Source organism: Sceloporus undulatus, chromosome 4 (genome assembly GCF_019175285.1).
Source record: "Sceloporus undulatus isolate JIND9_A2432 ecotype Alabama chromosome 4, SceUnd_v1.1, whole genome shotgun sequence".
NCBI lineage: Eukaryota > Metazoa > Chordata > Lepidosauria > Squamata > Phrynosomatidae > Sceloporus > Sceloporus undulatus.
Genome location: NC_056525.1, coordinates 168227769 through 168299857, shown reverse-complemented (window position 1 = coordinate 168299857; position 72089 = coordinate 168227769). Strand labels below are relative to the sequence as shown.

General features: G+C 41.9%; 1 protein-coding gene across 1 annotated transcript; it reads right to left on the bottom strand.

Moving 5' to 3' along the window:
* Positions 1-35740: 35740 nt before the first annotated feature.
* On the bottom strand, positions 35741-62299 carry LY86 (lymphocyte antigen 86). The gene is made up of 5 exons (XM_042466374.1): positions 62083-62299; positions 48359-48445; positions 44837-44965; positions 40357-40409; positions 35741-36027 (listed from the first exon to the last, which is right to left on the bottom strand). The coding sequence occupies exons 1-5, from the start codon at positions 62201-62203 to the stop codon at positions 35926-35928; spliced, it is 492 nt and encodes a 163-aa protein (XP_042322308.1). The 5' UTR covers positions 62204-62299; the 3' UTR covers positions 35741-35925.
* Positions 62300-72089: the final 9790 nt, after the last annotated feature.

Below are 72089 nucleotides of genomic sequence, written 5' to 3'. Positions count from 1 at the left end.
AGGTCTACTGTAGTTGGGAATAACAATAGGATTTTAGGTCACGGCCACCCTACTTTTAATCTCTGATTCTTGTACTTAACCTCCTCTCACAAATTATTTGCTACTGGAGTCAAAATTATTCATAGGTTTTACTTTTGATGCTCTGTAGCTTTTGCATAATGATAAAATGCTTCTTGTTCATTTTGAGTCTCTTCCTCAGAACAACTTTTTCTCACACTCTGTGAGAACATTGATGGATACTGCTTTCTAATACTATTATGACAATTTCACTTATAATTTTAAGACACCAAACTCTGGGACCAAACCTATCTGATTCTTTATTCAATTCCCACTAGATAGACCAGAAGTCTTCTTCGCATGTATAGAGAAGAGGAGATACCATGGAGGGCTTTCTTTGTGTCTGCACCAAAAGCTCTAGGAATGCATACCTAGGAAGAATAGGCTGCTCCTTCACTATTCTCTTTGCCAGCACAAAAGCATGTTTTATTCACACAGATTTTACTGATCATGTTATTAGATATGTGCTGTACATTTTGTAGAAGACATAAGTGATGTTTTAAATGGTTTGATCATGTTTTGATCGTTGGTCTTGTTATCAGATTTAAATTGTACTCTTATTTTATATTACTGCAAGCCTCCTTGAGTCTCATCTCCTGGAGACAGGTGGGATATAAATCCAATAAATAAATTAAGGATCACTTCAACAAATTACATACTTTTTTAAAAAAATATTTTGGAAGAAACCTGGTGCAGAACCAAGAAGTGGCTACAAACAGCCACTAAAAAGAATGGAATGAGTGAACATGGAGGTGACAGCAACTGCCAAAACATAAGGAGCTATATCCTGAGATGTCATACCTCTTCAGAGAAATCTGGAAGACTCCAGAATTATATCAACTTGTACAGAAGAGGGGGGTTATGGCAGCTGGAATTCAGTGTGAAATATTGTACATGTTAGTGTTCCTTGTGCATGCAGATGTGCTTTTTTAGGCAGTGTGTGCCTTGGTACTGTATCCCCTTTCTCTCTGTGAATTACTTAAAGCCTTCATTCTGACTTCTTGTAAACTCCTAGCACAGCCTTACATGGCCATTCCATGCTTCCTGGCAAGCAGGTAGGAGCGAGCAAAGGTCTGCCAAACCCCCCCCCCCCCGGTCAAATCATTTTGGGAACACTGAGACACCCAAGGGACCCCCATAAGGAAAGGAAGGAAAGAAAGAAAAGAAAGGATGCAGTCAAGAAAGGAAGTCAGGGTTTGTTTTTTTTGTAGCATACAAACAACAAAAGGGAAAGGATTACATTTCCCTTCTTACAGCGATTCTGCACCCTGCCATCCTTCCAGTGTTCATTTTTCTCTGTAGGAAAATGTGACATACTATTTACTTATTGAATTTATTTATATGCTGCTTTTCTCCTGATGTGGGAGTCAATGTATCTTGCAACAAGGCTAAAACAAGTTCAAGCAAGCAAACAAAAATCCAAAAACAACTCCCCAAGACAAAACAAACCCTTGATGATAAAAAAAAGTTAAAACACAATTAAACATGACATCCTATTAAAATGCCATTAATTTTAAAATGTGTCAAATCATTTAATACAACATTGCAGAATTTATTTTTTTAGCATTTAAGCATCAGTGTGCACAGAAATATTCGATTCCAAAGAGGTTCACACAGACATATTTTTAATCACTACTCTTATTACTATTATTATTATCCTGCTTTTGCCCCAGATTGGGACTCACAGTGGCTTACAATTTAAAAAGACATCATTAAAAATCCACAAGATACAAAAGTGAATACAAGATTAAACAATTAAAAAATAAAACCAAATTAAAACATGCATCATTAAAAAAAAAAACCTCACACACCAGCACAACACTTAACAATATGCAGCACACTATGTATAGACAAGCCTTATATAGTCACTTATTAAACATCAGTCAAAATAGAAAAGTCTTTACTTGTTTGCAAAAAGAACTTCTCTGGGAAGAGAGGTCCACAGGCTGGACAACCTATGTTCCCACCAGATGTACCTGTGAGGGTGGTGGGACAGAGAGAAGAGCCTTTCCAGCAGATCTCAAAACACAAGTTGGTTCATAAGAAAGAATCCAGTCTTTCAAATAACCTGGGCCTGAGCGACATAGGCTTTTTTATGTTATAACCAGCATTTTGAATTGTGCCTGGAAACAGACCAGCAGCCAGCGAAGCTATTGCAACAAGGGAGTTGTGTGATCCCTGTAGCCAGTCCTAAGATAGCAATCTGGCTGCAGCTCTTTGGACCAGTTGAAACTTCCAAACACTTCAAAGACAGCCCCATGTAGAGCACAGTAGAGTAATCCAACCAAGATGTAACTAAGGAATGGTCACCATGGACAGATCTGATGTTTTAAGGAATGGGTGCAACTGGTGCACAAATTTTGACCATGCAAATGGACTTCTAGCCACCACTGAAACCTGACCTTCCAGGTGGGGAATTGAATCCATGATCACATGCAAGCTGCATCTTTGAGGGAGTGTAACCCCATCTAGCACAAGCTGAATCCCTATTGCCTTTCAACTAATCAGAAACACCTCTGTCTTGTCTGGATTAAGTTTCAGTTTGTTCACCCTCATTGAGTCCATTATTGACGACAGCACCGGTTTATAGGGAATTTCTAGATCTTAAACACTCTTAAGAGAAATCCAAGTCTCCAGTAGCATTTTCTGGCTCTCCTTCAGTTCTCACCAAACTTCAAACTCCAGAATGCCATAGGATGCAGCCATGGTACTTAAATTGGAATCATAGTGCTATAACTCTATAATGGGTTAAATTCTATAGTGATGGCAATAGGAATATGGTGACAATTTAAAAATCTGTAAAAGCATTTCAAAGAGGCAAAGTAAATCAATGAGAAAAGGAAGCAAACCAAGAGTGCCTGTACACGATAGAAATAATGCAGTTTGGCACCACTTTAACTTCCATGGTTCCATCCTAAAGAATCCTGGGACGTGTAGTTTTGTGAAGCACCAGCACTCTTTGGCAGAGAAGGCTAAAGACCTTGCAAAACTACAAATCCCAGGATTCTGTAGAATGAAACTACAGCACTTAAAGTGGTTTCAAACTGCATTGTTTCTACAATGTAGATGCACCCCAAATGAGACTGAACTGCAGAAAGAGAGATGTGGACTAGAATAATATCCCCAATGAGTAGTAACAGCTCCAGTTTGGAAGGTGATATGTAAGATGGCTTATCCTATTTGTGGCAGTCCTTTATGTGTTCCATTCTGATTAAGTTCAAAATGGACTTCATCCATGAAATTCAAATAGGATAATGATTTGCTGGTACCAGAAGGCAGGGGCTATCTCTGATAAACAGAGCATACAGAGTCTTCAATCCTTTTCGTGATCAAGAAAGGCTGGAAAAGCATTTGGGAAGCTATAAAAGTTCTGGCAGCCAGTCTTGCAAATATACTGGAGAGGCAAGTAGCTGGACTGATTCTGTGGTGGTTCTGTTTACAAAATTATTGTCCATGGCATTTTTGTATGAACCATTTTAGGACCATATTTAATTTAGGTGCATTTCGCATTCACTGCTTTCTTTGATCTCTTCTCTCTGTTGTTTGTAGAGCGGATCAAAGAGAAGCAGATGCCTTTCTATCTCTTTCCTATTCTGCCCTTTACTCCTTTTTGCCATTTTTGTTTTTTAAAGAGAGAAAACTAAGGAAGAGATGAGAAAATATTTGCTTCTGTCTCCCTTCCTATTCTGATCCTGAAGCAATAGAAAGTTTCTATAGACTGGAGTGGAGCAACAATTAGCAAGTAGCTTTGTGTATTCAGTTAAAACAAACAACAAAAAGAACTTATTGTTACATATTCCAAAGAGCAGAGGGAACAACTCTGGTGATGCTTTAAATGAACACCTTTATTATGGTACACAAAGAGAATTTACAGCTCATTTGAGAGTAACTGAGAAGAAGGAGTTTGTGGCATAAGCTTTCATAGACTCGGTCTAAAATCCATTGCAGAAATAATCCAGTTTGAAACTGTTTTAACTGCCCTGGCTTTATACTGGGGAATTCTGAGAACTGTAGTTTTGTGTGATATTTAGCCTTCTCAAAGAGTTCTGGTGCCACAATAAACTACTATTCCCAGGATTCCCTAGCACTGACCCAGGGCAGTTAAAGCAGTCTCAAACTGGATTATTTCTGCAGTGTGTTTTGGAACTCAGTCTACTAAAAAGCTCATGATACAAACTTCTTCCTTTCCGTTTCAAAGCTGCTAACACATCCCTTTGAAGACCAATGCAAACTAACACACCTCTCTTTTTGAATACTACTACTTTATTATGATTTAAGGATGAATGGGCCCAATACACATCAGATACATGAAAGTTTTCTTAGGTTGGCAAATCTGTCTATATATATATTAAATGAATCACAAGTAAGACAACTAAGAACACTTTAGTTGAAAATGTTATGTGAAGGGGTTTCTGGGTTCACTCAAGATCAGATAAATGCAACTGTTATGGACCATGTGTTTAACAAACCTGTCACTTAGGCAATATGCTACAGTTAGTTGCAGGCAGCATTGCCATTATGTTGGAGCTGAATGGCAGTATCATGGATTGAATCTGTTCCATATTTGTCTATGGAATCTATGCGACCAAAATTAATTTATGGCAGCTTTTTTTAAAATTTATTGGTCTGTCAAGTAATAAAAGAATCTGTTTGTCAGAACATATGATTTTCTTCATCTGTGTAAGACAAATTTAGCACACTTTTTATGATTGGCCATTGGAAGGAAACATGGATTTGATTTGTAAGTCTGATTTCTGAGGCATGCATTTCTGAAGAAATCCTGTTGTCAGGGGAGGATGGAACAAAATCTGTTGTTAGAAGTTAATTGCAAAGAATACAAGTTCCCCTTAACGTCTAGCTTGACATTAACCAACCATGCCTTGCCGAGGTTTCAGACACAAAGCTTTGCTTGCTCTAACTAAAGACACCAGCGATTGAACCTGCAGTTTTCTACATGGAAAGTACATCCTCTACCATTGAGGGATGAGCCTGCAGTGATGGGCCTGCTTAGAGTCCCCACAATGCACTGGAGGGTTACACTGCTGTCACTGAAATTACTGGCCTGTACAAGGTCCCAGAGAGCCAGTGTGGTGTAGTGGTTTGAGCATTAGACTATGAAACTGGAGAACAGGGTTCAAATTCATGCTCGGCCATGAAATCCACTAGGTGACCCTAGAAAAGTCACTCTCTCTCAGCGTCAGAGGATGGCAATGGTAAACCCCCTCTGAAGAAATGTGCCAAGAAAACCTTGTGATAGGTTCGCTTTATGGTTGCCATAAGTTGGAAACGATTTGAAGGAACACAACAAGAACACCAACAACTAAGGCTCCGACTCTTTACAGTGCAGCCAGCGGTGTAACTTTAAAAAAGTAATTAGTTATAGTCCCAGTCTCCAGTAGTTAGTTGTAGTTACAACCTTAAGGCTCTCTTAACTTCTCTCTTTGCAACACTACCAAAATTTACTACATTACGTAAGACACAGATACACCATCCAAAAAGCCAACACCCATATGAATAGTATAAGTCCACTGGCCAGTGATGAAAAACAATTCTCCCATCTACCTTGTAACTGCCTTTTATGTCTGTGACAGAGCATGTGATGTTCCTCCTTCACCATTTGTTTAAATCATTTTTTTTGTTTAAGTCATTTATTTCTTTAAGTCAAGACCTTTTAATTATATAAGTACTGGAGTTATCCCACATTATGTTACAATTGTAGTATGATGTAATTATATCTAAATTATTGGGTAGATAGAACATGGGTGCAGAGAGTGCCAGAGTGCCTCCTGCACCAGACAACCCAGTAGGTCAAAGAAAGGGTATCCTTTCCTTCTGGAATGGAACCTTTGCTTTGATAGTGAATGGAAGAAAAAGAGGGAAAGGTTTTTTTTTCTTGCACTACTTATAATATTAGTCTGTAAGGATAGCCAGAAGAGGCCATATGGTGTAGAAAGGGTGATTTTTGCCTCATTTGCCCTATATTTAAACTAAGATCAGCATCAAGTAAAATATGTAAATAGCCTAGAGGTGAGGCATAATATATAAACATGGCAATAAGAAATAGACAGGAAGGCATTGAGTTCATGCCTCAGATTCCCACCTTCAGCCTGCTATGGTTCATAAATGGTCTGGTACAGGAAACTGCAAGTTAAGTACAGTACTATTAGTAGCTTAGGTATTTGAACCACAGGGGAAAAGGACAAGGGCTGACTCACAAATGTGAAATGCCACTTCAAGTTATATTCGTTAATATTAATTTTGTAAGTAAACCTAGTTTCCCCCAAAATTGTACTGCAAGGTTTGACTGAGATGTTTTCCTTCACTTATGAAATGTGTAGAGATGGGCCCCCATGAGGTCTCATAATAGCAAATGTCACAAGTCAGAAACAAGGCATGCAGCATTGATCTTATGGCTGGGTGCTTCATTGTAACCACAGAAGGAGCACCAATGGGATGGCACCAGGTGCAGGGTGACCAGAATAACCTCCTTTTCCAGGACATGTCCTGCATTTCAACTTTCTGTCCAGGAGGAATGCCAAAATGTCCTCCATTTTCAGCATGACTAAGAAGCAAGATTTTATATTTATATTAGTGGTTTTATTTTTTATTTTGTAATGTTCTACATTCTTCTTGGATGTCCTACATTTTAATGGTGCCTTGTTCTCCTTTGCTGTTATGACATCTGGTCACACTGACCAGAGAGCAAAGTGGAACACATGTGTAAACAACAGCCCTGCACATGCTATGGAATAATCTGGAGCAAAAGTTGAAGGAAAGGGTAGATTTGGTGCAGAACCGACCTTCCATTGTGAAGACAGTCTGCACTTGAATTGAGGATTTGGCCCTGCTTCATTAAAGGGGTTGCTATGAAGACAGGAGGAAACTACTTCGTTTAGACTGTGCAAGCATGCCTTGGGTGACCTGTCAAAAATAATCCTAAAGTAAGGACAGCAGTCAAAGCTTATTTTCCTAATGCTGTAAACAAGCAGTATGGATTTTGGCGGTGCCAGATATGACTTTCCTGTTGTATTACAATTTTGAACACAAAAGGCAACTTTAGGACACATAGATCAGAGGAGAAGAGTTGCGTGTTGGGAAGACCTTGGCTGATTTCACCTCAGTGCCAGGGCCCAGAGAGAAAACTCCCATGGCAAATCTCCCATTCTGGGTGGTGGATTGTAGGAGTTTTAGTCCCATAATGTTTTCAAGCTCTGGAGATGCCTGTGCTGCAATTCAGCTTAATGGATTTTGGGCAGGCTGCCAATGCAGTTTTTCAAGTGGTCAAAATATGGGTGCATGCCTTAACCAGAGGGCTCTGTAACAATGATGAGAGCTCTTTTACCTCATAGTGATTATGATAATACAGTGAAAGTTTGGGACGTCAGAGAGAGCTGGCACAAACATCTAATTTTGCTAAAGAAAACTGGCAAGTTCTAAAGTTTTGTCAGATGGGAACAGTGGTGGAGGAAAGAAAAGTGAAACCAGATGTTTTCTCTTACAGTTGCTTCATATTTAGGTTGGGGAATGGGAGGAATGGGGACAGATGGACTATAAAAATGTCACAGTCCTTGATCTTCTACCTTCACTATGCCACTGTAAAAACCTAGTGTCGTAAATTCTCTTTTCATTTTGTTAAGCAACAGATTCTAGCCCGCGGTGTGTGTGACTCCCTGAGAGTTTGTGCGGTCATGTATACGTACAATACATTTGGAAACTGGAGCAGAAGGAGACCTGGAAGGTCAAAGCTGATTCATACATGTATATTTATTTATAATGGGATCAAATTCACTTGAAACTTCTATGGGGATTAAAACAATGTACAGGATTTATGGTGATAAGTCCATCTGGAAATTAGATCCAAAAAGGACTCTGTTAGACATATGGCCAGATATAGCATTAAAAACACCAGGAAGATTTTCATCTTGAAAAGAATTAAGAAAGCTGCCCTAAAGATGTTTTGCTCAGGATACAGACTCATACAATCCAGTCTAACAGCCCTGCTGAGGCCTGTTGGGTATAACATCCAGTGGGGACAAAGAAATTGCATCATTTCCATCAATTTTGTGCAATTTAAACTGTATTACTCTATATACTGTACAGTCCCTCCACATTCGTGGGGGTTAGGGAATAAAGACACCTGTGAACGTGGAAAACCCACAAATAACCCTCCCCCCCCGGCCACCATTTCCATGGTGGGAGGGGTGAAGGAACAGGAGTGCTCCTTTCCTCCACCCTTCACACCTTGGAAATGCTGGGAGAAGGGCTTTCCAGGGTGAGAGGGTTGGAGGAACGGAGCACTCTTTTCCTCCAACCCTCCCACCCTGGAAAGCATCCCTCAAGTCTTTCCAGATCAGCAGGGACTCGGGGGTGGGGGTGTGGGTGGGAGGAGTGCTCCCTTCCTCTGGCCCCTGCCACCCTGGAAGACTTGGAAGAAGCATCTCTCAAGCCTTTTCAGGGTATCAGGGACTCGAGGAAAAGGAGTGCTCCCTTCCTCTGGCTCCTGCTAGCCCCCTGACACCCTTTCTCTGCCAGATTGCTAGCTGGGCTGCCCAGGGAGCGATTGGGCAGGGGAAGGATCTTAGAGGCATGTGACAAAGTATGTAAAGGTTTAACTGCTACTTTCACTTGTGAATAATTGTCAATCTTTATTAAGTCTTTCAAAAGTACAGTCATAACAGATTACAAGAGTTTTTGTAGCATTTTCTCCGCAGGGACACCTTGTTTGAGACAGGTGATCTTTGATGTATTATTTTTCTGATATCAATGATCAATATTGTGTTGTAGTATTTTCTATTCACTGTATAGATGGATGCTGAAAATAAGATAAAACACTGACAAATTTGAACAGCTTCACTGCATAAAAGGTTATCATCAATGCAATTTTACTTAACTAGGTTCAAGGAATGACTTGTACAAAGCACAAACACAACACAGGTGTTCATGCTCTTTATATGAGCTTACAGTTTCTGGTATTGATCATTCATATTTTTCTGTATTTTACCTCAATACCATACAAGAAAATGCCAAAGAAGGATGAATGACAGTTTCGTAATCCTGTAAGTGTTCTCCAGTCTGGCTGTCAATTGGCATAAAGAACAAAAATCACTTCTCTTTCACTTTTCCATTCAAACAGTACTGAAAAAAAAAAGCATAGCTGATCTATATGAGAAATATCTGTTGTAGAGGCAACAATAAAAGTGCTCTTTAATCTTGTGGATGATTTTCATGTGAACATAATTCCCTGTTAGCTCAACTCATTCTTTATACATCTATGAAGAAATATGATAACCATGTTCCTTGCCTTTACATGATTTCTCAAGTGTGGCTCAAGAAAAGGATAAATGGTGGAAATAGCTTCTTATATCCCAAGGTAATTTCTATTCTGGAGTTACCATAAAATCTGGTTGCCATTACAGAATGATAGTGTCTTTCTGAAAAAAAAAGTTAACAGCAACCACAATGCATTTTAGTATTTCCTTCCAGTGTTTGATTTCTTTACACATCTTTCTTTCCAAATGTTTCTCCACTGTGTTTGTTTTGTTTTTCCTTAAAATACAGCCTATAATACAATTTTGGAGTAGAATGCTATTTTCATGTTCCTTAGCATTTTCTTCATACTTTTTCCCCATTTTAGAAACCTCCTTCCAGAAAAACCTTTTCATCTCTTTGGATGAATGCAAATGTTTTCAGGCAAACCAGAAAATGTTTCCAGTTGACATAGAATGTAACAGTCATTTCCAACCACATTTCTCTCAATTTTCTAATACTTGTACAAATATAGACTATGGCCCCATACAGACAGGCCAAAATAAAGCTGCTTTGAGTCACTTTGGAGGTATGTTGTTTAAATGATATGGAGCGTGGCTTTGGTGCGGCTTCTGGACTCTTAGGACGCATGCATCATTTAAACAACATACCTCCAAAGTGACCCGAAGCAGCTTTATTTTGGCCTATCTGTATGGGCCCTATGGTTCCCATACCCTTCCAGACTTGTTCTTTCTAATAGAGTTTTCTCCCTAAGCTATCATTCCTATACTTCCTTAGAGAAATAACGGCAGTTTAAATTGATTTTAAAATTGATGCAGATATATTGTTATGGAGCAGGAAGGTGACTTTGACCTGTTATTCCAGCACCAACACCAACATTTTTAAACCCCACCACCACCATTTTTTCCTTTTCCCTTTTATTTCCAACCATAAACATGGTATGTTCAGAAATATGAAAGCTGTGTTGCAGACACTGGGATATGACAGTTTTCTGTGGCAACCAGATTACCATCTAAGCCTTTGTGATAAAAGGGAGTGCACCCTCACTGAGACAAAATGAGAAGCGGATTTCTGGCTTCTATCTGTTTTGATTTTTCACTACTTTTGACATGGGGGCTGGTGTGGCCCACCATAGGTTTTGGGGTAAAAACTGCACCCCAGGCATTCCAATGTTGCCCACCCATACTTGAAAACATGTTAAACACCCCGTTGTGTCCACAAATGGGAAGAGAAAAATAATGTGACTGTCCCCAAGTTTTCAATGCTTGAGTGTAGGCAGAGTAGGCAATGTCATCTACATTACTGCAAAGTCTGAAAGAAAAATTATGCTAATGCATTTGTTAGGCCACTAAAAGGGATAAAGTACATTATGCAAGCTTTCAAAGCTCACAAGCTTTTTTTTCATGTATGGATGTTGAAAGTCATATTTGGAGAAGAAATTTGATGATGGAGAGTCACAGAGCTGCATCTTTTTTGAGATGTTAAAGCTGAATTTAAGACAGTGATGAAGGGAGGTTTGATTCAGGTAAAGGCATCTAGGTTAGTAATTTGAATCATGGGACTTTGGTTATTGCATGCTTACTGAAGTACATATTCTGGGTTAATTATTACCAGTAAAAGATTGGGATATTGATAATGCAGTGCAAGATAATCCTCCTAGTGCTGGCCCAAGTTCTTTTGCTACTTGTGGCAGAGTAGCAAATGCTGCTTTCCACTGTACCAAGTCAAGATGCAAAGTACCCAAAGCTAGCCAATTTATTTGGGTAAATGAGTCATGAGCAAGCGTGGTATAGTGATTCAAGTGGTTTACAGATTGTAAACTGCTTAGAGAGTGCTGAGTTCACTATTAAGTGGTATAGAAAAATGTAAATGCTATTGCCATTGCTATTTGAGCAATGGCAATAGCATTTACATTTTTCTATACTACTTAATACAGTAGTGAACTCAGCACTCTCTAAGCAATTTACAATCTGTAAGCCAATTGCCTCCAACAAGTTGGGTACTCATTTTACTAATCTATGAAAGGATGGATGGCTGAATCAACCTTGGAGCCCTGGGATCAAATGCACAACGTTGTGGCTGCAGTACCAGCATTTAACCACTGTGTTATCAGGGGTCCTTGCTCAGCCATGGAAATTAAGCCATGGAAATCCCTTCTCAGCCATGGAAACTCACAAGTGACCTTAAGCAAGCCACACACTCTCAGCCTTGGAGGGAGGCAAAGATAAAATAAATGTTGACTGAGGAAATTTTGCCAAGAAAAACGCATGACAAGTTCACCTTAGCGTTGCCATAAAGACAGAATCAACATTAGTTCTAACTAAAATTTGACAGCAAACATGGAAAACAAAACAGTGGCACACAGATTGGAACAGTGGTGTCCCTGCACTGGGTGACAACTGGTGTGGGGGGTGGGACTTCCAGCCTCAGACCTCTGGTGGGGTTTCCGGAAGTTGGGGCAGGAAGGACGTCCATGAAGGCCTCAGCTGCATTCCTGCAGCCATGATCAGTGCCTGTGTGGGCCCAGGGAGGGCCGGCACAGTCCAGAGAGAGCCGGTGCAGACCCAGGGGAGCTGGCGTGGCATGGAAAGAGCTGGCGCGACCCAGAGGAGGACCAGCATGGGCCCAAGGAGCTCCCGTGGGAGGTGGAGGAGCCCCTGTGGGGTGGAGGAGCCCTGGTGCAGGTCAAAATAATGCCTGAGGGGAGATGACCAGGTGTCATCCCCCTTCTGGGGTGTCACCCGGTGTGGTCCGTACCCCAGCAGTGATGCTATTGAATTGGAAACAATCAATATTCATCCCTATCCCAAAAAAAGAGGATATTAAAGATTGCAGCAACTACAGGACCATTGCACTGATTACACAGGCATGCAAGGTCATGCTCAAGATTGTACAGCAAAGACTTTTGGTATATATGGAGCAAGAAATTTCAAAGGTGCAGGCTGGGTTCAGAAGTGGCACCAGGGATCAAATTGAAAACATATGATGGATAATGGAGCACACCAGAAGAAAATCAACATGTGCTTTACAGACCATAGCAAAGCTTTTGACTGCATGAAAAGGTATGGATTGCATTTAAAGATCTGGGTGTGCCAATACATTTGATTGTCTTGATGCACATCTATACTCAGGACAAGAGGCTACAGTTAGAACCAAATACAGAAAAACAGAGTGGTTCCCAATTGGAAAGGGAATTAGAGAAGGATGCATCTTATCACCCTATTTGTTCCATTTATACACAGAAAATACCATTCAAAAAGCAAGCTTAGATTCAGAGGAAGGAGGAGTAAAGACTGGAGAAAGGAATATCAACAAACTAAGATACACAGAAGACACCATGATACTAACAGATATTAAAAAGACTTGGGACAACTAATAAGGAATGTCAAAGAAAAAGGTGCAAATGCAGGTTCAATGTTGAACATTAAGAAAAATAAAATAATGACCACAGAGGATATTCACAAATTCTGGATGGATTATGAGGTCTTTGAAATAGTCAAAAACTTCATTTATCTTGGATCAATAATTGACCAGAACGGAAACTGCAGTCAAGATATCAGGAGAAAACTAAGAGTAGGAGGGACTGCTATGAAAGAACTAGACAAGATCCTACAGTGCAAAGATATGCTACTGAATGCTAAAGCAAGCATTGTTTATTCTATCGTACTTCCCATCACTATGCATGGGTGCGAGAGTTGCATGGTGAGGAAAGCTAATAGAATGAAATTCAACTGATTTGAGAGGTGGTGCTGGAGAAGAGTTATGTGGCTTCTTTGGGTGGCTAAAAAGACAAACAAATGGGTACAGAAGCAAATCAGATCTGAACTTTCCTTAGAAGCCAAGGCCCGATACAGAGCGTCCTAAAAGAACACTTTGTTGGAGCCTCTTTTTCCGCCAGCGGGATGCCACAACAGATAAACTGCGCAGTTTCCCGCCAGCAGAAAAAGAACCTGCAAAAAGCAGGTTCTTTTCCCAGCACACTCGTGACGTCACAAGTGCACTGTGACGTGTGGACGTTAAATGTCCGTCACGTTAAAATGGCGGTGCCCATCTGTACAAGGCGCTGTCATTTTGACGTTTGGAATATGTGCTAGGGTTGCAGGGCGTCTGTAAGCGATGCCCCGAAGCAACCCTAGCATGTATTTCTTACGTGCTAAAAGGGCCATCTGTACTGGGCCCAAGATGACTAAATTGAGGCTGTTGTACTTTGGCCACCTCATGAGAAGATATGATTAACAAGAAAAGATGATAATGCTTGGAAAACAGAGGGCAACATAAAGAGAAGAAGGGCACACACCAGATGGATGGACTCAATCAAAGAGAACATGGTTCTTAGTCTGTAAGAACTATGCAGAGTTGCTGAGGACAGGGTGTCTTGGAGACCCCTCATTCACAGGGTCTCCAGAGTGCAATGCCAACTTGAGGAAGTTAACAACAAAAAATCAGAAATAACTTGAAGACATACAGCAGCAACAAATAAGTCAGATTGTCCCACCAGCACATCTCCCTATCCTCAGCAATAAAAACAGAAAACCCCACAGAAATAAATAATGATTTGACCCACCTTTAGGGCACCCCAAATCTGGAGTGGCTGCTTCACTCTTTCTAATGGCAGGGCTAGCTGCGAATGCTCCACAGCTATTTTCCATCAGATATTTAGCTTACATCATGGGAGCAACTCCTTTCTGGAGAAGAAGAGAGTGAAAGAACAGCCTGATATAAATTAGCTTCTTGAAACAGGAGAGGGTGTTGTGTTGCTGTTTTTCTGGGGGAAAACACCCCAGCTTGTCCTCCTGGGTTTGTTGTTGCACTCCTTGAAGTATGACACACATTTTCAGCAGCTAACTTAACATTTTCAGAGTCAAATCATACCCAGAAGTGAAGATTGTATCCAGGTGGTGAGATTAGATTTCACAGCTCCCTCCATGCCAGCATAATGTCATGGCCACAAAACATCTGCACTGTCAAGATGTTTCTGCTTTTGTTTCCTGAGGGTGAATTGTAGAATGGGAGTATTTTACTATAGGATGATCCCTTTTCTCCCCATTCAATCAACACTGAAAATGTGATACTTGCCAATGACCTATCTCATGCTCTCAAGGGCTGATCATGATGGGGAAGGGAGGAAAACAGTATATTAAAGGCCTGCAGCCGATTTTGTCCAATAAGAAACAAGCCATGTCCAATAGAAACAAGCCACGTTGGCCGGAGATTGAGATATCTGTAGTCCCCAAAATACTTTTTTCAAACTCCATTCCTAAAATAAAGTTTCCAAACTCTGCAAAAAAGTGCAATGCAGTTTCATACCCTCCAAATGTTCTGATTTGGAATGATCAGTATTGATTGATTTTCTGTCACTGCACTTTTTCAGCTGCTACTAAGAGCACACCTCACCTTTTGTCCCTGAGAGAATCACCATTTCCCTCTCTCCTTTGTTCTTGTCCAGAGTAGCATGGCTCCCTACCATGGTAAAGGAAACTTTATTAAGAAGCATGTACAGTGGTACCTCGGGATACGAAATATCCAGGTTACGAAATTTTCGGGATACGAAAAAATCCCATTGGAAAACATTGTTCCGGGTTACGAATGTTTTTTCGGGTTACGAAAAAACTTTTGGTGCTTTTCGGCGCTATTTTACACGGAATCGCGGCTTTTCCCCATTAGCGCCTATGGCAATTCGGCTTACGAAGGCTTTTCGGGTTACGAACGGTGCCGCGGAACGAATTAATTTCGTAACCCGAGGCACCACTGTAGTCTACTTTCTACCTCATCTTCTTTGCAAGATGAAGTTAGACCTATGTATTTCTTCATACACATGATTTTGTAATTATTCTAACAGACTTTGTCTTATTTTGGGGACACATGGGCTGGGAGATAAGTGGACCTAGTTCCCCCCCCCCCCTTACCTATATTCTGCTGTGTTTGCTCTGCTAATGAGATTAAACAATCTCTCCTGCTTTCCTGAGTTTTCTAACGAATCTCAAGAAAGAAAAAAATCCAACAATTTCAGGTGGCAGATCCTGGGAGGCTAGGAACCACAGATCTTAGAAGGCCTGGTCCCTCATCACTAGTCTACAGGCAAAGGGAAGGAATCTCAGGGTGAAAGAACTGGCTCAAAAAGTGTGTGTGCATGTATTTTTCTCATTTGTTGTACATAGTGTTTTTGTGGTGTGTATGGTGTAGTAGACCCACTGAAAGATCTTGTGCAAGTCATACTCTTTCATCCTCATAGGAAGGCAATGCCAAATCCCCTCTGAACAAATCTTGCCAAGATTACACCATGATAGTGTTTCCCCGGGATTGCCACAAGTAGTATTTGAAGGAGTGATTATGCATGACATGCAATGTGTCATGCTTAATGATTTCTCCAGGAGCCAGTCCTCGTAACATCAGTCACAAGGGCTCTCTGCATCAGATTACAAATCCTAAACCTCAGGTTTTGGTCATGAAATCTCAGGACCTACGATAGTCCTGACCAGCAAGTGCTTCCCCAGCTGTTCTAAGTAAGCCCCTGGCCACCTCTTGAAGGACAGAGTGTGCACACAGCCTTTCCTCCACACACTAAACTTGCCTGAAGCCATCGGGAATGGGGGAAGATGTTCTTCCACTGCCAAAGCCAAAGCAAAGTTCAACTGCTAATTGAACCACCTTCTGCACATGGAAGTGGGGGAGACACACCATCTTGCCTTTTGCTGCAGTGCCAAAATTATCTAAGCTAGTCTGGCCCACAAACCTTTACTTTTCTCTTCCCCAGTGGTACAGCCAGGTAATTGTAGACTCTGGAGGGATGTTTTGACAGGGCAATGGTGGGGAGGGAGGATATTTTATATGTGTATTACTTCACTTCAAAGTGTGGTAAGCCAACTTTTCTGCATTTGGGGACCTTTCTCTCATTATGCTGAGTCAAGATTAGATTTCTTCCTGATGGCATAATAGCTCCTGTCTTCTAATTACAGGTTCCACAATCTTTCATGAGGTTGCTCTCCCTTCTTCTATTTCTGTCCTCCCTGAATTGCAACAAGCCTTCCTTGCCATAAATTCAGTACAATATAGGATTTCCAGGTTGGTTAAAAGTTGATATTTGCTGAATTTGATGTTTAGATCTATTTTGCTATACTTTTGGTCAGAAGCCATAATGAGAAGTTCATCACAATTGACATTTAAGTTAATATTTGTAGATCTGGAGGGTGGGAAGTCAAATAAATGTTGTTTTTTATGCTGTTTGTGGGGGTTTGGGGTTTTTTTTGGGGGTATTCAGTTTGTTTTGTGGATAGGTTAGGTTCGGGTGGATGAGAAGAGAGCCCATTTTTATGTATATATATGAACAAATCTTGCCAAGAAAAACCCATGATAGGTTTGCTTTAAGGTTGCCATAAGTCAGAAATGACTTGAAGGCACACAACAACAACAAATTAGCATGTGTAGTTTAGTACTGTATTTTTATATTGTAATGTGTTTAATTTGTTTATAGGTTTTAGATAGATAAACAGATAGATAAAGGTTATCCCTTTGACATGATTGTCAAGTCATGTCGACTGTAGAGGGTGGTACTCATCTCCGTTACTAAGCAGAAGAGCCAGCATTGTCCAAATACAACATCCATGGTCATGTGGCCAGCATGACTGCACAGAATGCTGTTACCATCCCACTGAAGTGGTACTTATTTTTCTACTTGCACTTTTACATGGTTTCAAATTGCTAAGTTGGCAGAAGCTGGGACTAGTGATAGGAACTCACTCTGTCATGTGCCACTTGGGCCTTGAACTGCCAACCTGCCGACCATGTGATTGTCAGAGTCAGCATCTTAACTGCTGAGCCACCTCATCCCATATAGAGTGGGACCTCAGTATGTGTGGATTTGCTATCCGCAGATTTGAGCATCCGCGGATGGCAGGCCCACGATGTCTCCAATGGTGGCATGGCCGTGCAGCCACACTGCCTTTGGGGATGGAACTGAAGTCTTCTCTCTCCCTTCAAGTCTTCTGCCCCAGGCTTGGCTTCAAGGGCGGTTTGGAGGCAGAGGCTCGAGCCCCGTTGGTTGGAGGCAGCTGGGGCTTGGGGCTTGGAGCCCCCTCCCCAACATCCAGGACAGAACCTCTAGGCTCCAAGCCCCAGCCCCAGCTCTGTCTCTCTTTAGCCAATGGGTCTCAAGCCTCCACCTCTGAACTGTCCCCTAAACCAAGCCTGTGGCAGAAGCCATGGAGGGAGGAAGGGGGAGGAAGGGGAGAGGGGAGAGGGGAGAGGGAGGACTTCAGTCCCATTGTCCCCAATGGTGGTGTGGCTGTGTTGCTGCGCCACCATTGGGGTCAATGGGACTTGAGCATATGTGGATTTTGATATCCGTGGGGGGTGGTCGTGGTCCGGAACAGATCCCCTGTAGATACCAAGGGCTGACTGTATATATATATATATATATATATATATGTGTGTGTGTGTGTGTGTGTGTGTATTTGTGTGTATGTGTGTGTGCATAAAACTGTCAACCAATGCAAGCTGCAGTCCTACATCCTTACCAGGGAGCAAACTCCTTAGTTTCAACTGGATGGGCAAGGCTGTGCTGTAACAAATGTTGGTTCACTGCACACAGATCTCACTTCCAAGAGAAGGGCAAACTGGGGGTGGAGGGAAGACCCAAGGCCAGCTGTTGCTGTCTTCCAGTACCTTCTGCCTGAGATAATTGACTGCCTCTGTTTGTTAGGACCAGTGCTCTAAACAGAGATCACCTTTCCCTTCAATCCACTATTATACTTCATGAATGCATGAACTAAAGCTTTGTCTGATCTGCAGTCGAGTTAAACATATTGAAAGCAGTCTAATAACAATTTTCTGTTCTCTGAGACAAGCAGCTTTTTAAATTGTTCTGTGAGCATATTCTTCTTTTGATTAAAATTACTCATGCGTCTAAAGCTGAAAGTGTTGCAAATTCAAACTATAGTTAACTTGCTATGTATCTATGTTAAGCACATGCTGCCCTCTAATGGATCATCTCTTTAGACACTTTCCCATTAGATGAATTGTTGCTTTCTGCCTTCAAGTAATTTCTGACTTATGGTGCCCCTAAAGTGAACCCATTATGGGATTTTCATGGCAGGATTTGTTCAGAAACAGTTTTTATATCCCAAACCATTCCTGGGGATACTTTTTGGTGGCCTGAAAAGAAAACAGCCTTCATTCTTGCATGGAAAGATAGCATAATAGGCAGTATCTACATGGCATGGTGCTTTGGGGGTTGGACTGCAACTCTGAAGACCAGGGTTCAATTCCCAGCTCAGCTATGAAACCCACTGGGTGAACTTGGCAAGTCACATGCTCTTAGCCTCAAGGGTACGTAATGGCAAACCTCCTCTGAACAAATCTTGCCAAGAAAACTCTATGATAGAGTCATTGTAAGTCAAATATGACTTGAGGGCACATAACAATAACAACAACTACATGATAGTTAACAGCGATAATGATGATGATTTCTTCCCATGGATTGAGGTGGGGAAGAACAGCAGATTAATATACAACATACATCAATATTAATATTAAACATACATCAATTAAAAGAATAAATAAGATAAATACATATTGAAACAATCCATATTTAAAATTATTTATTAATAAATTAAATATAAATTATAATTATTTAATTATTTATAATAAAAAGTTTAAAATCATCTGGATAGGCCTGCTGGAATTATGATTCCACTTTAACTGTCATGGCTCCATACTATGGCACCCTGGGATTTTTAGTCCAGTGAAATACTTAGGCCCCATACAGACTGGCCAAAATAAAGCTGCTTCGAGACACTTTGGAGTTAGGCTGTTTAAATGATGCATGCGTCCTAAGAGTCTGGAAGCTGTGCCAAAGCTGTGGTCTAGTCCTTAGGACTGGATCGTGGCTTTGGCACAGCTTCCGGAGTCTTAGGACGCATACAACATTTAAACAGCATACATCCAAAGTGACCCGAAGCAGCTTTATTTTGGCCTGTCTGTATGGGGCCTTAGAATGCTATACTAGAAAGTTTCTGTGCACTCTTATAAATTTCAGTCTCAGCGCTTTCTAGTAGAGAAGTGGTTTGAGTGCTGGACTATGACTCTGGAGACCAGGGTTTGAATCTCTGTTTGGCCATGAAATCCCACTGCCTCAGGCAAGTTACACTCTCTCAACTTCAGAGGATGGCAGTGACAAACCCCCTCTGAAAAAACGTACCAAGAAACATCTCTGATAGGTTCACCTTAAAGTCATCATAAATCAGAAATGACTTGAAGGCACGCAGCACACTAACTACAAATCCTAGGACTTCATGGGATGGAAACATCAACCAGACCTATCGATGTGGTGTAACTCACTACAAAATTTGTTATAAATGTGGTACAACTCAATTCATATTGACTACTAGATTCTTGTCCTTGGTCAGGGCTCAGGCATGCAATATGGTTTTTGAGCAACAACAGTGCTCCAAGGGTGGACGCTGGGGCACTGTTGGCTAGCATGATGAAATGCATCAGCAAAAGAAGACACCTTCATCAGCTCCCTGCTCTTGTGAGATAGATTCTCTCTGGAGGTCTTAGACTTGGCCTTAAATTGCTGTAGTCCCAGCTCAGCCTTTACCACTTCTCACTGGGACCTATCATCTTTGCCTCCTCTTCTTAGCAGGAACAGTCCTCCTGGTAAGGCACAACAGCCCTCCTTTTGAGAATACTCTGGGTTCAAAGATCCACCCAGAAGCCAGCCATTGGAGAACTTGGCTACTCAGGGCCAACAGCCTTCCTATCTTGCTGATGACTAACTCCAGTAATGAGGGACAACTGCTTTTAAATTCTCAATTTCTGTCTCCTCCTTGCATTTCCCCCTTTGGCCTCAGCTGACTTTAGTTGTTGCAGAATGAGTTCAAAGTTCAATAGTAATTTACACTCAGTCGATGCCAAGGAAAGAGAGGGCAGGCAGAGGTAGAATCCTATCCTTCACTTCAGTCTCAGGCAAAAGCAAACAACTGCACCTCTCCTACCTTGTCTGCTTTGCCTTATTAATAACTTTTACAACCTTGACCCCACTCTGATGTTGCTTGGCCACACACATCTAGGTTTTATCCATGAAATGTTGGCAGATATGCCCTCTCTTACCTCTGCTGTGTCTGTAGTGTTTTTGTTCCTCTTCTTGATGCTGCTACTACTTACGCCAGTGTTGTTTGCCAATATAATGTCTTGTTAGGGTTCTGGCCTCTATTTTCTTTTTCTATCACAGTAGTTTTCCAGAAAACCAAAAAGGACCTCATCTTAAAAGCATCACTGTGGCTGGCTGAGAGGGAGTGTCCAGTGAAATTGTGGTAAATGCTGAAAGGCACATTGTAACCACTACAGCTCCACAGCCACATGCCAGAGAGGTTCCAAAAACGAAGGCAGCTCTGTCTAGCTTTCCCTTTGTTTATGTATGTGTGCACATATGTTTTCAAGATCAGGGAGAACAACTGTCTCCCCTCAGCCATTGTGAGATTTGCAGTTAATTTTAGAGGCAACAGCGAAGTTTGCATGGGATGGTGGGTAGAAGATGTCATCACCCCTGCAAGCCAGTGTCCTGGCACTTTGGCCCTGTAAGCCTGGGTCCTCTGTACAACTGGTAGTGCTGTGTTTCTTACTTAAGAAGGGAGTCAATTAACTTGAGGGGTCAAATGGAATTGCATCCATGCCCTTTCACACCACCCAGTGCTATGATTCCAACATGACAGTCATGCCTGCATCATGTGGAATCCTAGGATTTGCAGTTTAGGGAGGGCTTTCAGAGTTCTCAGCCAGAGAAACCAAACTAGAAACCTCAGGATCCCATATGATACAGCCATGGAATTTGCAGTGGAATCATAGGGCTGTGATGGTGTAGTGTAAAAGACTCTTGCTCTTCTATTGTCCCATCACTGCAAGGTTCATTGGTTGACTATGCAAGTTGTGGCCCATCTTAATCCACGTTCTCCAAGGTGATTACTACACCCTGCTTTTAAACCAAAATTAGACCCAGAAAATGTGGCTTTGGCAATACTTGTTGCCTCCAACCCATAGCTGCTGCGGAGGCAATATGTTGCCTTCGACCTGTAGCTGCTGCTTCCCCCAAATGCAGTTAGAGCATCCCTTTTCATTGCTGGGGAAAACCTGTCAATGACCTCCCAGTCTCTCTAGTCCCCAGGTGTGAAATGTTGCTGCCAGGGCAGTTGTGATATTGGCAGTCATGTGGTGTGAGTTTTCCTTCCTCTTCCCTGCCCCCCCCCCCCCCCCCCCCCCCCGCTGCACTATTACCAAGCAGCCTGATACCCTTTCTTTATTCCTATTCCTTTTCTTTCTTTCTTTTTCTGTTTTAAACTTAAATTGCAACAGCAGAGCTCCAGAATGGCATTAAAAAGTGAAAATAAAAACAAATAAAAAGAAAATTATATAAAAAAGAAGGCATGCTGAGTAGAGCACAGGCCAAGGAGGTGGGGTTTAGGGGAGTTAAGGAAAGAGCATGACGGTGGCAATTGTGAAGATGTACATTGATGACTATAATATTGTACAGGCAGGTATAATTCCATTTTCATTTACAAGTGAGATAGTGGAGAGAAGAATCTCATCTAATAAAATATATGCTTTTTGTTTTGAATGCCTGTTGTCTGGAGCAGCCTTTCTGAACTTTTTTATAATGGAGTAGCCCTTGTCAGGGAACTGTGTCAGGCAACTGTGGCATAAAAATGATTACAGCTCAGATTAATCCCACCCCCAATCATGACTTCTCATTGAACCCTAGCAACCTTTTCTGGAAACCTAGGGTTCCAGGGAAGCCTGGATCAGAACCCTGGTCTGGAGTTAGCACAGTAACCTCCATAACTATAATTGCACAGCACTTTTAAGAGCCAGTGATCTGGTGAAAGAATATTTAACAGGAACTTCAGCTCTATTTAGTTTACAACTGGGCATGTTGCAACTCCTGGATTGTTCACAGTATGCTATCAGTGCCCTATCTGACATGTGCCAGCAGGATCACAGAATAACACACAAATCTTTGTTAAAGAGTTTGTTCCCGTTTGAGCAAGGTTGAGTGTACAACAACAAACAGCTTCTGTCTGCAGTGGAAGGGAGTGCCCACTTGGAAGCATGTTCTTTTTCTTGGCAAACAGAGAGGACTTTTAAGATGTCAAGGTGATTTTAGGGCACAATGTGGAGTGAAGGAGGAACCTAGAAAGAGCAGTGTTAGATTAATGACTAATGAAATGGAGAGAACAATTGCTAGTGATAATCCTGTTGCCTTTGGCAGGGAACCCAGCATGCTGTTTGGGACCAAAGTTCAGCACAAAAGGGGTGATTAGAGAATCACTGGGCATGCAGGCCAGGGCAATGGAAATTGTAGTTCAATACATCTGGAGGGCACCAGTTTGGGAAAGTCATCGTACAACATTGCAATTGGAACGGAGCAACCTTGTGCTAAGTTACTGCTCACTTTTACTTGTGTGTATGTCACCTAGAACTCTTTGGAAGATGGGCAACCTATAAATGAAGACATTATTTTGATATTATTTTACAAAGGCAAAATATAATTTATTTCCCAACAGTTGCTGACTTTTGTAATTGTACTTATCTGGGCACCGTTGGGACTCCAAAGCTGCATCCATTCAGTTGCATCCATTTATGGCATGTAATCCTAAACATGCATGCTAGGAAGTAAAGCCTATTAAACACCATAGGCTTTACTTCTGAATAAATATGTATAGGATTGTGCTAGAATTAGGGTTGCCATAGGTCAGGACCTCCAAACCGGGACAAATGTAGGACAACATTTTCAAATGTAGGACACTTTTTTTACATGGAGGACACACGAAAAATATGATGATTTTTTAAAAAATGTAATATAAATGCATGTTTCTTAGGCATGATCAAAATGGAGGACATTTTGGCATTATTCCTAGACAGATGGCAGAAATGTAAAATAAAAATTGTGCAAATAGCTACCCATCTCCTCTCCTCCTCTTCATACTTGGTGCCAAATAGCACCAGGAAATGGCCCATTCTCCTCCCCCTGGCTGAGAGCCAGAGGCTCTCAGTGCTCCTCCTCCTCTTCTGAAGCTTCCTCCTCCTCTGAAGCTTCCTGAGGCCAATAGGAGACTGGGGCTAGAAACAGCCCCGCCCCTGCTGTCCTCCTATTAGCCAGCCAGCCTGATGGAGAGGAGCTGCTGCCAAACTGCGCGCGTGCTTGCGTGGAAGCGCAGCGCGTGCAAACCACAACCAGCTGCGGCCCGGGCAACTGCAGCCCATGGAGGAGGCGGAGGAGGAGGAGGTGGGTGGCTGGCTGGCTGGCTGGCTGGCTGGCTGGCTGGCTGGTTGGCCGGCCGGCCGGCTAGCTAGCACTGTGCAAACTAGCGCGGCGCGCGTGTGCTAACACATGGCGTGCGCAAGCCGCAGCCATTCGCGGCCCGCACAGCTGCCTTGGATGGTGCAGCCGCCGCCGTGGCCCACCCAGGAGGTGGAACGCAGAGGAGGAGGAGGTGGGTGGCTGGCTGGCCGGCGACATTAATGGCCGCTGGCTGGGGCAATGGCCGCATCAGCAGGCCAGGCCCCAGAGCCGGCTCCAGAGGTGGGATTTGGTGGGAACCGGGACGTGACCGTACCGGTACCACCAAAACCGTGCATGCCCCGCCTACCAGCGGGATATGGCAACCCTAGCTAGAATTGGATGAAAATATCTCACCATTTTGCTTCAGCAGAGGCCTAAATTACTTTCTAAGCAGATGTGGGAGCAGCCCAAAGTATTCGGCCCCAAAGCTGCCCCAATATCCCCACATTACCTGCACACTGTGGACCTGGTGGCTTTTCATACATGCATTCTGTTGTTCCACCCATCACTGGTGTAGATCCCTCTCCCTGAGGCTGAAAACAAGGTGCCTGGCATTGATCACATGGTTGGCCACCTCATTCTCATGTCTGAGGGAGCTATTCACAGGGGTGGTAGGTGGCAGATGTTGTAAACAGTTTCATGGTGGCACGCAGGAAGGCTCTGAATCTTCTGGGAAGATCCAGAGCAAAAGGTGGTCTTCTAAAAAAAAATTACAGGGTGGTATAATGTGGATTCGGTGCTGAACTAGTAAGAGAGGACATGTTTATTTTTTTGTGAGTTTTTTGGGCTATGTGGCCATGTTCTAGAAGAGTTTCTTCCTGACGTTTCGTCAGCATCTGTGGCTGGCATCTTCAGAGAATGCTTGCCTGGAAAAAGTTGGATGTGTATATATATATATATAAGATATATATATATATATATACTGTGTGAGCCTGGGAATGAAGGAGCGATTTGCATGTGTATTGTTCTGCTAATCCTCATTTGCATTAGCCTCCCAGCCTGAGGCCTGCCGTCAGCAACAGAACAATACACATGCAAATCACTCCTGCATTCCCAGGCTCACACAGTATCTATAACCCAACTTTTTCCAGGCAAGCATTCTCTGAAGATGCCAGCCACAGATGTTGGTGAAACATCAGGAAGAAACTCTTCTAGAACATCGCCACATACTGTAGCCCGAAAAACCCACAAAAAACTATGGATGCCGGCCATGAAAGCCTTTGACGTCACAGAGGACATGTTATTTGGCCCATCTTGACATGGCCAGTGCCACAAAGTGCCTATATTCCTGGTCTAGTTCTGTCTGAATTCTGTATTAAGATATGTCACTTATAGCACATTTCCATGCTAGGGTGGGTGATTGTAGTTGGGGCCATTGTCCAGGTGTGCAACTGTGGTTCTGACTTAGGATATGACATTTTCACCCTTGCATACCTACCACTGTTTGCCTTGTCCTCTTTTCAAACAAAATTTGGCTTAAAAATCACAACCAGAAGTGGCTTTCATTTCCAGGTATTGGGTTTTTCACAGGGAAGCTAATCGGCTGCTCTTTAAGGCTTTCACCCATTTTTGGGTACAACTAATGGTGTTCATAGCAAGCCTAAGAAGTCACAAAAAGGTCCTGTGGCCTGCATTTTGCCCACTCCTATTCTAGTACACAAGAGTTAAATTCCCTTAATGCAGTGCTGCTCAAAGTGATGGTCATAGCCTAGTGCTGGTTCCTGAGAGTTTCCAGTAAAGACTGGAAGTCCATGGGCACTAATTAGTTACTGGTCTCTGGCACACTGGGGAAAAATTACCAGCCCTGCCACCATTAAGATAGTTTAAAATGCATGACCTTAATCTGTTTTGTAAATTATAGGAAACAGGGATGAATACAGGTTCATATTCTGGTCATAATGCAGCTATTGTGCTTCAGAAAGACTCAGAGCTTAATCTCATGTTGACTTTTACTTCAGTGGATCTCTCAGTTTGAGATTACCAGGAGTTTGGCTGGTGAGGGCTGTAATAAAATTTGGCACTTAGTAAATTAAAACACAGAAAGACAACCCAACATTGCTGACAAATGGACCCCTGCTCCCTTGTTTTGGAGGGGGTGGGGCAGAATTCCTCATGCAACACAATGCACAAATCCAGGATAGCATTGGTGACCATAACTGGCTGGGTTTTCTCAAGATACTCAGAAGAAATGCCATCCTATCGTGCCAAGGAGACTGGTGGCAGTAATTAGCTGTGTGCAAACACTGTGCAAGCATTACTCAGTGGCTTCCTGTCTCTCATCCTGTGCAGCCTTGCAAGAGAGGGAAGGAGGAGACGATGAGTAACCCTTCTTTGCTGCTGTGCTGTTAAATTCCAGATGAACTGTTTTCAGTTTGCTCTTAGGTTTGCTCACCCCTTCCCTCCCCACCTCTAGCCATATTATGCTACGTGCTATTATGCAAGTCTGGCCAACATTGCAAACAAAGGCGGAGAGCAGCCCAAATCATATAACTGTAAAGACTATAATTAAGAGAGGAAAGTGCTTATTTTGCATTCAGAAGCCCACCAGCAATTGAGATTAGCTGAAATAGCAAATCACTTGGCAGTTCTGTCTGTGTGGGGAAAGATTTGGACTAGGCTAAATAGCTGTCCCCCCCCCCCCAAGATGTGCAGATGTGTTTAGAATATGATTGTCTGACTTCGCCTCCCAAATTGCTATTTAGCTGCCTATGTGGGAGAATGTTACTTTTCCAGTCCTCCACCTATATCCAAGTGGTACAAAGAGGGACCCTGAGCTCATGGGCTTGATCCTGTTCTTCAGGCATATAAATTTGTTCAGTTTGATTGCAGACTGCTCAGGACTAGGCTTTCTGTTCTGAGCTAAGGATAATGATGACTATATTCTTTATATTCCCTAATGTGGTAATTTGACTTTATTTATGGTCATGGTGCCCTTTCACACTACACAATTATAGCCTATGATTTCCTTTAATTACCATGTTTATATCCAATGGAATCCTGGGATTTGCAGTTTAGAGAGAGAAGGGTGTGTAGAATTCTCAGCCAGTGAGCTGCAGTGCCTCACCAGACTACACACCCCAGAATTCCATAGGATGCAGTTGAAATGGAATCATAGTGATAACACTATGATTATATTGAATACTGTGAAGGGACCCTCAGGACTTGCTTTTTCACACCACCATAAAACAAATGCTCGAACTAGAAAGAAAAACAATTGGCTTATATAAAGAGAGGAAGGCTATATTTCATAAGAAGGAACTCGCAAAACCACCTTTGAGTATTCCTTGCCTACGAAAGCCCTATTAAATTCATGATGTCGCCATAAGTAGATATACAACCTGAAGGCACATATATGCAAATGGTAGGATATAGTTGTTTCTTCCTAGTTCTGCAGGATATATTCACCTACTTCTTTTGTCTCACTTTTGTCTCTAACCAAACAGGTTTTGCTGGGTTTTGAGCCTCTATGAAAAGCTTTTGCAATTTGCAAGCGCAGGTAGTTGTATCCAGCATCTCCATAGAGGAAAGGCTCAAGAAGATGGGCTTTCTAGCAACTGTGCCAGTACTAATAGAATGACAAGCACAATTAATACAAGGCAACATGTAGCCCAAGGAACTTGCAGTAAGTCGCTCAATGGCTTGTGAATTGGATTGTGCATGTGATACTTGTGCAAGGATAAAAAACAAAGTTCTGCGACTGGTAATAGCCATTGGATGCAACACAGATGACAAGTGCAACCTGCTGGTAAGGGTTGCCAGGTTTGCAGATATGATGCGCGCCAATACTTTCAATAATTAACAGATCCTATAACAAGTAGAGGTACCATAGAAGTTCCATCAGGTAGAACCTTGGTGCATATCCTCACCCCTGCAAAGTCCACCATTTACCTGCTGCACCCCCAGCCCACAGACCTCAACATGGCTATTTATTGGCCACAGAAGAATAGAGTGGGAATGGAAAACACTCAGCTTTGTTCCTTTGCATCCAGCTAGGGACTCACAGGATTTCTCATGTAGTCTTCAGCTTTTCCCTCTTACCAAGACCTCCAACTAAGGTAGAGGAGAAGGAATGTATTAGAGCTGCTTTCTCCATTGTTGCTGTTCATGTGAGAAATGAAAAAAAGGCATCTATAGCCACTTGCCCAGCATTCTCAACAACACAGCTTGAACCACTGCTGGCTAGGTGATGCTGAAAGCTTTAATACCCATATGTCCAACTCTATAGAAGTCAGTCATCTGTACTTGAAGTCATCCTCTTTTCAAAGTGTTGCACAGTCCAGTTTACAGATAAATTACAATAACAGGAAAGAAGAAGAGAGACCTTGAGGTTGCACATTGTCCATGACCTACATTAGGGACATGAACGCAACACCAAAATTCTGGAGACAAAATATACAAATGGGACCTCTGGATATATCTGCAATTACCATCAGAACAGGGACTGGGATAGGGCAGGCTTCAGTGGGGTGGCTTGACTAAAGGCTTGACTGGCCTTTCTCAGCCCAGTGTTAGCAACACCTTGAACAGGACCTGGCACGAGAACTAAAATATTAATAATCAAAAATGATCCAGAGGAAACTGGGAGCCTTATCTATTCAGTCCATCCTCTTCCTGTTGTTGAGTCATTGTTTAGAGCTGATCTTCTCCCTTCTTTTGAGTAGAAATTTTCTTTCATATGGACTGCTGGTGCTAGAGTCACCTGGCAGGTTACTATGGTCAGGCTGAACAGCACAGCAGATCTACCTTCTTTTTGGGACCTGGGGTGTGAAATTCATAGATCAAGGTAGATCTTGGGATGGGGTCAGATGCATTCCTGAGATGGGGCTCTTTGGTCTGCCTTTGGAGTCATGCAGATCCCTCTGAAGAGGTCTCTTCAAGGCCTAGGTCAGATGATATCCATCCTGACACCTGTCATTCACACAGAAGGATGAGCAAGTATACCTGGCTGCAGTCTTCCTAGCTATGGTGTTGTGTTTCTATAATTATAGTAATTATGCTATATGTGAAAGTCAGTGTGGTGCAGTGGTTTGAACATGGGACCATGACCTTAGAGACCAGGGTTTGAATTGCAGCCATAGAAACCCACTGGGTGTGTGTGGGCAAATCACACTCTCTCAGCCTTAGATGAAGTCAAAAGACATGCTGCCTCCCCCCCAATAAATCTTGCCATAAAATCCTCACAATATGGTTGCCTTAGGGTTGCCATAAGTGAGAAAGACTTGGAAGCACACAATAACAACAATTATAGTTCATGTCTATATCAGTATCAAATAAATGTATGAATATCGGAGCCCTACTTTGCCATTTTTTAAATAGTAATGTCTTTTTGCTTCTGGCGATGGATAAAGTGGGCACCCTACCCCTACTTTATTATTTCCTTTAGCCATTTTCTCTCTTATGGGGCAAGACACGGCAAAGGATAATTTTAGCCCCCACATCTCCTAACCAATGTGAGCAGAAGCAAAAGTTTTGGCAGTTGCCTCTTCACCTGGCATGCTTATTCCACTTGTTATGGGCAATTTGAAACTCAGGAGCATAAGCCAAGAGTAGTGACTTCATTTTTGTTGCTGTTCAGTGATTAGGATTTAGGGACTTTAATCACACTTAGCATTGTTGCTCTTGTATTCTCTGCTAAAAAAAACACACCTCCTCCAAGTGTATATATCTGTTCTAAAATATGATGGCAATTTTTGCAATGCCATTTTTGTTGGAATAAAGAAAACACCTTATGAAACACCTTATGCCTTTGAAAAGATTTCTAGTCAGAGAACCTGACTTTACACCAAAAAATTATGGCAGTCTCAAGGCCATGTGACTTCTGGCAGGTTAACACTGCCACCTAATGGGTGGTTTCAGTACAGTTCTTTAGGCAAGAAACAAGTGAACGTGGAGCATGAAGTGAGAAGGGCAATACCTTTTTACTGGAACAGGGATTTACTAAGATTATGGGGACTCACCTGTACCATTTTCTAACCCTCCAACAACGCCTGTGAGCCTCATTTACCTGGAGTCCATTTCCAATTTCCCACAATTTCACTTTATGAAAAGTGTCATTTAATGAGAGAATCACTCCTTCTAGAGCCCTCTGGAGGATGAGTCTCCATATTTTTCATTGTTGTGTGCCTTTAAGTCTTTTCCTTCTTATGAGGTCCTAAGACTACCCTATCATGGGGTTTTCTTGGCAAGATTTATTCAGAGGAAGTTTGCCATTGCCTTCCCCTGAGGCTGAAAGCATGTGACTTGCCCAAGGTCACCCAGTGGGTTCCATGGCTGAGCAGGGAATCAAACCCTGGTTACCAGAGTTGTCGTTCAACACTCAAGCCACTACACCATATTTTAGCTCCCCAAATATTTTTGGCAATGGGAGTGGGTGGGTTCAGGGGACTCTAGTTAGTGCAAAAAAAGACTTCACAGAGCTCACAATTCCCACCTCTGAACTAGGTGAATTGATCTCTCAAAACATTGGGAATGAGGCTTTTCTGTAATACATGCTCTTCATGTCCTCTTTATTTTAGCCCAATGATATTGTATGCTTAGGTGTCTCAGCCTGACTGAAAACTAATCTTGGAAGCAAAGGAGTTTGTTCCATCATGATGCCAAAATGTACTTCCAGGCTATACGAGCCAGCTCTGTGTTTGCACATTTCCCTTCCACCACCCCAGTTTTGTTGCAAAGCATGATTTGATAATACGTATATTCTAACCAAGCAAACATTACTTTGCACAAACCATAGTATTCTCTCAAACTGGAATGGCAAACAATAGCTTGAACTGGGCTTGAAGTTCTGATTGGTATACAAAATGCAGCCCTGCTGAAATATTTAAAGAACAAGTTTGCTTGGTTAGAATTATGTGAAGTCGAAGGTTTTCATGGCCGGCATCCATAGTTTTTTGTGGGTTTTTCGGGCTATATGGCCATGTTCTACAGAGTTTATTCCTGACATTTCGCCAGCATCTGTGGCTGGCATCTTCGGGCCACAAAGCCTGAAAAAAACACCACCACCACAACCCCCCCCCCAAAAAAAAACCCCATAATTATCTTGGCAGGGTCCTTACCTAATGCTTGTCCTGTCCGATCATCCCAGTGTTTCAGCTGGTTTTAAAATTTACCAGTTTCTCTCTTCCTTTCCTTGGCTTACTTCCTTAGGTGAAAACTTAGGCGGGTTATAGACCGCCCATTTGGGGCGGTCTGCACCCGCCCCTTTCCCCGCCGGATTGGGGCCTCAGTGTGCAGAGCGGCAGCCGCTGAGGCCCCGATCCGCCGCTTTTCAGGCTGCAGGGAAGCAGCAAAACGCCGCTTCCCCGCAGCCTGAAAAGGGGTGTCCCTGGGCTTCAAGCCCCAAGGACACCCCGCGGCGGCGGGGAGAAGAGAAAGGGGCCGCTTGGCCCCTTTCTCTTTTAGTCCACTGGGCACAGCCGTCTGAAGGAAGGAGCTCTGGCGCGGAGCAAGGACGTCACGTCCGCGCTGCCCTGTCTAAAGGCGGTGCGGCCGTGACGTCCTCACGGCGGCGGCCGTATGGAAGGGCCGCCGCCGTTTAGTGCATGACAAGCATGCACTAGGGTTAGGGCGGTGCGGAAGCACCACCCTTTTGTAACCCTAGCGCATGCTCGTCACGCACTAAAGTGCCGGTTTGTAACCGGCCTTAGTTCAGAATGCAAACTAGTTTTACTCAATTAACTCAGCAGTAGGTCAATTTACTCAATTAACTCTTCCCAGTAGGTTCAGGCGAAATCAAATTGCAGCCTCTCCTAGCTTTTGTGTTTCCCCTCATTAATAACTTTTTGCCAACTTGACCACACTCTGACATTCCTTAGTCATATGTGTCCTAGTTTTCATCTGTGAAATGTTGGAAGGTATGTAAATGTAAGTGAAGGGAAATTAGGCCTGGGGTGAGGGGAAGAATCAGCCATTTTCATAAAGAGAATAACACGCATCAGTGAGGTTAGCACCCTTCCCTCCTGTCAGTCCTCACCTAAAATGCACCCTGCCCACTATATTCATATTATCTTAGCAGACGTGGGTGTGCGAATGCACACTTGCCACAGTAACATGTAGTTCCATCCCAATTTAGATCTCACTTAACAATGACTGCATCTGTCTCCCTAAAATAGCCTTACAACATGAAATACAGCTATGTAGAGCAATTTAGCAGATCTTCAGTGTAAGAACATCCTCTGGTGTCACGCAGCTCCAGAGAAAAAGAGAAGTGCATGTATAGAAACACATCTCTCTGATTGTCCCCATTAGGCCTTCCAGAATTCAAGAGATGGATGCAGGTGTTGTCCTGGGTATTTTGCTAAAAGGCTTCCTTGGAAGATCTCTTTAGTTTGGAAACAATTTTGAGATTATTATTTTTATTCAAAGAGTTACATTTGGATGTCATCAAAAGGTGCCTTTAGATTCTAGATAGGACAAGGAGAAAGAACTTTCATTTTAACACATTTGTGTGCTGGAGATGATCACTGAATTCTGAAGTCAGGTCCCTGAGGCTGCTGCCTTCCAGCATTCTGCCAAAATTTGGGGGGGACTTTCATGGGACGATCCCCAAGACAGGCTTTACACAGAAGTGACATAACTTTTTCTCTCCTTTTGCCTGGAGGAAAAGACCTTTTTATTCATATAGGCTTTGGGCTAACAGATTGTAGCTGAAGTCTTTTAGTAGGGATCAGAGTGTATTGTACTTTTATCCTTGTTATTATATCTGAAATTCTTCTAAGCTGTTATTTCTAATAGGATCATTTATTTAATAGTTGTTATTTTACAATTATGGCCCTCCCCCCCAAATATCTATGTTGTGAGGCTAGGTGGTGCAATGAGAAATTAAAACAAAGGAAAACTCAGGTTCCTTCATAAGAAAGGAGGATGGTGGCTCAAATGTTTTGTTTCTAGCAGTAACTGGCCAGGCATCTCTGGGAGGAATACTGTATCGGCCTTCTTCCTCAGTATTCACTGGAGAAGACTGCACCTTTTGTATGTTTATTTGCTATCCTAATGGATGGATCTGAGAAAACTGAATTACTGGTTTTTCAGCAGCCCCTCCTAAATTAGAAGAATGATATCACAGAAGACAGTGACGAATGAGAGTGTTATTGAACAGGGAGATAAATGCACTCAAACCTTTAAAAGGAAATATAAGCCAAGATCCTGCACCGGAAGACAGATACAGTATGTATTGTGTCTCCATAGTTATGTCTCCCGATACTAGCTCCCAAAATCTCACCTTATAAACAACTGCCCTTCCCCAGCTACAGCAATTTCCATGTTGTCAGAAAGTGGGATGTGTCCAGCTATTTCCCTGTAGCTGGATGTGTTAAGACAGGCATCTGCAGAAATGACCAGGTTTCCTCAGGCAGACACTGCGGATGACATCCTTGCAGCATGTTCATCTACAGAATAGCTGGATGCCTCACAGCTGATCCCCCTGTTCTCCGCTAACATGGAAATGGCTGTGGGACAGACTTCTATACTGCTTATAGAGCCGGTTGAGGGGTGGGATTTTGGCCATTGCATGGTCAAAACAGAATTCCAACTTTCCCAGTGACCAAAAATATGATAGTGTGAGTCTAACCTATGGTATCATAACTGACACAGAATGCCAGCTACACTGTAAAAGGTGATTGTGTTTGTTCAAGTTGTCCAGCAGACCTTCCTCCAGATGTAAGGGACACCTGTCTTCCGTTAGTGGGCTCTTGCTGCATGATAACTTGCTGCCTGGGAGCAAAGGATAAAATGGCATGCATGTGAACACACACAAACACGTAATGGGACAGTGTCTACAACCATATCTGAAGACAACAAGCTAGGTAAGGGCTACAGATGACAAAAGCTATCAATGGCCTGGGACAGACCGCCCAAAAAGGGCAGCCTGCCAGTGGCCATTTTCCCTCTGGAGGGAAGCTGCAGCTATCAAACTGCATGGCTTCCCTGCGGAGGAAAAATAACCTGAGAAAAGCGGGTTCTTTTTAAGCTGCAGGGGTGGTGTAATGAGTGTGTCACTAGCGCATTCGTTATGTAAGCGTCACGTGACAATGTGTGGATGCCATGCGGTGCTTAAGTAACAATGGTGGCGCCCATGTACACAGGGCGCTGCCATTGTTACACCACCCGTACGTTCTAGGGTTAGGGACCGTGAGGTTGTTGCGCGGTCCCTAACCCTAGAATTGGCGCTCGTACATGGTATGTACCTCATGGTTTATGGCAGTATTACTGCACCCATGTGGAAGAATACATAAGCTGGGTTCTGTCTAGAAGAAAAGCAGCATTCAAATAAAATATAATACAATAAAAATAGGAGATGTTGCTGCAGTTTGATTTTGGTTAAACCTACTGGGAAGGGCAAGATTCTGCCCTCTTCCCCTCTCCACTCTGCAGAGTTAACTGAATAAAACTATTTTGTATTCTGAACTCAGTTTGCTCCAATGGAAATAAGTTGAGGAGAAAGGAGGAAAGTCTTGTCTTGTCTTGTCTTGTCTTGTGATACTGTTACTGCAAATGCAAGGGTCCACCGAGGGCATTCACATTTAATATTCAAATAGGGAAATTTAATTAGCTCAATTACAGCAGCGAAGAGGGCTTAAGCAACTCAGAGCAAGGATCATGTCTGTGTATACTGGTTCTGAGAAACAAAACTCCAGAATGCAAGGTTTAATTATAGTTTTATTTGTAAAAGGGAATCACCACTCATACAAAAGGACACTCACACACACACATGCAAAATATAAAAGGTGGTAGCAGATAGTGACTTTAAGGATTGCAGAAGGTAATACTGTACCGGTTCCAGGAGAGAAGATTCCAGTTGAGGGATTCTGCAAAGTGAAATGGCTCAGCAGCTGCCAGCAATGCTAAGGAGTCAAGCAAGATACTGACAGAATGTCTGTCTGAATCTCAAGAGAGACGAAATATGAGGTGCCTTGGCAGGCAGATTTATAGGGTAAAATGTATGCTGGGGCAGATTTTTGGGATTGAAATAAAGTTTCTAGGAAAGAAGTATGAGAAGGGAACTTGTAAATATCTCTGGACAATGGGGTTTCGCTTCCAGAGGGAAGTGAGTTTCTATTCATGTATCACTCACTATCGCTCTTCACTCTTATCAGAGAAGGGATTATATAGATTCCCATCTTGATTGATCTATCCTGGCCATGTGTTCTTGAGCTTCCTCCTTGTTGAGCCAGTCAGATCTCCTTATATGGTCTTGGATGTCCTTATATGACATGGCTAGTTTCCTGCATTGGGAATGCCTTCTTGACATGCCTAAAACATCCCTTTTGATATCAACTTGATATTGAAAAAGAGGAGGGGTGCAGGGGACTAGACCTTGGGGGTATTAATACAAAACAAAGCATGCCTTCCCACCTTAGTTAGATTGTTTATTTTCCTGCCCCTCTTTTTTTCCTTCGACCCCGGACCGTTGTAAATTAATTTCTCCTTCTCTTTGCCCTTGACATGTGTATTTTATTGATTTCCTGTTCCTGTTCTTTGTAGTAATGTTTTAACTTTTACATTGAATTTTTATCCTGTACTGTAATGTTTTTAAATTTTGTAAGCCGCCTTGATCATATTTTGGAAAGGCGGGGTAAAAATAAAATTTATTATTATTATTATTATTATTATTATTATTAAAATACAAGATAAATAGGTGAGAGAAATTACCAGTGATGACAAAGAGACCCTTTTCACCATTTCAGGGAGCACCTTTCCAAAAATAATGACTAATATATTGATTTCACACAACCATATTAGTTTATGTCTTGTTACCCTCCCTACTATGCCTCATCTCTTCACTATGGGTTTTCTGGAGGACCATGCAGTGTGGAAGGGGGTGGTCTGGAAAAGCAGTAGTTGCCAAGTAGCAAAGGAAGTTGAATGATTTAATCTGGGAGTTGGCATTTTTTTGGTAAGAAAATTATGTGCTGAATTTTTTCCCCCAGAGGAAGAAAGTGGCAAAACCCATCTTGTGTAAGAAAACCCTATGAAATGATGAGATCATCATAAGTCAACAGGTGACTTGAAGGTACACACACACACACACACACACACACAATAAAAAGGAGCAATGTGCTATGGAAAATATACTCCAGTGAGTCCAGTGAAATAAATTTAATTAACACACCAGGACTTCCTTAAAAGCAACAGAACATAACCAGGCATTTCACCCAAACCTATTTTCCCGTTTCATATAATCACAGCAGAAAAAGTGCAGGTTGTATAATATTTAAAACACATTTATCTAACTCATGCTGTTTTAGGTCCTTCCCCTCATGACAGGATTAAGACAGCAACTCCTGACTGTGACTCTTGATGGCAAAATCACCACAGATAATAGTGTGATGGTCTTCATTAAATAGTTGCACTGTTACATTAAAATCTCCCTGTTAAAAAAAAAATCAAGACCAAAGTATTAAATTAGTAGAATGTCCAAAAGACAACCTCTCCTCCTTTTACAAGTCACAGCTGAACAGTACCTTGACCATTCTTCTGCCTTTGTTAATTGTGAAAAATATACGGTAATAGTCATAAAGTAAGCAAAGTGAGGCAGCTCCTGCAAATCTTAAAAGCAGCTGTGCCAATCCCCAACCATTCCTCTTGTCCCTCTCCTCAGTTCTGCCTTTTCTTAGAGGAGATCACTATTTGTACCACACCATCTTCTCTATTCCTTTGCTTCCTTTGTGTGTGGTATCCTAAGACTCTCCTATTGCCATAAAGTTCAGCTGCCAATTCTAGAATGGGATTTACCATATTGTTCTTCACCTCTGCTACTAAATGTCTTCAGTCACGTCTTGTGTGATGGACCCAGAGTGGCTCATTGTTGCCATCATGTGGTTTCTACACTCAAGACCCAGGGTGTGTGGTTTAGCCCTGGAGTCCATTTTAGATCACATCAGGCCAAGAAATGCTTAAAAATGGCAAGCGGAGGTTGCCACTTTTGGATTCATTTGGGGCTAAGTCCTGATTTGTCATAAAGACACAGCTCCCGAGGCCTCCATGAATCCCCAAGGCCTTGAGAGCTACGTGCAGCCTAAGGGTGATTTAAAGGGTGTTTCAATGAAGTGACACCATTAAAGGATGGCTCTCCTCTTCTTCTCTCTGCCAGTATGCTGCCATCCAGGTTACTGGGAACTGTAAAAAGCTGGTGTGTGCCCAAACACCAGTCACTATGAAACAGCGAGTTCAGTGGAACCTTAGTAATATAGCAGCTGAGTAAAGGTTTGGCATTTAGATTCTTTTTTTTTTGATTATCTCATTCACATTTGTGCAACCACTGAATTAGAAGGAGAGAGCTGGCCTTTTGATTTTGATCACCATCTTTCTTCCTTAATTGTATTTAAATGTTAGATTACTAGAATTTTACACCAATTGCACAGAATTCACTATTCTGGGGAGCAGAACTGTTCTTTTCTTTTCTTTTTTCAAAATACTTTATTATTAAAACAACATTGTATAAGGTAGAATAGAGAAGATCAGGAATTAAATAAATAATGGATCAAAACCAGAACTATCTATTTTAAGTGAATAGAAGTCAGTGTTAGCACACTGTCCAGTCCTTGTCTGCAGTCCTGAGAAGGACTTCCACAGGACATTGCCCTGATCTGACATTTTCCCGTCCATGAAGCACTAGTGACTATCATGGCATGAAAAACTTTTATATGACGTCATGCTGATCCTGCAGTTGTCCTGTCATGAGATGGAATTGTCCTGTCATTGCCCTTCATTTTGTAATAATGGAAGAACCCATTAATACAATTCCACTTCACTGATAGGATAATGACAGGATCAGTTTGATATGTATGGATGTCTTTTGTGCAATCACAGTTACAGACAGGATAAGGACGGGAGAGTGATTTGCTCCGCTCCCATCCCCATCTGATAATCTCTATAAAGGGAGAAGGAGAGATGCTGGAGGGACAGCAGTTGCACCCCTTCATCAATTCTTTCTGAGCTGCCTGGCCATGTCCCTCAAGGAAAGAGTTATTATGCACTACATCTCCTATCAAACATCCTCTAAACTAGTTTGTTGCCCTCAGATGTCATGGAAGACTTTCTCCTATTGCAAGTATTGAAACAAGATTTGACTGCCACTTCAGTTGGCCCCTGTACATGAAGGAGTGCCATCTTATCATTTGCAAAATGCTTTGATGTAAACTTTATCTATCACTTGAGAACTTAGCTATGTGAGTGTATGAGTGTTAGCAATGTAATTAGCAATTACTGTATGTTATCTATTATAATAAAAGTGTGTGTGTGTGTGTGGCAACTAAAGGGTTGGGCAGACTGGCATCTTTGGCTGGCCTGGGGGTGGAGTCAGGACATGGTGCCTACATGACGCATGCCCTGACTCCACTCCCAGACCAGCATGATGCTAGGTGCCGCACCACACATCACAGTGCCAAAGGAGCTCTGAAAAGAAGCAGTGCCGACAGTTATGGGTTCCTTTCCATAGTGCAAAAAGAAGGCCAGATCGGGACCACAGTGTGCAGTTGTCAGGGCCCCGATCCATTGAAGATGGAGATGGCTGCAGATTGCCCCTTCAGGGGCGGACTGCATAGTCCCTAAGTCATTGGGTTATCATGGTAGACTTTTCAAAATTTGACAGAGAACACCTTTTGCAAAAATGGAACTGGCTTACATCTTATTTGCAGCTAAGAGACAGGGATGGTGGTGTCAGCAGGTTTTGAAGATTGATTGAATTTATTTAGTTTAAGAAAGAGATGATGTTATAAGGAAAGAGTGGTGGATGGAGTTTTTTTAAAAAAAATAAATAAAAAAACCTGCCTTCCTGTTTAGCTGCAAGGAGTTAAAAATAAGATTAAACTGAAGCAAATCAATATATTGAAGGAATGGGGAAGAGGATTAAGGGATACGCTGTTTTTCTTGGCAAGAGGGAAGTCACATTTTATTTTTATTTTTTTAAGGCGGAATATGTGTATATAGGGGAATGTGGTGGTGGGTAGTAGTGTTTTGTGCTGTTACTATATGGTGCATCTGTCTAGAATTATGTATGTGTTTATATTTTATTAAACTTTTTAAAAAATTACAGAGTTTTGTGGTGGTTGTCCATATTGCCATGTCTAGTTTCAAATCAAAAGGCTGAAATATCAAGGGAGGGGGCTCCCTGGAAGCAAAAGAGAGGGCTTGCCATAACTTATCTGGACACTGTGCTTGGCACTTCAACATCTGACAGAGTATTTTGGAATGTAACCTAAATTGCAATCAACATTTTAAAGTCAACATTCCAAATGGTGGGGAGCTTTCTAGAAATAAGAAAGGGATATGTTACAGATTTTTGAGAAATAATGTTTAAAAGAGTTACAAAACAAGAGTGGGTGCACTGAGATATTGCTATGATTGCTGAGGGAGCCGGAGGAATGAGAGAACAGGAGAGGGTTAACACATTGCTACTAAGGGGCTAAACAGACCGGCATTTAACGCCGGCCTCAGGGTAGAGTGGCGGCATGACATCTGCATGCTGCACACTCCAATGCTGCTCAAACATAGGTGTCATGCTGGGTACCCAACTGCACGGTGGGGGGGGGGGCATCATGGCACTCCTTTGGCGCAGCATTTAGACATGCTGTGCCAAAGGAGAGCTGAAAAGCCACCATTGCCACGGCAAAGGCACCTTTTTGCCAGTGCTGAAAGGAGTGGCATTTTGGCATTCTTTTTATTGTCAGCAAAGCACCAGCTAGGGCCTGTGGCAACCACAGGCCACAGCCCTGATCTGGTGCTGAAAGGGATGGTGTGATGTGGAGTGGAGCCGCTTTGTTGGGACAGTCTGTAGCACCCCTAAGATTCCCGAGGCTTAAAAAGGGTGGTAAAATGGAAGAGGAATCTTTAAGGTACTGATGGTAGAATTTGTATGGTAAAAAAAAAAAAAAACACTGGGAAAAGAGTGGGGAAACGAGAGGCAAGAAAACAGGAGAGGACTAAGAGACTGCTGCTAGTATTCCCAAGGTTTATAAAAGGTGGGAAAATGTGAAAGGATTCTCTGAAATATTGATTGTAAGCTTCCTGAGGTTAAAAAGATGGGGAAGTGGGAAAACAAGAAACCCTGTGGACCCTGTTTTGGGTATTAGGTATTGGCACAGAGGGTGTCAGTATACTTTAGTTAGTTAAATAAAGAAATACCAAGTGTCCACAGTGTGTGTGTGTGTATTTGTGTGAGTATAGGGAATAATTACTGGAACTGCAGCACATGGGGGATGTAGGTTTAAGCCTTCCTTCTCTACCTATGATTTCATTAATTCTCCCGCCCCGAGCTGCTATTAAAAGAGACCTTAGGAAAGTTACTTCTGTAGATAACAATTCTGGAATCTCCATGCTGGCTGGGAGATCCTGGGGGCTATATTCCAAAAAAGTAAGTTTTCCAAGGCCTGGGGAAGCCCTGTAGCTTCTTGCTTTTCAGCGGACCTTCCCCAGCTCTAATTCTGTTGGCACTCACACCACCTGAACTTGCTGTTGTGCACATTCAGCTGTGGGTCTCAGGATGCACAATGAGAAACAAGAAATCACACTTGATTCAGAAGTGCCAGGAATTAATAATTACAGTAATGAAGGTAATTTACTTGATAATATTATGATAACAACACCCCTCTTGGACATGTTCTACTTTTTGTGTGTACAGTCAGGCCTGCAGCTGGCTAGGTGGCCGGCTTTGCTGTTCAAGCATTTGTATTTCAAAAAACAAACTAGAAAGAACCTACCTGTGGGATTTCATGGAATCCTATTGAGACAGGCCCTTCATAGTAGATATATTCTGTAAAACAAATAGATCATGTGGTGAAACAGCCAGATAGGGCAGAAATTGTTTTTATATTGAATACTATTCTCCATGCGTAACATCCATATTTAAAATTGACAACACTGATGCACAGGGAAAGCAACCAATAATCAGATCCTTTCCGAGAAACTGAAAGTTGAGTGCTGCTGTTTTAACACAGGCCTCTGGCATTTTTTTCTATTGAAATGTACCAAGAAAATGAATCGAAAATCCACAAAAACTCATACTAACATAAATCAGATAGTTTTAAAGGTGTTGATATATTTTCTCTTTCCTTTTTATGCCCCTACAGACTAATATGGCTATTTGCAACTTAATAAACAAACAAATTCAGAGTATAGAATGAGGAGAGTCAGCATGGCAAAGTGGTGTAAGTATTGGAATTGGGCTGCACCATACTGCAGAATTAATGCAGTTTCACACTGCTTTTAACTGCCATGGCTCAATGCTATGGAATTCTAGAATTTGTAGTTTTGTGAGATATTTAGTCTTATCAGATGAAGAGCTCTGGTGCCATAATATACTACAGATCCTATGATTCCATAGAATGGAGCCATGATAGTTAAAGCAGTGTCAAACTGCATTAATTCTGAAGTACGGCAGCAGCTTAGGACTCTGGAGGACCATAGTGTGAATCTCTGTTTGGCCATAGAAACTGACTGTGTGACCATGGGCAAGTCACAGTCCCTTCAGAGGACGGGAATGGCAAACTCCTTCTGAAAAAATCTTGCCAAGAAAACACCATGATGGGTTTATTCAGAATTGATCTGAATGTGCAAACCACCACCACCACCACCACCACCACCACCACCACCACCACCACCACATGACATGCACAACTAATAAACCTATAAGCAGAAAAAAAACCCACTGTAAATCCCATTGCTGTGTCCTCAGTCATATGCCAATAGGGCAAGTATCTGTTCAAAGCATAGCAGTAGGGCTTCTTGGCTTTTGAGAGCAGTATCTATAGACAAAGATATATGGAATTTTCTAATGCAATCAGCCCTGGCTTTATGTCATAATATACTTCAGTTAGATAAAACAATTTTTCTGCCTTACTAAGATTAAAGACCTGCAAGTCCCCAGAAGGATTTGGCTTTCTGATTTAATATGTACAGTGAGTAGCATATTTGTGTTGGGCCTGCTATGGACTCCAAATCTCTCTAAATGCATTTTCTACAGATTCTTATTAAGTACTTCATCAGAATAAGATGGCATTCCAGGAGATCTGTGGGTGTCTTAGAATTTAATTTTTCCATCAGTCTGCCTTCCATAATTTTCATGATTGCTTGCTCACGAAGTATTTATCTAGTATTCTGTGTGATATGTCTGTGCTCAGTTGTGTGGGTGGGGGAATGCTAGCAGTTCCTCAGCAGTCCATCTCAGTAGAAAAGTAGTTGCATGGTTATAAAATTCACTGCACTTCAAAAAAAAAAATCTGATTGATATCCTGCTGTCTCAACGAAAGAGCTAAGAGGCCTTTGCACATGATTAGCTGATTGGGCTATCAGTGCACATTTTTTCTCATTTGTTGCATACTCTCCACGTGTGCAGATGTGTGAGAAACTGAACTGGCCCTGCCAGCAGATGGTTCTACAGCAATTGATGCTATGAGATGTTCCAGCAAACATTAACATATTCTGACTGCCTTAATCGTTACTCCTGAAATATCTGCTTGTAGCCAAGCTGTTCCTTGGCTACTTTAGCTTTCTGTCTCGGGGGTCCAAATTACTCCCAGTTAATTTACCCTGTCCTTACTACTCCTTCACAGTGGCTACTATTAGGCTGTGGAACTCCCTTCTATAGAAGCTAGATTAGCCTGTGTCCCTGTTGCCCTTCTCCCAGCAGATGAGACATTTTTATTTGGACAGGTCTTTGGTAATGAAGCTGGGTTGCCATGGAAGGAGCTTTTTAATAGGTGGATGCTGAAATTTTTAAAAAAATACCTGCCTGCTGCTGTTGTTTTTGTTGTTAGCTGCCCTCAAGTCAACTTCGACTCATCCCGACCCTGTGGATGGGACATTTCCAAGATTCCCTGTTATCAACTGTCCAGCTCAAGTCCTGTAGGCTGATTCCTGTGACCTCTGTAATTGAGTCTAACCATCTGGCATGTGGTCTTCCTCTCTTTCTACTGCCTTTTACCTTTCTCAGCATTATTGTCTTTTCTAATTATTCATGCCTTCTCATGGTGTGGCCAAAGCATGGTAGTCATCTTGGCTTCCAGAGAGGTTTCTGGTTTGATCTGTTCTAGAACCCATTTGTTTGTCTTCTTGGCTATCCATGGTATCATCATCACTCTTCTCCAACACTACTTTTAAATGTTTGTAATGCAATTCTGATTCTTTGTTTTAATTTCTTTGTGTCTCAGCATTTTACTTTATTGTGTTTTTTTAAAATAAATTTTTATTGCATTAAAAACACACAACCACAAAACCAACATACAAAAGAGAAAAAACATAAACATGCATACAATACATTACATATATAACCATAAAATTCATACATCCACCAAGCTTAACACAAACCTAACACTACTTCAATTAAACATATATCTCATTCATTCTGACAAACAACATAAAAAATAACTTCCTGAATTCCAGTCAAGTCAAATTTGACACAAATTTCTTCCTGTCCAATATTACTCCAGGTTATAGGTAATTCCCTTTACCTATATCTAATTGTGTAAGTTAATTTAATATCATACCTAACTTAAACCTAAACCTGATGGTGCTTTAATTTACTCATATTTTCCCCATAACACCTTTAACTTACTTCTTATATATATATTGATATAGCGGTGTCCAAATTTTGCTATATTTTTCTCAGTCTTGTCCTCTCAAGAGACATGTGAGTTTATCCAATTGCACCAAATCCATTAGTTTACTTAACCAATCTTCTACCTTTGGGCAGTCTGACAGTTTCCATTTACTAGCATACACTATTGTTGCACTTGTTGTAATATAAAATAATAACTTTCCATGTCTTTTTTCCAGTTCTCCCTTATCAATAATACTTACTAAATAAAGCTTAGGATCCATCTGTAAATTATACTGAAGCATTTTTGTTACCACTCTGTGAATTGCCTTCCAATATTTCTTAGCAAATCTACAATTGCACCATGTATGGTAATAAGTCCCAATTTCTTGTTGACATTTCCAGCATTTGTTGGAGGTGTCTTTATACATCTTGGCTAGCTTATTTGGCATCACTTTATTGTGTTTTTAAAGAAATTTGTACCCTTTTAAATTTAATTTTGTGAACTGGTTTGAGCCTCAGTTTGGGGAGAAAGGCCAAATATATATCTAATCCATCAATAGGACTTTAGTGTCCAGACTGAGGAAAGTAATACAGTAGTACCACTCTATCCTGCTTTGGTCAGACCTCACCTGGAATACTGTGTTCAGTTCTTGGCACCAGAATTCAAGAAGAAAATTGACCTGCTGGAACATGCCCAGAGAATGGTGACCAAAATGATAAAAGGTATGGAAGCTAAAGCCTTATGAGGTATGACTTAAGGAGTTGGGCATGTTTTGCTTGGAGAAGAGAAGACTGAGAGGTGACATGTTAGCCATCTTTAAATATCTGAAAGGATGTGATGCAGAAGATGGAATGAACCTGTTTTCTGCTGTTCAATGGATTCAAATTACCAGAAAAGAGACTCCACCTATACATTAGGAAGAACTTTTTAATGGTAAAATAAAAATAGTTTGAGAATGGAAAGGACTGACTCAGAGAAGTGGGTGTGTGCTCTCCTTCTTTAAACAGGTTTTAAAACAGGTTGCATGGGCATCTTTCAGGAGTGTTGTAGTTATATATTCCTGCATAGCAGGGGTTGCACTAAGTGGCCCTTGTGGTCCCTTCCAGTTTTAAGATTTTATGATTCTATGAATCAAACAAATGGACTACCCTTCTTCTCTCTTTTTACATTGTAAGTTGTTCCTGGACAAAGACTACCCACTGCTGTAACTTGTATAACCGGTAGAATGTTGACAGTGCTGAAACAACAATCACACCTGTTAACAGAATTTAAAAGGGGAAGCTGCAGCAAAAATATTAGTGTGGAGGGTTTTGGTGCAGGGTTCCAGCCATGCCCTCTTCCAAGACCTCCCCAGTTTTAGATCCCTCTGTAATCATGGGGCAACAGGCAGTTCGTGTCTGCTTAGCATCTAGCTGCCTCGTGGTTCTTCACATCATGCCCTAATTCATAAGCAAGAGAATTCTACTACAAGACCTCATGCAAAATAGAGATTTTGAAACAGCAATAACTTTGGCTCAGTCTGTTAAAATAAACAGAATTAAGATAAACCCTGCCTGGTGCATTCACCTGAAATGGTATGTTCTTTCAGCTTGCACCATTAGCCACTGCATTCTCAGCAAATTAGGTATGAAAAATTGATTACCTCCTCTCTTCTTTCCACAGAAACTAAACCGTGGGTGATCTCGCTCACAAATTTTCTTGGAGTAAATTGGGACTTTCTTCCCATTAATAGTGAGACTTACATCCACAGACAGTTCCCTGATGGGATACCCTGTAGAGCAGACATAATATGAATCTAATGAGCAGCCACATAGATAACAAAGCATTGTCATGATGCTAGTTTTTCTCTGAAAAGAAAGCAAAACTCTGTTCTGTTTACATAATGTGCTTTATTGCCACTGCTTATTCCTAAATACACAAAACAAAACAAAAACAAAATAGTAACATGATACATCACACCAATTTAGGTGACAATCTCCTACATATCTACCTGTAAAAGAAGACCCATAGAATACCATGGGGATTAGGCTGCATCTAAATATCCACAGAAATGTGCCATGATACAGTCAAGATAGGGAGATGGGACAATAAATAGAGTTCAATTTGGCTGATAAAATGAATTGAGTTCCCCCAAGCCTAAAACACTGTTATAGTCAGGTCAGGTGTGCATCACAGGCTACTGGACCATGGACAGCAAGTTTCAGGCTAAGAACGAGACTTAGGGGCTGTTGCTCCACTAGTGATCTGGTACTAACACATGTTTTACATCAGGGTGGAAACTGGCTCTCCAGATGTGGTTCTATAGTTCCCATTAGCCCTATAATTGCCTTTGCATGCTAGAGCTGCTGAAAGTTGCAGTCCAAGCATATTGGGGGTGGGCACATGTTCTCCATCCTTGGAGTTCTTTCCAGAACGGGTGAGGGACTGGGTTGTCATCACAGTTCCATTCTGTGGTGTAATAGATTGGGTTGGTAAAAATGGGTTGGGTTTCATTTCTGATTTCAATAGACAGGAGGTTGTGGTCATCCATTTAGCATACAGCTCAGTCTTAGCAATAGAATTGTAAGATCATATGTGATCTTATGATTAACATCTTCTACCCAACTTAAATGCTCTCTGCAAGCAATACCACAATTATTCTGATCCCATCCACTCCATTTTTGAACCCTGTTATCAGGGTTGTTGACTGAGGGTACACTTTACTTTTATGTGATTTCCTTTCAATTCATATGTTTTCCCTTCATCCACAGGGAGAGCTGTGCCTTAGCTATCAGACATGCAAATTAAGTCCATGTTTACCTTCCAGGGACCAGTCACAGAAAAAAGCATGTCAAATGCAGCTAGGGAAAATCATGTGCTGTGAGAAGCAGATATCTTTTATCACTTGAAGAAGTATCTCTCCTAAATATGTCCTATGTTTATTGTATAGTCTGACCCACAGAATACTGGAGGAACTGCAATGATTGAAGCAAGTCTATGGGGTGCCATAGGTAATGTTAGACAATTCTCTGGGCAAATCTCCCTGTTGCTTTGGAATACTCCTTTCTGCACTTCCTTTTTATTGCACTTTATTAGGAACACCCCGAGTAGAAATGCCCTTGATTAATATAATTAGTATGCCCTTAATATTAAACAGACCTCCTCAGATGTCTGGCAGTCCTTTGCAATAATTCAGTCAGTGTGCAATGGACATAATATGTGAGCCAAACATCCAGCAGAGACAAGGTAACTAGAGATGCAAGCTGGGTGACAAATTTTAGGTCCAAAGTACCAGTCTAAAGCCTTTCCTGAAATAAAACTCACTGGTGTAAATGATCATATGAAAATTATAATTTAGAATGGATGTGTAAGGCTGAGCTGCTTTTCATTATCTATAAATCACTTGGAATAACTTAGCTCTTTCTTGTGATTTTTGGATCCTCAAATGGGAAATCTTTTGAAGCAGGAGAATATATCAGAGTCATCTCCTTTTTCAGTGTGTCATTTATTTATGCATCAATTGATTTGAATTAATATAATGATATGCTGAAATCACCCCCAACTGGATGGTGGTAGGATAATGTTCTGACTCCCAGAACTTCATCCTTTGATTCAGTGTGTTCCAGATCAGTGGGGTAGTGAATACAGTCCACATCTTAGTTTGCATTTTGAAGGAAATATCCAAGGTGCTGAACCTATTTGGACAGATAGATCTCAGCATCTTGGATAGTTCTGTGGACTCAATGTCGCACTGTCCCACTGTCATGGCTTCTATTCATCAATTACAGAAAGCTTGAACATTGCATTATATTAATTTCCCTGAGAAGTAACTATCTAAACTCTGTTGTCGCCGCTTTCTATAATGTTACCAAATGGTATTTTATTGGTTTTGGAATGACCAAAATAGTCTCCACCGAGGATCTTAGGGGCTGACTGCGATAGAATTTAAACCTTCCTAATCAATATCATATCCCAAAAGCCAAAAGGGGAATATTCCCGGCAATACACTCATTAGGGGATTGGTTATTATTTTTTTAAAAACATCTAGGATATTTTCTCTCCCCCCCCCCCCCATTCCTGATTCTGAGAACAAGTTAATAGAAATTGTCACTTTTCACTCATAAAAATGAACAAAGATCACCTGGTCACTTCATCTCCTGTGACCTTCTGAAGAGGCAGTGTATACTGAATCTGTCCTCATTGGTGAAAATACTTTACCACCCAGACTTCAGCAAAGCAAGCTTTCAGAGAGAGGTGCCTCATACTACTAGTCAAAAAGACACAGTGCAGCTAATTTCCTTTTCCACCTAATACATTTTTTTGTAATTCAAGGAAAGAAAAAGTAAAGACATGGTGGAAAAACTAGACTAGGAGTGGGAAGATGGCTTCATCTGGACTGCTGTAAAATACTGAGAATGAGGCAGATTAATTGCATCACAAAAACCTTATCTGGAGGCCAAGTTAATTTTTTGCAATTTGGACTTGAGATTTGAGGATGTGTTTCTGAAAAAACCCAATGGGTCTTCTCTTTTCAAATGGCTGGCAGTTTAGAGTCACCCTGCCTTTGTATGGCTAAGGCAGGAATGGGGTGACTTGGCACTCCAGATGTTTGGGATTACAGAAGGGAGTTGCAATTCAAAACATCTGGAGAGCTAAAGGTTGGCCTAAAGCAGTGTTTCCCAAACTTTGGTCTTCCACATGTTTTTAACTTCCTGACTGGTGGCCAAGCTGAGTGGTGCTTCTGTAAGCTGAAGCCCAAGACAGCTGAAGGACCAAAGTTTGGAATCATTGACCTAAAGGGAAATGAAGAAAGCTAAGTGTCTTGCTCCCAGTAACAGGAGGATTCAGGCAGGTCACTTCATCTCCTGGACAAACAATTGTCTTGGAGCTCTGGCCTTTCCCTACTGGCCAGAATTTATAATATCAAGAGGTGGAAGTAGAAGAAACCTATTCCTGTGTTCCTGTCAGAGAAAAGTCTGCACAGCTCTTCTGGATTTGCTTTGTAGCAACACAGTTTTTCATAGTTTTGAAAAGTTGAATGGCCTTGATGGCTAGGGGATTCTGGGACTTTTAATCCAAACAGATTTCCCAAGCCATGCCTTTTTATTAGCTGCTTAACAACATTTACTCATTTATAAAGGAATTTATTAGTACAGGTCAGTAAATTATAGCATCATATACTTACTTAAAATAGTTCCTATTCTAACGTTAACTTTCTTGGGTACAGCACTGGAACAGCTGTCGAAGCTAAAAGCAAAATCTTGCCGTGGATCTGGGAAGACAAGCACAATCAAACCACATATATTCGTTTTCATTTAATTACAAAGGGGCATGCTTCAGAAATAATTGGCAGTGGAAAGTTTGGTTGAAAAAAATCATTTACTATATATCTTTATACTATAGAATAAATTGTTCTTAAACTCTATTGTGATATTCTGGTTTGTTCTCTTTGTTGACAACCATGCATCCTTATTTAGTGAATTCAGTGATTTCATGGCCATGATCAACATAATGTTTTCCATCCAAGTTTGCTCCAGACAAACAGCATGGCCATTAGCTGGAGATGATATGAGATACACTTCAATTGAAATGTTTAATCCTCAACTATTTTATCCTCATATATCAGGATGAAAACTTAATTTTCTCTCCACTGTGAGAGAAAATAAATATTCTTCTGCAGCATTCTCCACATATTTGAATGTCCCAAAGTATTGTACAGGAATTATTCTGTAGAGAAAAAAACATGTTTTTTCTTGTGCAAGACATCTGTTTTGCTACACAGAATTTTTTTGGTGCAAAAAATGTTTTGTCTCTGCGGATTAATTTCTGCACAATATTGTTGAATACCATTGAATAAATTTGAATACTATGGGGAAATTATGCAAAATCATCAATGATTTATTATTCTTCCCAGCCAGTGTTTTTGACTATTGAGGAACTTTTCAACCAAGGGATGAATAATTGCAAATATTAATTCATTGACATTTTTGATTGATATTCAAATATTCTTTCCATCCCTAGTTCAACAATCACTAGTTTGATAACAACAGCAGCAACAACAACAACAGTTGGCATTGTAATTTCAGTTACAAATTTGTAACTACTCCATATTTGGCCACACTCTGTATTCTTCCTTAACAGCAAGCAGTTGCATCAAGTGATAGAGGTCTGTGCTGCTGGTCATCATAGCACAGCAGAATGACATTTCCAGCCTACTCCCACTAGCAATATGAGGTGTGACAACAGAAGCAGGATCCCTGTTACACCTCCTCATCACACTGTAGATCACTGGTAGAAGGAGGCTGGAAATGTAACTGTGGCTTCTAACTCTTTAAGTAGATTTGGAAAGCTAGGTCAGGAGAGGAGATGTAGTTACACATTCATAACTAGGTCTACAATGTAGGATCTCAGACAACAACAAGAACAAAATCAGTGAATGTGTGTGTGTGTTGAAATCATGCCACTACACCTCCCCCCCCCCACAACCTTCTGTCACAGAATAACAGTTTCTTTGCCTTTCTATTGCCAAAGCCTGCACTGACATACCACTTACACAATGTCAATGTGGAAATTTAAACTGAAAAGTAGCTTGCTTCTTCGTTATGTGGTGAACCATGGTGTAGTGGCCATCATTGTGGCTAGGAGAGTCCAAAAATGCGGGCAGCTCTGTAATCCCATATCAATGAACCATTTCTAGCTATTTTCCTTTCTATCAGAACACACCTTTGTAAAGATGAGAGGTCATAATTTCCCATTTGAGACCAAGTATAATACACATTAAAATACCTTGCACAATAACACATTTCATGCATTCTACAAAGAAGATCAGATATTATATGTGAAAAAATAAATCTCTCTCCTTCACAGTCACTGTTTGAATTGCAATTGAACTCAAAATAAAAAAGGAACTCGAGAGAGCAGAACGTATTATATCAGTGCTCCTGCTAATCAAAAAAAGAGAGCCAGTGTGGTGTACTGGATTGAGCACTGGACTATGACTCTGGAGACCAGGGTTCAAATCCTTGCTCAGCCATGGAAACCCACTGCATGACCTTGGGCAAGTCTTTCAGTCTCAGAGGAAAGCAAAATCAAATTCCCTGTAACAAATCTTGCCAAGAAAACCCTGTGATAAATTTGCCTTAGGGTTGCTTTAAGTCTAAACAACAACAACAACAATCATAATCAAAAACTCCTAGTGCTCCTCCAGTGTTGGTGAGAACTTGAAAAAAATCTTCAGTCTGCCAACATTTTCCTCATTTTCATTATAGTGTCAGGCACTGCATAGAAGAGGATCACCAAACAACAGCTTAAGTGGAAGGTTCCTTTCCTCCTTTGTTACATTGTCAAAGACAATGAGGGTGAACAACAACAACAACAAAGTCGATATTTTGTCTGCTTCTGTCTTGACTTTATGGGTTTCTTTTTTCATTGGACAGGAAAAAAATATAAATGCTGTGGTGAGGACCTGTCAAATACATATTACTGTATTAGGGATATGCCCATATTAACAGGATGACAGCATTCCCTTTAGCTCCATATCAAGTGGGGTTTCAGGATCTCACAAATCTTTGCATGCATTTTTTAGAAATGGAACTTTATTTAATGGTTTTGCAGATTCTTTAAAAGAATTCTCACTGTTATTTTATAATTCAGTTTTCACAAAGTATTGCAAGACTACTTCTCTGTACTGACAAGAACCACACTGATTTTCACTTCTCTTTTAGCCGTTACCTCCTTCCCCTATTTAGCTGATACTGGCCAACGACATGAGCATGTTTCACTTCCTTTTATTTTTCATGCCTTCTATAGAGGTCAGCAAAAAAGACATTCTTTTCCTAATGCGACTTTTGTATTGCATGTGCCAGATACCTGAGAACAGGAGAAGAGGAGAGTGAGAGGTGGCATGATAGCAGTCTTTAAATATCTGAAAGCATGTCAAGTAGATGATAGGGCAAGCTTGTTTTCTGCTGCTTCACTGGGTTCAAAAGACAGGAAAAGAGATTCCACCTAAACATTAGGAAGAACTTTTTTCTTTGTAAGTGGCATTCAACAGTGACATAGATTGCTGTGGACTCTCCTTTTTGGAGGTCTTCAAAGAGAGGGTAGATGGGTGTCTTTGAGGAGTACTTTTAACTGTGTATCCCAGAACCGGTGGTCTCTTCCAACTCCAAGATTCTGTGATTTTAGCTACCTGTGCATTGTGAATTCAAAGGTTCTCATATCCTGTGGGAACAGATACAGAGCAGCTGGAGAACTCTGTGGGGACATTCAGACTACTTTTTGTACCGAATTGTAAACCTGATTAAAAGTTGGAAGTTCCCATTGGCACCTGTTTAAACACATCAGAATTAGGGTTTTGTACACCCAATCTGGGGCATATCCCCCTTAGAGCGGTTTTTCCGAAAGTGGAATATTTTCCGTGTCTTTTAGGAAAAGCCGGCAAATGTGAACTTGGCCCCGGTCATGATCGGGTCAAGTTCAGGGGAGGGATTTAGGGCCCCATTCTCACTAGCCCATTTGCTCTGGATAGAACTGGGTAGATCCAGTTGCCCCCATACCGAATCAGCCCAGTTACAAATGCCCACTACCCTTTACCTCGATTGGGGCAATTTGCCCCTCTGAAGTTCACATTTGCAGTACCGCTTTAAAATGGAGCCTCCTTTGCTGTCAATCAAATGCACTTCTGCTTTCGTCAAAGGTGACATATTCTACAGCCATTGGCCAACTGAATGGCTGCTTTTCCCCCTCCTTTAAAAAAACAAAACTGGCGGCAGTGTGCACATAGTCTGTCAACTTGTCAAATTTAAAAACCTCCAGGGGTGTGTGTGTGTGTGTGTGTTGTGTGTATTTGGGTCATTACAGATTATGGCAACCTTAAAACGACCCCATCCTGGGGTTTTCTTGGCAAGATTGGTTCCAAGGAGATTTGCCATTGCCTTTACCCTGAGGCTGAGAGAGTGTGACTCCCTCAAAGTCATGGGTTTCCACAGCCTTCCCTCTGAATGCCAGCCTCTAGCTTCGTTTTAGGGTTGCTATAATCTGTAATGACCCAGAGACTCAGAGACTCTTGGTCTTCTGTTTAGCCTTCACTCATGGGGATATCTGTCCCTCTTTTCCTGCCCCCCCCCAAGTGCATGTTGCAAATGTTACATAGACTCAACATGTTTATTCTTCTTTCCTAGGAGAAAAGGACACTGCATCTCACTCTTTCACTTCCCTGACTGTTGTTCGAGGCACTGTTGAACTTCTGATACCCACTTCTTCAATGTGGTTTGTTGATGAGAAATCAAATTAAATTTCATCCCAATTCACTCTTTTCAGCCAGCAATGTGAAACATAGTTTTCTGAAATGGAGAATGCCTGACACGAGAAGCTGATACAACTCCCCTGGGGCATACTTAGAATGAAAAGATGGTCTGTTACTTAGATGAATAAATAGCAGAGGGGCATAGAAGCAAGGATGTACGTGACAATTGGCAATGAGTGACAAGCAAAACTGAACTGAATTTTGCTGGGAGAACAGAGTCTATGACAGGGGTGGGCAGACATCAGTGGCATCACTAGGGTTGGTGGCACCCCAGTGTGGTAACTCATGCTATTACCCACATACACCTCCCTCTGCCAGCCAAGCTGCCTCTGCCATGGTGGGGTGGACTGTTGCTCCTGCATGGCACCCTTTTCAGGGCCTGTCAGACCTCCAGGCAGGCTGCGTGTAGCCATTTTTAAAAAAAGAACCTGAAATTATATTCTGGTCACTATTTTTGATGTTCCTGATCTGTTTTGAGATGAGTGTCAAAACAACATTTAAACACAAAATTGAATTTCCTAGGTGTCATGGTTTGAGCACTGGATTATGACCCTGGAGATCAGGGTTTGATTCCCTGCTGTAGGATAAAGATCCGCTGGATGACCTTGGGCAAGTCACACATTCTCAACCTCAGAGGATGGCAATGGCAAACAGCTTTGAAGAAAAGTACCAAGAAAACCCTATGATAGATTCCCCTTAGGTTCACCATAAGTTAAAAAATGACTTGGGGGCACACAACAACAAAAAACAGAGGCCTCTGAAGTGCAGTTTTAGATTTCTAGGCTAAAGAAAAGCTTTCTTTTGAAGCTGGGTAGTGCTGCAGTGAGGTCTGGGTGGGCAGCTAGGGCTGCACATAAAAGATGCAAATTCAGAATAGCTTATTATAATTTACCATCATGGATAACCCAGTCTTGTGTTTCTTCTCAGTCTGCTGTTCAGATGCTCACTATTGATGGGCAGCTTCAAGATTCTTATTCTCCCTTTTGATGGACTTTTAGCTTCAAACTTGATTGGAATAGCCAGACTTTTAAACAAAGGAGTGTTCTGTGACAAAACTTTTAAACAGAGGATTGTCCTCTGTAAAGTAGAACATATGGCTGTTCTACCTATATTGCTCAAGTATCTCTACTTGTTGAGAGCCAGCATGGTGTAAAGATTTCAGTGTTGGACTATGACTCTGGAGACCAGGGTTCAAATCACTCCTCAGCCATGGAAACTCACTGGGTGACCTTGGGCAAGTTGCACTCTTTCAGCCTCAGTGGAAGGCACATGGAAACCCCCTCTGAAGAAATCTTGCCAAGAAAATGCCATAACAGACTTGCTTTAGGGTTGACCTAAGTCAGAGTTGACCTGAAGATGCACAACAACAATCTCTACTTGTTGTACTACCTTGTTATTATGTGCCTTCAAGTTAACTCAGACTTATGCTGATCCTATAACAGGGTTCCCTTGGCAAGACTTATTCAAACAAAGTTTGCCACTGTCTTCCTCTTAGGTTGAGAGAGTGTGACTTGTTCAAGGTCACCCAGTCAGTTTACATTCCTGAATGGGGATTTGAATCCTGGTCTCCAAGAACACCAAGTTCAACAGACTGGCATTCTACTCTTGTCTAATCTACTCTTTAAATTATGCCTTCTCAACTCTTTCACACCTTCAACAAGTGGCACAAAACAGCAAGCAAGCCTTCCCCAAGTAGAAACAGTGAAGGGATGGTTGTTCCTATGATCCACGGGGGAGAAAAGGCCTGACAACCATTTTGGAATCACTAATGAAAACCTGATTTATGAGAATGGCTCCATTTGTCCTCCCCTAATTCTGTCTCCACATCCGTGCTGATTTGGGTTCAATAATTCTGGACAGTTAGTGGATAGTTTTCTAACAGATGATTGCTTTAGCTTATTTTTTTGTGATAACAGAATCAAGCAGATTAATAGCATGGGTTTCCAGTCATTGATCTGACTGAATTCATGCAGTTTTAGGGGAAGGAGGGAGAGTGTGAGAAAGAGAAAGAGAGAGAGAGAGAGAGAGAGAGAGAGAGAGAGAAAGAAAGAAAGAAAGAAAGAAAGAAACCTACCTCTCCACAGAACATCAATACTTATGGCCTTTCCATATTATACTTCTGGGAGCAGCCAAACAATGGTAGGGCAGTGAATTATTTTAGTTTATTTCCCACCCCCCTGGCATCATGCTAAAATAACAGAGGAGAAAGGGAACTGGAAATAAGCATACTAGAGAACGATCCTTAGCACTTACATAGTGCTTCCCACCTTCAAAGCCCTCTAATTAATCCTTCCAGCCTGGGTGAGGAAATGATTATGGAACAAATTTCCATTTCACAGTTGATGTGTTCTCTCACCACTGTCATGCCGCCTTAGGAAGTACATTGCTCTAAACTAGTCTTCCCCCAAATTCTCAGTGCTGAAGCACACTTAGCAGATTTAAGTTTTTTTAAAAGCTGGAGGCACATTGTACGCTTTAGGCAGGTTTACTCTTATTTATTTATTGTTTTTATGTACAGTGCTGTGCAAATCTACAGCGCTATATAAATAATAATAATAATAATAATAATAATAATAATAATAATAATAATAATAACATTTCAATCTGACACCCGATTTACTTATAGTATGGTCCACAGTTATAGAATTATATTAAAAGAATGCTCACATGGTTGAGCTCTCTTTCTAATGTGCATGTGAGGATAGTATATTGGTGAAGGAAAAGCAGGGGCATGCCTTATCTTTCCAGATTTACTGTCTGTACATGAAGATCATCCCAGGAGGTCCCTCTCAATATTTCTGCTAGCACAGTGCATCATAAGCTATCTGATGTGGTACACTGGTAGGTTTTTCCCTCCAATGTGTCAAGGATTAGTACCATATTTATGCCCATTGGCTACAGCTGATTCCTTCTTTCCTGGAAACGTTGCTTTAGACAAGCAGCCAAAGGCTCATGGACCAGCACCAGTCCATAGACTACCATTCTGACTAGCACAGTTTTAGAAGAAAAGTGCAGCTCATTGAGAAAAGAGAGAGTTTCCTTTGTGTGGTATCCTCATAGGTGACAATTTTATAATCGTTTTGGTGCATGATTACACAAAATCTCAAATTTATATACGTATGTGTGAGTGAAATGTATTTTTAATTTTAACTTTAAAATTGTATTTTAATTCTGGTTGACTATTTAAGGCCTCTTGTATTGTGTCTATCTGCTGCCTTCAAATGCTTTGTGAATGAAAGTGCAGTACAGTATATACGTTTTTAGAATAAAATGAATAGGTTTCAGCTACTGATTGATGGCTACTCCCACCCAATCTTTCTCAGTCGTGGTTTCAGGGACAGGATTATAGAGCAGAAGCCCAGACCCTCCTTCAGAAGAGTGAACAAGAGAGTCCCTCAAACACATAGGCCAGGATACTGCATGGACCAGGATACTCCAGGGGTAGCCTGGAGTATCCTAGTTCCGCAGTTGCCCTGACCTTCCCCCATTACTAGCCTCCCTTTCCCACACAGCAATATCTGTTTGCATAGGCATCCTGCTGATCCATCCAGTGAATGAGGTGCCCAGCCATGATCACATGGCTGGGCACCTAGTTCTGACCTCAGAGCAAGCAACCTTGGCATCAGCAGCTCAGCGGGATGCCCATTTAGACTGCCACAGTGGCGCAGGAGGAGAGGGCTCTAGATCTTCCCAGAAGGTCTGGAGCAAGAGATATATTTTTAAAAATACATTGTAAGGCTGTTATACCCCTGATCTAGTGCAGAACATGCTGGACTTCATCCAGACAGCTTGTACCAGAACTGAGGTTTGGATCTAAAGAGGGGAGGAATATTAAGTCCAGAACCATAACTGCACTTCTCTTTCTTATATTCTTCCATTTTCTCTTGGGGAAAGAAACTCCTGGTACTGGTTGCCTTACACGAGATGGTATTTTGCTTCAAGTACTCAATCATAGAGAGTTTCTTCTTCAGCAGACAAGTATCTGAAATATAAAGGCACTTGTACAAAATCTGTGGTTCAGTTAAAATTATTAGGCGGCAGGTGATATGAAAGATCTGTGCCTGTAATTCTGGAGAGAGTGGTAGAGAAAACAGTACAGGATACAGGAAGACCTAACTTTCTAAATCTACTTTTCTGGGGCTACAACTTGCAGTGATCTTAAAAAGCAACACACAGCACACACATTCACTGACTCCATCAGATTAAAAAAAACCCTACACAGATAAAAAACAGTAGGTTACAAATGAAAAACCACCACCACCAGGATAGTTCCTCCCCCTGGAAAAATATATGAACGAGGCATTATTATTATTATTATTATTATTATTATTATTATTATTATTATTCCTATATTCCACCTTTCTCCCAATATAGGGACTCAAGGAATGGCAATTGCACCGTAAAAAGTTTCATCTGCAAGCACAAAAAACCCAGGGTGACCATTGTTACAAACAATTAAAAGGTCTTATGCATGGCTAGATGTGTATGCCGAATGCAGAAAACCACTGGCTTAAAAATAAATATACAGTAGAGTCTCGATTATCCGACATAAATGGGCCCGACTGATAGTCGGATAGCCGAAAATGTCGGATAATCTGGAGGGTGATTTGTCCCCAATGACGGCATGCATGCACCCGTGTCGTCATTGGGGACAAAAGTCCCTCCCCTCCCCTTCCCTCCCCCCCTGCTTACTTGGCCCAGGCCTCTAATGAAGCCATGGAGAAGAGGCCTGGGCCAAGCACCCAGGTCTCCTATCAAGCCGCGGAGGAGATGACTGGGCTGAACACCTAGGCTTCTTCTCAGCAGCTTCATTCAAACAAGCTCTAGCTGTCACCAGCCCATGCCGAGAGGCCATTTATATACCTTCAGATAGCCCTTCACAGAGAGGACTGTAAAGCAGTGCCCATGGTCACCCTAAGCCTATTTCATCCTGTGTGTCAGATATTTGGAGTGTTTTATACATTGTCCTGTATTGACACACCCTGATTTGTGTCTCAGGTGATCTGTAAAACCATCTGGCGCCTAATCTGTCTTTATTGCTGACTCTCCTTAAGCATGCATTGGGGAGCCATTTTCGTACCTTGAAGCTTATGGATATTTTTCTTCCTGCTGCCATGGTGTCGATTTCTGGAAATAGTGCCAGGTTATGCTTCATGTTAAATGACAGAGTTTAATCTAAGCCCATAACCTCTGGGAATGACAAATCTGAAATGGACTGGCTTCTGAGTTTGTTTTTTCTTGATCTGTGTCGCCATGGTTGATGAGCCTGGATTTAATCAGTCACAGAGATCTTGTGAGAGGGTAGGGAGGTAGACTGAACTCCAGCTGTCTAACAAAAGAAGTAGTGCGGGTCTAGTGCCCCCCCCTTCAAGCAACAGGGCAGCCTCCAAAGGTATTGAGGAACCTTTCTCTCTCCATGGATGGACATACTTAAAAGGAAACACTCTTTGCACAGCTAAATATGGCATACAAATAAATAAATAAATAAATAAATTTATTTATCCATTTATTTAAGAGAAGTAGAGAAAGTCCAAGCCTTTTCAAGCACATCCTCTATGATGAAGTTCTCTTTAGAAACACTTGGTAGAAATTACAAGTGAGAATCAGTGGAATATAGCCAGAGCTTTAACACCTTGGATAGCTTTTTTAAAAGTTTGGGCTAAAACATGAAGCAATTTCACTGCCTGGGGCCTTGTCTGCACAGGCCAAAAAGCCTGTTTCTCACCGATTCTAGCTTCATCTTGTTTGGATCACTCCTGTCCCAAAAACAGGTTCTGGTATGAGCAGTCTGGACGACATCCAACATGTTCTGCACCAGAACTGGGCTATATCCACATAACACGCATTTTAAAAACTTACCTATTACTCTGGATCTTCCAGGAAGATCTGGAGCCCTCTGTTCCCATGCTGTCCAACATGTCTGTCACCACCATAGGTCACTTGTTCTGAGGGCAGGCTGAGGCACCCAGCCATGTGACTGTTGCTCGGCACCTTGTTCTAATCTCAGATGAAAGTCATCTGCAGTGGTGTCAGGTGTGCTGGGCAGCTCAGTGGGGTGACTGTGCAGACAGCCACCACAGTGCAGGAATGGAGGGCCAGTTAACAGAGTGATATTGGGAAAACTTCAGGGACAGGATATTCTGGGCTGCCCACAGAGTATCCTGGCCAGTGCAGACAAGGCCTTGGTAACACAGAAGCCACCAACCACTGCTTCTGCCATGTTACGTTGGAAAACTCCAACCTAAATAGCATGGGATTGTTATAGCCCTGCTTTCCAGAGTAAAAGTTATTTTACAAAGTGGATTACAACTTTATAGCCAGATGGGCTGGTGGAATCGGAAAGTTGTAGTCCTAAATAAATAAGAACTAATTCATGCTCTGCCTCAAAATGCAAAACAGAGATTTCATCTACAAACAAAATTTCAGCATTAAAAAAAAGGCATACACTTAACTAGCTGGCATCCTGCTCAGTAGAATCATAGACTGGGCATTCAATCTTGTAACTGCTTGAGATTCATATTTACAGTTGTGAATGATTGAATGTGACTTCAAAACCCTACCTTGTCTGCCTGACAGTGTTCCAACCAAAGGGTTACTGAACACTGCAGATCATGGCACTGGGAAATGACATTGGAAGCACCCTCTCAGTAATGTGGTGTATTGAGACAAGCAGTTGTGGCAGAACCCCAAGGGGTCTCTCCAGTTGCCTGTTCTTGATGTGCCCATACACCAGGAGAGTATTGCAGACATCATTTCCTAGTACCCCATCTGCAGCACCAAATAAACCTGTTAGTTGGGGCAATGCCAGCCTGACAAGGTATGTTTTGTTGGGTAACATTGTTAGACCTAACTGTGATGATGGATCACCATCATCATACTTACATCTGACAATGCAGGATCCTGGTCATAGTGTGCTAAAATGAAAGTCTTTGTAATCCACTCAAAGGCCAGCAAAGAAAGAGGAGTGCACATACATTTCTTAGAGAAGGATATTCCAAGGTAGGTGCATTCCTTGACCTTGTTGCTATTACTTATCTCACTGACAGGCCAAATGCAAGGCCTCAGACACTGGTTGTAAAGCTCAGATAGGCATACTTCATGTGTCCAGAAGAAAGGACCCCAAATAGCATACTGTAGATAGAAAAAAATACCTGGAGGGATGCTGCTATTCACACAGACAGCAGTGGGTTAGAATGGATCCCAAGTCTGCCTCACCACTAGGAGACCTGACTGGTACCACCTTTAACTTCAGTGTCAAGTAAACCTGTTTGTTGACCCAAATGTTCAGCATCTATTGAGATCATGCTTGGTCTCCAATGTGTTAGTTTTCAATTTTTTAAATGGTTACACTGCTTAACATAATTTAAAAAGTGGGGTTTTAGAGTCTTCTAAGGTGGGTTGGCCAACTGTTAGGGGACATTATTGTCCTCTAGGGGGACCTTGCAGGATTACCACTTATTTCTCAATCTTTTATTGGGAAAAAATGCCTCAAGATGCCCACAATACCCCCCCCCCCCCAGACTGGGAGGGTGATATTGCTAGGTTTTTGCCCCTCATTGGGCCATTTTAAGTCCTGGAGAAATCTTTTTTCCAAGAAGAAGTGGTCAGAGAGTCAACTTCTACATCACTTCCTATTGAAAAGGCCTCTCCTTCTGTGGTGAAATTGCCTCCTACAGCTGGAAGCATTTCCCTCCCCCTATTTTAATGTTGTTGTTGTTGTTGAGAGGAGTCATGAAGGGATTTTACTGATCGTATCCCATCCAGAAACTTATTTGGCATAGAAGTAATTTTACAAACAGGGAGGGCAAAAAACTGAAAACAAATTTGGTGCGTTTTCTCTCCTTAAAATAAGAAGTAAAACAAACCAGCCAACCAGCTACTTTCAGTTCCATTTTCCTTATGGAGAAACTCCTCTTGAAAGCTCATTTTATCTCCGAGGAATCAACGGATAAAAGATTTCATTCCAAATATTTATTTATTCCTCATGTCCCTCGCTAGTTTCAGCTCCATGGCTTTATAAAGCAGTGACTGAGCTTCTGGGGAGTGGGGAGGGGAGGCAGAATAATGCTTAACAGGAGCCTTTGTGTGGGTTGAATTGGAAAAACAAATGCCTTGGCTTTTCTTTGCCATTAATCACTTTTTCATGTCACGTGCCTCTCATGAATGAGATGTCTATGAAGCTAATTCCCTTTGTCCCTGCCGTGAAGCGCGTGAGGACCACGGTGGAGGCACGAGGCCATGCAGGGCCAAGGAGTTGAAAGGGAAATGCTACCGAGCAGATTCGTTTTTCATTCACTTCAGCACTGCTGGCTCTTTTTCTTTTCCAGCAGATTGGAAGAACAAACAAGCCCACAGTCTATGGGAAATGTCGCCACTGTGTGTTTCAACTGCATGGTAGAGCATGGTGACAGTTTTTGACAACATGGGCCCTTCTGAGTAGCAAATTCAATTTTGTGTCAAGCTAAGATTTAGGGGGAGAAACATCAACTTTTGCACCAGCTTTTTGTTGGGGATCAACCAAAAAGAAGTCAGCTTCTCTACCTCCCAGCCTTGTTCATTACATATGTTTCAGAGTGGAAAGGTGATTTTTATTTCTTTAGAGATGGAAAAAATGTGGCCCTCTTGGATGTAATTGGACTGCAACGTCCGTCAGCCCTATGCAGTTTAGCTAACAATGCAGAATGCTGGGAGCTGAAGCTGAACATCATCCAGATTAGAAGGTTATAGATTGAGCCAGTTTAAAAACATCAATATTCAAGAAATTAATAGGATAAAATCTTATTCCATGCTGGAATCACTCTCAGTGAATTCACATTGGCCCTTTTCTCATCTCTTTGTTGATTTTCAGCAGAATCTGGTTTATTTTGTCTGAAAGTCCAAGTCTGAGAAAAAGAACAAATGTAGGTTTTTTGTTGCTTTCTCTCTTTGCTGTTAATCTTTTCTATCAATGTTTAATTAATACTCTTGCAGTCCCAATCCAAGGGATCCTGTAGCACCTTTGAGACTAACTGAAAGAAAGAAGCAGGTAGCATGAGCTTTTGTGAACTTGAGCCTACTTCCTCACATGCAGTTAGTCTCAAAGGTGCTACAAGATCCCTTTGCATACTGATTTTTCAGACTAACACAGCTATTTCTTTGAATTGTAGCCCCAATGGTTATGTTGAAAAAGAATTGCCCTGGGCAGGGCTGGGAAAGCACCCCCCTTTTTTTTGGCGAACAGCTTTGGGATTCTCCCTATGCAGGATGGGGGATTCTGGAAGTTGTAGTCCAAAAAGTTACTTTTCCAAGCACTGAGCACAGTCATTCTGATAGGAAGATTCTCTCTCCAGAATGTTGCCCTCTTTTATATATTTAGAGGGAGACAGAGATGTTTCTATATGTAAATCAGGTTGCTGCACTGAAAGCATGTGCATGGAAGAGATCCAGAAGCACCTTCTGATCCAGCAACTGGCTTCCCCAAAGTCACCCACTATGTTTTTTGTGCTTGCTGGACATAGGATCTAAAACCGGCATCCATATGCAAAGCTAACAATCTGCTGCTCTGCAACTGCCTGCTGCTGATACAAGAACAAGAGAAGTTAAATGGAATGGCAAGAACTCACCACAGCTTCTGTACTTTACTTCCAAACTATCATTCTTGCAGATAGTGTGTGTAGGCCACTTGCTGCTGGAGGTGGTATAAATCAGCAGAAAGATGAGAGGAACAACTTGAAGCACCTTCATGCTGCCTGTTGAAGAGGATCTGTGTGGCTGTTGCGTTTCCTCCTTGTCAGTGAAATTCAGAGGTAGTTTGCCTGCTTCCTCATTCTATTAAATGCAGCAACTCTGAGCCTCTGCAAGTGGTAATACTCCAGTACAGGCTAATGCCTTGACAGGGTGTTCAGAGTGGGTAAATAGCTAGTTGAAGGCCCTTCCTTATTTTTGAAGATTTCTGCTCTCTATTTCATATCATTTAGGGCTAATACAATTATTGGAGAGTATTTCACTCACTGGAGAGCAAATATGGTCCAGTGGTTTGAAAGCTGGACTATGACTGTGAAAGGGAAAGGTTTACAATTGGAGATCAGGGTTTGAATCTCCCCTCAGTCATGAAACCAGTCAGTGTACATCATACACTCTCAGCCTCTGAGAAAGAGAAACTCCCTCTGAATAAATCTTGCCAAGAAAACCCCATGATAGGTTCATGTTAGGATGGCCGTAAGGCCGAAATGACAGGAAAACATACAATAACAACAACAACTTCATTCACTACAGTAGGGCTGGAGAACCTTTTACCCTCCAGATATTTGGGACTGCAACTCCCACAATCCCTAATCAATGGACAATCTGCCTGATGTTTTATGCAGTCCTGGAGGTACTGGTGGGTTAATGTTCAGGCAGGGGGAAGTTCAGGAATGTAGCCCCAATGAGACTGCTGCCCCTAATGAAATTTTCTTTTATTCCTCAAATTTATAGCATTGCGGTAGCATTTTGGGAAGATTTTAAAAACTAATTTTCCAAGAATCTGGTAGTCAGCAAGGCCACTAGTCATATTGGTTGGGGGATTCTGGGAGTTGTAATCCAAAAATAAACATAAGTGTGGCTTCTCTAAATGCTCTGGAAGTGCTGGTTTCCTTCTGGCCATCTGTGGGCACTGTAGTCTCGTGTGTAGAATAAGGGGGCCATTTAACTTGTGTTTCATTCTTGAATTAACTAGATTTGTATTTGGAGAACTCAACCACACATTCAATAGAGACCCAATCTGACAATGTAGGTATTTCAGCTTGAGTGACCCGTCTAATTTCATTGGACCTACTTAAAAAGCAAGATGTTGTCCACTGAAATGTTGATGTTGCCAACCCATGGATTGATATGACACCATCAACCAATTCATATTTTTAAATGGATTTATAACATAGCTTTTAAAATGATTAATTGGTGAATTAATTGATTGTGTTTAAATGTATTCATGTATGAAATTCACAAGTCTCAGTGAAAATGCTCTTTGAGGACCCTAGAGGAAGAGGACTGTAATTCTTATGCATGGAATAACTGGTATTATTAAATAAAAGTTGTTACCTGGTACTCAAAGCAAAAGCCTTTCCCTCCATTTTACCCTTTGAAAACATCCCACATTCCTCTACTGCGCTGACACACGCAGCCAAAATGATTCAAGAAAGAAACAACACCATGTCCATCAGTGGTTTAAAAAATCCCAATTTAAAAGCTGCATTGACATTGATTTGTCAACAGAGCCTTGTCAGCTTCAGGCAAGTTGGAAATGATTGCTGCTGTAGGGCAATGGCACCAGCTTCTCCCTGAGCGCACCTCTGACACAAGTCCTGATCCAGCACCGGGAGATGGCTAATTGTACAAACATAATCTGCAAAACAGAGCGGGGAGGGAAGTCTTGCCACAGAGAAAACAGCCTTGCAAAACATGTGGCCCTCTAGATATTTGGAGTTTGCAGCTTATATGATCCCACACCATTGGCTGGGCTGGGCTGGGCTGGGCAAGGATGGTGGGATGTAGAGACAAACAACCTATGGAAGCCCACATATTCTTCATGGCTGTCCTGTGAGGACTCCTATGTAGTGCCATTTCTTTTCATGCCCCAGACCTACCTACCTTTCCATTTTGACAGTTAGCCAGCTCGCTCACATGCAGTTATTCACGCAAATGTTTCTTTTAATGTTTACATTATTTTTATTGTTCCATATTTCAGAACATTGTTTAAATAGATTTTTGAGGCAACATGAGGCAACCTGCTGAGAGAGAGAGGGTGATAATAGGGTGGGATATAAATATTTTATTACTATTACAACAAAAACTGCTACCACTGGTATAAACTAGAGAGAGCTGCTGTATCTTTAGTAGTCACATAGAAGAGGGAATTTCTGCAGATGTTTCTTGTTACCTGGTTGCAAGATCTGTAAGGGACAAGGAACACTACGTGATGAACTAGTCAACTTCCTGAATATCTGATGGATTGTTTACACAGTCCAGAAGACTCCAGGCTGCTCCTGGAGTATTCTGGTCCCTGTTACATGTGCACTTCATAGCAAAAGTAGGCAGCTGTCTATCACTGTTCCACCTGGCACTACCACTGCTGGTGTGAGTTGCTCCCTTTGAGCTCAGAGAAAGGAGAAAGCCAAGGCAGCAGAGGAGGAGGAGCAGTTGTCCATCCCCTCCCGCTGCCTCACTTGCCTGGCTGCCCAGCTGCCCCCTGGCAGCCCTAAGTAGCGGGTGGATCGGTGGGCAGTCAAGAGAGGACAGGGGCAGGGAGGGGTGAATGCATGCCTCTCACAGCTGCTCCATTGCTCTAAGCTAAGCAATGGAGGAAGAGGAGGGCCAAATGTATCCATGCCCTCCCACTGCCTCACTTACCTGGCCATCCCCAGCTGCCCTTGGTGGGCAGCCTAGTGAGTGGGCAAGGCAGTGGCTGGGGAGGGGAGGCAAGGGGGTCCGCTGCTGCCACCTGGCAACCCTTGCAGGGTTTGGCTGGGCAACGGGCAACTGGGTGACTGGGACAGAGGGGCAAGTGAGTGAGTTATCAGGAAGGGGAGAGGCAGGCCACTGCCACCACCCTGGGATCCCTACACAGTGGGGGACATCAAAGCTAGTGACGCCCCTGCTGATGTCTATAAGTTGAGGACAGTCCTGGGGATCAGATCTATCATGAAGAAAGACTTTAACCCTCTGTTGAAATCCTGAGAAAATCCCCTTTTCTGAAGCCAGCTTTTGTGCTGTAAGGAGATCCCCAACTGGAGCTTAGGAAGGCCTGTGAGAAGTAAGCAGATGCTGAATCCACCCACAGAGTGTTGAAATGCAGAGCAGAACACGTCCGCTGGCCTGAAAAAGGGATAAAGAAGGCATAGATCTGTCTGGTTTGATCAAACAATTGATCACAGAAACGGATAGCAGTGTCTGGTTAAAGCAAGAACAATTATCCAAGGGAATGTGATGGAGAAACAGTGTCTGGCACCAGTGGTGAATGTGCTGTATTTAATATTGACAAAAAGGAAAAGTCTGTAGCAGCTAAGAATTACATGCAAGTCCAATTTGAATGTTAGCTTGGAAAGTCAATTTTTAAACATTTATTCTTCTGCCTGCTATTCCTATGTGAGACTTCTTGAATTTCCTCCCATGGGAGGCTATGCTGGACCTTTCCCTATTCTTCTTTTACCAGCAGTCAAATATCTTTTTGTTTAAGCAGCTGTTAATATGTAAATTTTAACTCCTGTATGCTTTATTTTAAACTTTTGTATGCTTTAAAAATAATTTTATACTACTTTAACGTGATGATATTTTATTTTCTTTCAAATTGTATAAGTTTTTAATTGATTCTTTCTGTGATCCACCTTGGGTCCCACTGCAGGAGAAGGGTGGCACATAAATGAAAATTAAAAAATAAAACAAAACATTAGGGATGCTACCTTCTACCCTGGGATTGGAAAAAGACTGCAAGTAGATCACCAAGGCTTTCTTTTTCTTTTTTGGCAGCTTGTTGGAAGAGAGTAGAAAGGTAGAAATAGAGAAATTGCCAGTTGGACATATCAAGTAACCCCATGTCACTCACCTTCTATTTTCCTGTCTTGAGTGGTAGCCAGGTTGTTGGCTGGTTTGGGGGGAGATTGTATATGTACCACCATATACTATCCCTCCACAGCAGCCCCATAGATGCTCATTATTCCCTTTCTTTCCCATACTGAGCACCCTTCTCTATATCTTGTGTCTGCTCTGTATTTTGTTAGTGACCCAGATGGGTCTGCAGAGAAAAGTGATGTGCCTTTATTGTCAGCTTTGCTAGTTGTTTGTAGAGCTCATCAGGAAGAGCGCTGCTCATCTTCAAAGCTATGGGCACTAACGCTCCATTTTGCGTTGCCCTCCTGCTATTGCTGATATACAGGGTGTGCCGAAAGCCATGATCCATAGCCAATTTTGAAGGAAACCATCACATTAGCATTTGCAAGCAGATGGAGAAATGTTACTGAAGAATGTTCAAAGCACATGAGGCATCTGCGTAGGAAAATATTTAGAAAAAAAGGGTGTCCGTTTGAATATTTATATAATGATTTGCCTATGGGACATGACTTTTGGACCAACTAGAAAATACATGTGCTTCAAGAAAAGTTTTCCATGTTTCTACTCCCATGTACCTCCTCATGTTCCTCTCCCCATAGGTTTGCCCATTTAGTGAGCAGGTGCCAGGTTGCTGTTCACAGGCAGCTCCCACCACCTGTGGCCCATGAGGTGCTGTGTTGGCTCCATGACTGCACATCGTGCATTGTGCAGTGGTTGTTGGGGCATGCCCATTTTTTTGCATGCAGTGTTACTGTCCTGAGGATTGTATGATGCTAGTGTGCTATAACTCCACTGGTGGATGTTTACACTATGCTGTATTGATGTAGCATCTTGGTCCAGAAGTGGATTTTTGTACCCCTCTTCAACACTTTTGGAAGCCTGGTATCTGCTGTGTGTGCCAGAGTTCTTGACCTATTGTTGCCCCTTCTTTCTCTGCCCGTTACCTAGGAATCCCATTGTTCCATTGCATTAAATAGTACTTACTTTTGGATAGAGATAGAGAGGATTTCACTGTCGATCAAGGAGAGTAACACCTGCCCTGCAAGCTCTTCTTAAAGAAGAAATGCACACACAAAATGATAAAACAATAAAAATTGACATATATGTTAGATTGGCCATTGCTTGACACTGAGGCAAAATTTTGAGGCTGGGTAGGAACTCTTAAATTTAATTAATAAATTAAGACGTAAATAGTTAGCAATATTTAAAAGGCAAAAAAGTCACTGCATGGCTGAGCAATCATCTTAGGAACCAAGACCCACTGGAGTTGGAGGAAGCTCTGAATAAGCATGTGTAAGGTTATGGTGCATGAAAAATCTTGTTTGTGATGGGTAATGAGGCCCAAGGGCATACCATTTGAAAGGAAAGTTGGAGTGTCCTGCAGACATGTACAGTAAATGAAGTCATAAGGATAAAGGAAGAATTGAGGCATTCCATTTCACGAACGATTAGCTATAACCTGGGCCTGCTTTGGGTTACCACTTATAATGGAACACAGTGGCTTTGCAAGCTCCTCTGCTCAGGAGGCAAGTGCTCATGAGATCAGCATTGACACAAAGCTTTGACCTTCGAGTTGTACTGTTTTGTCACAATCTGCCCAGGCTGACAGCTGCAGTTTAAATACAAATAGAGTCTTCAGACGTCCTTGTTCTTGGTTTTGATATTCACAGGGGACGGTTTCTCTGGCAAAGTTGGTTCACTCTGACTAGAATGAGGCATAATTCCACTTGTATCTGTCTTTCACTGCTGTGACCATTGATCTGGGACCTCTCTTGAACCCCAATCTGCACTGAATGACCAACATTAATTAATCCCTTATATCCTTCTTTTACCACCTCCCTCCTTCAACCCAAGGCCAGCGCTACTATTTGGCAGAATGAGCTGGTACTATCAAATGTTAGGTATGGAATGTTGTCAGATAACAGCAAATTATTGTTTGCTTAGTTGTTACTGTAAATTTTTACTGCCAGGAATGGGGAGAGGCAGATGTAAGATATTCCATGTTACATGTCAAAATGACTTGTCTGGCTTTCAGTTCTGCTTCAGGTGGGCGAATGTGGGCATCATCTTCTGCATTACTCTGGGACCGAAATGCCTTCAGCCAGCTTTATTGTTTATTGTGTACCAGACAAGATAATATAGACACTGTCAAGTTAATCTGTGCCTTTGCTCTAAGCTGACCTAGGAGTGAGCATGTTTTGACCAGGGCAACATGTAGATCTCAGAGTTCCAGAGACTTTTTTTGTTTCCAGAGACAGAGAACAGCCAACACTAGGTGTAAACTGATTCCTTCACATTTAACTCTTTTTCAGTCATTGGCAATCTCCACCTTGTGAATTAGTGCAGTGCAGACCTAATGGCCGACCTTGATTTTTGGAATATTTTTTTCTTCCTCCATCACCTCATTTTTTGTACCATTTAGTCTGACAAAGAGTTCTGGGTTTCCAAAAGCTCTTATACTTTTATGTTGTTTTGATTGATCCTAATACAGTCGGCCCTTCTTATACATGTGTTTTTAATACACGGATTCAAGCATCCACAGTTTGAAAATGTTCAAAAAAGTATAAATTTCAAATATCAAATCTTGATTTTCCATTTTTATAAGGGACACCATTTTGTTATGTCATTATATTTAATGTGACTTGAGCATGCATGGATTTTGTTATCAACGGGGGATCTTGGAACCAAACACAAGTGTATAACAAGGGTCCAATGTACAAGTATTGTGTGTGTGTTGTTTGCCTTCAAGTCATTTTCTGACCTATAGTGACCCTAAGGTGACCCTATCATGGGTTTTTTTGGGGGGGGGCAATTTTCTTTTGAAGAGGCTTGCCATTGCTTTCCCTTGAAGCTGAGAATATGTCACCTGATGGGTTTTCATGACCAAGCCAAAATTTAAACCCTGATCTCCAGAGCCATAGTCTCAAACCACTACATCACAGTAATCTTTTTTTTTCCTCATGAGCCACACATCTAGTCCTGCTTATTTTAATGCACTCAAAAACTGTTAAGTGAAGAACAACATTCTGTCTGCAGTGGTCTTTTGTGATCTACCATTTATAATGAAAAGCAGTGTTAATGACATATTCAAGCATAAGTCCATATTACACTCCTCTTGAAGTGACCAAAGCTGTGCTATTGTGTTGCTGATAGACAGCAGAGGGGACAGGAAAATTATTTGGCTGCATGTCAGATGCAGACAAATAACATCATATACTGAAGCTTTTGGAGGGCTCCAGAAGATCTTGGCAGAAGATGTCCTCAGTTTGTCTCTGGCTAGGAGAACATAGCTGGATGCTTCTCTGCTTCCTACCAGCCATGGGTGTGCATGTGGCAGGGGAGTTACAGCATAGTTCTGGATGTGGAGCTTCACGGTACACACAATCATGTCTCACTATGGCATGCAGGCATTATTCAAAGGACACAGACATTGTGTACTCTCTCATTTGCCCATTTACATGAGTTTGTGTTCATGAACTGGAGCAGCTGTTTGGCTTGTGCTTTCATGGATATTGGAATCAACACCACAGTGGCTCATTGCCTGTATTCCCCCCCACCCTTCTCAATCCCTTCATGACTGTACTAGGTGGAAGAGATGGTATTTGTTTGCCAACAAAGAGACACTGACATCTATGAGGTGGATCAATGTGAATCCACATATGGAGTTCACAGTTAAAACCAGATATCAACATCAAGAAAGAACTGAAACATGCACTGCTGTTTATAAATCATGTTTCAAGGACAGGTGTTCTAAATTAGGAGTTCTCTCCAGTTATAAGCATGGTGATTCATCCCCTTTTTGTTGACTAACACTGATGTATATGCCAAAATGTCTCACATTTAGGTTATTTTATCTTATTTTACCCAGTCTTTTGATTTGCATTTGCTTTTCATCACTTGTGATTGTTGGGGATATATGCATTGCATTGCAAACATTACCAAATTATGCCAGAAGCTCTAGTGTTGGGGTTCTTCAAAACTGTGGGTAAAATTTTCCTGCCTAAGGTTTTCACAACTGCTCAGTTTAACTAGCAAATGGGTGAAAGCCTGCTGTCACTCAAGAGAATGGTCTGCCTCCATTTTCAGTGTGTTTCTTCACAATCTAATATTGTTGGCCCTCAGTGTCCATGGATTCAACCATTTATGGCTTGGAAATATTCTCCTCTTCCAAATATTCAAAAAAGAAAACCTTGACTTTGCAATTTTATATAAGGTAAACCATTTTACTACACCAAAATGGGACTTGAACGTCCATAGATTTTGGTATCCATGTGATATACTGGAACAAAACCCCAAAGGATACCAAGGGTCCACGGTATAACAAGAAACCTACTGGATCAGACTAAAGTCCTATTTAGTCCAGCATTCTGTTTGAATTAGTTGCCTCTGGGAAGTCAACAAGCTGGACTTGCTGACAATAACATACTCCCACTGGTGTTTTCCAGCAACTGATATGCAGAAATATGTTGCCCGTGATTATGAACGTAGCATGGCCATTATGACAGGTTTTCTTTCCTTTAAACATAAACCAGGATTCCATGTTTACTCTTTGGGTAATGGAAAATCAAAATGAAAAAGGAAATGTACAGACACAGAGATCAAGGCTCAATGCATTTCAAGATACTGTTTTATATTCTACATTGCTTACTTTGGCCTGGTACAGACAGGCATGTTGTGGCAATATTAGAGCTCGATAGGGCTGGGCATCCAGACGTGCTCAGCCCTAGTGACATCAGAGCTGCACATGCCCATCCACAGAGCGGGTGCCACAGCTGTGCAGCAGTGTCGCCGTGTACAGACGCCTGTCAGCAGAAGTTGCATCATAAGGCTGTGTTGCAGCCCTTATGACGGTGCAAAAAAGGAGCTGCCTAGAGTGGCTCCTTTTTGAGTGTGCATCTGTGCAGCCACATGTGGATGCTGCTGCTGCACAGCTGTGCAGCAAAAAGGGGCGGCTTTTCATTGTCCATGTGTACGTATATGTAACTAAATAGTGTCTCCTGGCCCAATCCCCCAAAGGGGCACTTGCAACAGTCACTCCAAGAGAAAGACATCTGTTTAGGTTGTGATCAGGGTAGAGGAGGAGGATGTTTGCACTGGGGTCCTGCCAGTGACTGGGGCTGCAACAATAAGAAGCAGGAGCTGTGTTGCAATTCCATGTCACATTCTCACTTGGTGATAGGGTTGGTGGTGAAAACATCCTCCTGTGCCCCAATTGCCAACTGAATCAACCTTTCTCTTGGTGTGGCTGCTGCCTGGTAAAGTAGGTTTGGTTGAGGCATTTACAATCATAGGTAGTGCTACAATTGTGCCTATGTACATTTACAGAATATAGAGCAGTTACGGATCCATAAAGTACAAAATGCCACCATTCTGATTATTGTAGGACATTTCCACACATGGTTCTTGATAAAACAGGTTGAGGCTGCTTCTCTTCCAGAATATGCAAACTGACAAAATATAGGCAATGGAGCCCTATTTCCCTAGGTAGTGGCAATACTGGATGAAAACAACATCTAAACAAATGCAATGAGGGCCTTAATGAGGCATTTGAAAGCAAATGTCCTCTCTTTGGGTCTTTCCCCCCAGAAGCCACCAGATGGTGCTGTCTGTTTGCATTCCCCTTTTTGCCAGCTAGCTCTTTATTTTACAAAAGTATTGACCTTAAGGTAAATCTTCCCAACACAACACATTTAAAAAATCATTTTAAAAATGTGTCTGCTAGTTGGTTCAGGCTACAGCTCTTTCACAGAATAAAGAGCTAGCTTGCAAAATGTGTTTCAACCTTTCTGCAGAACTCTGGGGGGCAATCATTCAATGGTAATCTAAACTTGTCTTTCAGGGCTTACACATATGACATAATGGGGGAAACCAGCCACACTTAGCTGTCTCAGCATATCGTGGGATACTGAGATCTTCTGGCAGCATTCTGAAATGTCTTTGTGGTCCCCTCACAATCTCTGGAGTGGAAGATTCCAATACGGGCAGCTAACCATCAGCAGTGATGCACTGCAGAACCGAAATCCTCCTTGAAGGTCTCAGCACCTGC

What these genes read in the sequence shown, in the direction of transcription:
- LY86 (XM_042466374.1), bottom strand. Translation starts at nt 62,203, where the DNA reads ATGAAGGTGCTTCAAGTTGTTCCTCTCATCTTTCTGCTGATTTATACC. An exon ending in AGTAAAGTACAGAAGCTGTG is followed by an intron (nt 48,446 to 62,082) that starts GTGAGTTCTTGC and finishes TTGTCTTCCCAG; the next exon opens with ATCCACGGCAAGATTTTGCT. An exon ending in GATTCCATGAAATCCCACAG is followed by an intron (nt 36,028 to 40,356) that starts GTAGGTTCTTTC and finishes TTTTTTTAACAG; the next exon opens with GGAGATTTTAATGTAACAGT.